Source organism: Thermobia domestica, chromosome 10 (assembly GCF_964235325.1).
Source record: "Thermobia domestica chromosome 10, izTheDome1.hap1.1, whole genome shotgun sequence".
NCBI classification, from domain to species: Eukaryota; Metazoa; Arthropoda; class Insecta; order Zygentoma; family Lepismatidae; genus Thermobia; species Thermobia domestica.
This window is the reverse complement of record NC_137463.1, coordinates 208,255,237-208,327,325: the sequence shown is the minus strand read 5'-3', so window position 1 is coordinate 208,327,325 and position 72,089 is coordinate 208,255,237. Positions and strand designations below refer to the sequence as shown.

At 35.5% G+C, this 72,089-nt stretch overlaps 1 protein-coding gene across 2 annotated transcripts; it reads left to right on the top strand.

The window, feature by feature from the left end:
• Nucleotides 1-19,015: 19,015 nt before the first annotated feature.
• LOC145662957 (uncharacterized) lies at nucleotides 19,016-57,767 on the top strand. 2 transcript variants are annotated; one of them, XM_081729019.1, is made up of 4 exons: nucleotides 19,016-19,361; nucleotides 39,273-39,431; nucleotides 46,661-46,812; nucleotides 54,523-57,767. In XM_081729019.1, exons 1-4 carry the CDS (start codon nucleotides 19,227-19,229, stop codon nucleotides 55,136-55,138), a joined length of 1,062 nt encoding a protein of 353 aa, XP_081585145.1. In that variant the 5' UTR covers nucleotides 19,016-19,226; the 3' UTR covers nucleotides 55,139-57,767. The 2 variants fall into 2 exon arrangements, with proteins under 2 accessions (XP_081585145.1, XP_081585144.1); XM_081729018.1 differs by having other exon boundaries at nucleotides 19,016-19,385.
• Nucleotides 57,768-72,089: the final 14,322 nt, after the last annotated feature.

Sequence of the window (72,089 nt, the reverse complement as noted above, 5' to 3'; positions counted from 1 at the left end):
ATTTAAACATTGGGTATTATAGTACAGGACCCTAATATGTATCATGATAAATTTGGGCGGTCCACCTCGTTTCCTTCCAGGGGCACAAATTGCCAAAATATAAACGTAAGCAATACGTTATACCACGTGTTTGGTCTTTTGGCCCAATTTATCCTCTTGGATGAGGTTCTATTACCTTATATGGTTATATGGTTATGTATAGGGGTCTATTCCTATCATAAGACATAGGTACATTTGTACACTCCTTTAAAAATTTGGGAGGGGTACCTTGGCCCACCCCTTAAATTTTGGAAATTGACCAATTTAAACATTTGGTATTATAGTACCGGACCTTAACATGTATTATGATAAATTTGGGTGTTCCACCTCGTTCCCTTTTAGGGGTACAAAATTGTCAAAATATAAACGTAAGCAATACGTTGTACCACGTGTTTGGTCTTTTGGCCCAATTTATCCTCTTGGATGAGGTTCTATTACCTTATATGGTTATATGGTTATGTATAGGGGTCTATTCCTATCATAAGACATAGGTACATTTGTGCACTCCTTTAAAAATTTGGGAGGGGTACTTTGGCCCACCCCTTAAATTTTGGAAATTGACCAATTTAAACATTTGGTATTATAGTACCGGACCTTAACATGTATTATTATGATAAATTTGGGTGTTCCACCTCGTTCCCTTTTAGGGGTACAAAATTGTCAAAATATAAACGTAAGCAATACGTTGTACCACGTGTTTGGTCTTTTGACCCAATTTATCCTCTTGGATGAGGTTCTATTACCTTATATCTTTATATGGTTATGTATAGGGGTCTATTCCCTATCATAAGACATAGGTACATTTGTGCACTCCTTTAAAATTTTTGGGAGGGGTACTTTGGCTCACCCCTTAAATTTTGGAAATTGCCCAATTTAAACATTTGGTATTATAGTACCGGACCTTAACATGTATTATTATGATAAATTTGGGTGTTCCACCTCGTTCCCTTTTAGGGGTACGAAATTGTCAAAATATAAACGTAAGCAATACGTTGTACCACGTGTTTGGTCTTTTGGCCCAATTTATCCTCTTGGATGAGGTTCTATTACCTTATATGGTTATATGGTTATGTATAGGGGTCTATTCCCTATCATAAGACATAGGTACATTTGTGCACTCCTTTAAATTTTGGGAGGGGTACTTTGGCCCACCCCTTAAATTTTGGAAATTGCTCATTTTATATATTTGGTATTATAGTACCGGACCTTAACATGTATTATTATGATAAATTTGGGTGTTCCACCTCGTTCCCTTTTAGGGGTACGAAATTGCCAAATTTTAGTACAACCACGTGTTTGGTCTTTTGGCCCAATTTATCCTCTTGGATGAGGTCCTATTACCTTATATGGTTATATGGTCATGTATAGGGGTCCATCACCTATCATAAGACATAGGTACATTTGTGCACTCTTTAAATTTTTTTGGGAGGGGTACTTTGGCCCACCCCTTAAATTTTGGAAATTGCTCATTTTATATATTTGGTATTATAGTACTGGACCCTAACATGTATTATGATAAATTTGGGTAGTTCACCTTGTTCTCTTTCATGCGTAAAAAAAATTGCCAAATTTTACTACAACCACGTGTTTGGTATTTTGGTTCACCCCTTGGATGAGGTCCTATTACCTTATATGATTATATGGTTATGTATATTGGTCCATTCCCTATTATAAGACATGGGTATATTGATGCACCCTTTAAAAAATTTGGGAGGGGGGTATCTTGACTCATCCACTCAGTTTTAGAAATTGATTAATATAAGCATTTGGTATCTTCGTACAGGTCTTCAATATGTACCACTATAAATTTGGATGGTCCACATCGTTCCCTTTCATGGGTAAAGAACTACCAAAAATCAAATTTCGGATGTTATTGACCCCTATTTAATACGTTATATGGTTTATTACCTCTATATGTTTATGTTCTCTTTTAAATTTGGGAATTATCAAATAACAAAATTCGGTAAACGTTTTCTAGGACCCATTGGTATTCCTCTTATGGCCAAATATTCAAAATTTAAAGGTTATTGACCGGCTTTATTATTGAATAAGTACAGGATTTATTACTTTTTCATAAGACACAGGTGTATTTGTGTACCAATCTTAAATTTTGGGAGGGGTACATTTCTTATTGTCATATCAATAATTGGTAATTGTTCTTTGGGTAAATCATTGTGATCACGTGATCAGTTATTGACCTATGATGGGATTAGGAGTCCAGGACATTGGTACATTTAAACTTTGTAGGATAATTTGAGAATGCGTCATTGGTATTGATTATTACAGCCAAATATAAACGTAAGCAATACGATGTACCACGTGATTGACCTTGATGAGGTAGTGTACAGGGATACATAGCTATCCTTATTGAATCTTATGACTCATAGTCTTAAGGGAATACATGCTACAACACTGGCAAAGTTATTGTTAATGCAATTTCATTGGTTGATCACTATCTTTCGTGCAATCTGATTGGTTGATCACTATCTTTCGTGCAATCTGATTGGTTGCTGATTTTCAAATCTTTGCTGTATTCAGTTTTAAGTTTTGTTTAACATTTAAAAATCTTGGTTTCGTTCAACATTTTGCACTCACTGATAAATATGATCAAAACCGTTTATTTGTTAATCGAATAGTTAAAAAACCGGATAAAGTTTGACGGTTAACCGTGAAACGTAAAAATTTTTTAGTTTCAAAATTTTTTGTTTGAAAGTTTTTGTTTGAATTTTTTGTTTCAGAATTTTTTGAAATTTGTTTCAAAATTTTTTGTTTGAAAATTTTTTTGTTTGAAATTTTTTTGTTGCAAAATTTTGTTTGAAAATTTTTTGTTCGAAATTTTTTGTTTTGAAATTTTTCGTTTCCAAATTTTTTTGTTTAAATTCTTTTTGTTTCGAAAGTTTTGTTTGAAATTTTTTCTTTGAAACTTTGGTTTGACATTTTTAAAAGTTTGTGCACTCGTTAGTAAAGAACCGGAACTGTTAGAACTAAAACCTCTGGCAACATTGTGGTGCAATAGTACACGTCAGAACATGGGGGTTTGTTCTTGAAATGAAAAAACACAATTCATTGAAATGGATCATTTTATTACACTCCACATACATCCATACCAGATAGTGGTTCTGGATATTGTCGATACAATGTATTTTGAACTTCTTGCACTAGTTTGTCTTTAGCATATAATTTTAATTCCAATTGAAGTCTTTTAAGGTCTATTGCGATATCAATTGGTGGAAACTCAATGTCCATTTGATCACAAATAAACTGTTTATCAATACAGGTATGCACCCAAGAACGATGTTGACAACCATCACAATATCTAGATACATGTTGTACAATATGCATAACACATTTTTCAAAATAGTACTTTTTCAGGAATATACTTGTTTTGTTACACACTTCCACTGCATGTTTCACACACTGAAATACGCTGATGAATTTGTTCCATTCTGTTTGCGTTAGATACACCATGTTGCGATGGACATGGAATGTACTCTTTTTACGTAACAGCACCATCTTCTCTTCGAGGACTGTACGCATCACCACTTCATGATTTGAGCCTAATGATTTGACTATGGTCACATTTAGCTCATCATGAAAATAATCGTTCATTTGGTCGATTCGTGAACATAATATTTGCCATTCTTCACAGGTCAGTTGTACACCAAATTGTTCTGCTTTGCCCAATCGAATCACAGGTTCAAATGTTCTAGCACTGATACCAATCATCACATGTTTTGTTTGAAATATATTTATTGGATAATAGCTTGCGAAGATGAACTCTTTATCGTTAGAAGTACACATCTTTCCTCCTGAAAAGCACTTGCTCAAATGATTTCGTGGGATGACAGTGTATTGGTTAATTTATAGAACTACGGCTGACGTCATAGGAAGGAATGTGCTGACGTTTGAATTCATGGTTTCATCACAGTTGCTGACGTCATGCTGACCAACCAAATTCATACAACTATGTCTGACGTCAAAGGAATGTGCTGACGTTTGAATTCATGATTTTATCACAATTGCTGACGAATCCGGCTATGTACGAAATTCAAATTGATGACTTCGACCCAAGAATTATTTGTAACATAAAGATACAGATCCAGTATTTAAGAAACGCAGCAGTTCTTCTTGTTTTGATGCCTCCATGGGAAAATATCTTGCTGGTATAATTATATTCTTATCATTTTCAAGCTTCACTACGATTCTTAATCCAAACTTTGTAGGTATCATTTGGCTAGCTAAGATTCTATGAGGTACATTCTGTTGTAAATCAGTAATCTTGGTAAATGATTTCATCACATCACGTGTGTATAGAAACTACAGACAAGTAGCCATGATGACGTTATTATGAATACTAACTCCAACGATACTTATATATGATGCAAAACTGATGACGTTGCATTATCGTGTTCTGACGTGTAATATTGCACCATGTTCTGACGTGTACTATTGCACCACAATGTTGCCAGAGGTTTTAGTTCTAACAGTTCCGGTTCTTTACTAACGAGTGCACAAACTTTTAAAAATGTCAAACCAAAGTTTCAAACAAAAAATTTCAAACAAAACTTTCGAAACAAAAAGAATTTAAACAAAAAAATTTGGAAACGAAAAATTTCAAAACAAAAAATTTCGAACAAAAAATTTTCAAACAAAATTTTGCAACAAAAAAATTTCAAACAAAAAAATTTTCAAACAAAAAATTTTGAAACAAATTTCAAACAAAATTCTGAAACAAAAAATTCAAACAAATTTGAAACAAGAGTTTTCAAACAAAAACTTTCAAACAAAAAATTTTCAAACTAAAAATTTTTTACGTTTCACGGTTAACCGTCAAACTTTATCCGGTTTTTTAACTATTCGATTAACAAATAAACGGTTTTGATCATATTTATCAGTGAGTGCAAAATGTTGAACGAAACCAAGATTTTTAAATGTTAAACAAAACTTAAAACTGAATACAGCAAAGATTTGAAAATCAGCAACCAATCAGATTGCACGAAAGATAGTGATCAACCAATCAGATTGCACGAAAGATAGTGATCAACCAATGAAATTGCATTAACAATAACTTTGCCAGTGTTGTAGCATGTACTCCCTTAAGACTATGAGTCATAAGATTCAATAAGGATAGCTATGTATCCCTGTACACTACCTCATCAAGGTCAATCACGTGGTACATCGTATTGCTTACGTTTATATTTGGCTGTAATAATCAATACCAATGACGCATTCTCAAATTATCCTACAAAGTTTCAATGTACCAATGTCCTGGACTCCTAATCCCATCATAGGTCAATAACTGATCACGTGATCACAATGATTTACCCAAAGAACAATTACCAATTATTGATATGACAATGAGAAATGTACCCCTCCCAAAATTTAAGATTGGTACACAAATACACCTGTGTCTTATGAAAAAGTAATAAATCCTGTACTTATTCAATAATAAAGCCGGTCAATAACCTTTAAATTTTGAATATTTGGCCATAAGAGGAATACCAATGGGTCCTAGAAAACGTTTACCGAATTTTGTTATTTGATAATTCCCAAATTTAAAAGAGAACATAAACATATAGAGGTAATAAACCATATAACGTATTAAATAGGGGTCAATAACATCCGAAATTTGATTTTTGGTAGTTCTTTACCCATGAAAGGGAACGATGTGGACCATCCAAATTTATAGTGGTACATATTGAAGACCTGTACGAAGATACCAAATGCTTATATTAATCAATTTCTAAAACTGAGTGGATGAGTCAAGATACCCCTCCCAAATTTTTTAAAGGGTGCATCAATATACCCATGTCTTATAATAGGGAATGGACCAATATACATAACCATATAATCATATAAGGTAATAGGACCTCATCCAAGGGGTGAACCAAAATACCAAACACGTGGTTGTAGTAAAATTTGGCAATTTTTTTTACGCATGAAAGAGAACAAGGTGAACTACCCAAATTTATCATAATACATGAGTAGTACTCCCCCCGTATATTGCGTCGAGTCAGCAAAAATTTTTGTGACGTCATAGGTCAAAGGTCAATGACCTTGGCCCGGGGTCAATGACCGAGGGGTACCTAGGACCACCCCCTCTAAATTTTGGCAGGGGTACCTTGGCCCACCCCCTAAATTTTGGCAGGGGTACATAGGACCACCCCCCTTAAATTTTGGAAATTTCCAAATCTAAAAATTTGGTATGGTAGCCTAGGACCATAGTATGTACATCTATCAGTATTGGGTGTCTATGTCGTTCCCTTTCATGGGTAAAAAATTGCCAAAAATTCAAATTTCGGGGTTTTTTGACCTAATTTATCCCCTTTGATGAGGTGTTATTACCCTATATAGTTATATGGGTGTATACAGGGGTCCATTACCTTTCATAACATATGGGTATATTAATGCACCCCTTTAAATTTTTGGGAGGGGTACCTTGGCCCACCCCTTAAATTTTGGAAATTGCCCAATTTAAACATTGGGTATTATAGTATAGGACCCTAATATGTATCGTGATAAATTTGGGCGGTCCACCTTGTTTCCTTCTAGGGGTACAAAATTGCCAAAATATAAACGTAAGCAATACGTTATACCACGTGTTTGGTTTTCGACCCAATTTATCTCCTTGGATGAGGTCCTATTACCTTATATAGTTATATGGTCATGTATAGGGGTCCATTGTCTATCATAAGACATGGGTACATTGGTGCACCCCTTGAAAAATTTGGGAAGAGTACCTTGGCCCACCCCTTAAATTTTGGAAATTGCCAAATCTAAAAATTTGGTGTGGTAGCCTAGGACCATAGTATGTACCTCTATCAGTATTGGGTGTCTATGTCGTTCCCTTTCATGGGTAAAAAATTGCCAAAAATTCAAATTTCGGGGGGTTTTGACGTAATTTATCACCTTTGATGAGGTGTTATTGCCCTATATAGTTATATGAGCGTATACAGGAGTCTATTATCTTTCATAAGATATGGGTACATTGGTGCACCCCTTTAAAAATTTGGGAGGGGTACCTTGGCCCACCCCTTAAATTTTAGAAATTGCCCAATTTAAACATTTGGTATTATAGTACAGGACCCTAATATGTATTATGATAAATTTGGATGGTCCACCTCGTTCCCTTTTAGGGGTACAAAATTGCCAAAATATAAACGTAAGCAATACGTAGTACCACGTGTTTGGATTTTGGTCGATTTTATCCCCGTTGATGAGGTCCTATTACCTTATATGGTTATATGGGCGTATACAGGTGTCCATTACCTTTCATAAGACATGGGTACATTAATGCACCCCTTGAAAAATTTGGGAGGGGTACCTTGGCCCACCCCTTAAATTTTGGAAATTGACCAATTTAAACATTGGGTATTATAGTATAGGACCCTAATATGTATTATGATAAATTTGGATGGTCCACCTCGTTCCCTTTTAGGGGTATAAAATTGTCAAAAATATAAACGTAAGCAATACGTTGTACCACGTGTTTGTTCTTTTGGCCCATTTATCCCCTTGGATGAGGTCCTACTACATTATATAGTTATATGGTTATGTATAGGGGTCTATTTCCTATCATAAGACATGGGTATATTGGTGCACCCCTTGAAAAATTTGGGAGGGGTACCTTGGCCCACCCCTTCAATTTTAGAAATTGCCCATTTTACACATTTGGTATAATAGTATAGGACCCTAATATATATTACTATAAATTTGGGTGGTCCACCTCGTTCCCTTCTAGGGGTACAAAATTGTCAAAATATAAACGTAAGCATTACGTTATACCACGTGTTTGGTTTTTGGTTGATTTTATTCTCTTTGATGAGGTGTTATTACCTTATATGTTCACATGAGCGTATACAGGAGTCTATTACCTTTCATAAGACATGGGTATATTGATGCACCCCGGGAGGGGTACCTTGGCCCAACCCTTTAATTTTGGAAATTGCTTAATTTCATCATGTGGTGTCATAGTACTGGATCCTAATATGTATGATAAATTTGGATGGTCCACCTCGTTCCCTTTTAGGGGTACAAAATTGCCAAATTTTAGTACAACCACGTGTTTGGTCTTTTGACCTAATTTATCTCCTTGATGAGGTCCTATTACATCATATAGTTATATGGTCATGTATAGGGGTCCATTCCCATATCATAAGACATAGGTACATTTGTGCACCCCCGGGAGGGGTACAATGGCCCACCTCTTTAATTTGGAAATTGCTCAATTAAACATTTGGTATTACAGTATAGGACCCTAATATGGATCACTATAAATTTGGGTGGTCCACCTCGTTCTCTTTTAGGTGTACAAAATTGACAAAATATAAACGTAAGCATTACGTTGTACCACGTGTTTGGTTTTGACCTAATTTATTTCTTTGGATGAGGTCCTATTACCTTATATGGTTATATGGTAATGTATAGGTGTTCATTCCCTATCATAAGACATAGGTACATTGAAGCACCCCGGGAGGGGATTCGGTATCATAGTACAGGCCTCAACATGTATCATGATAAATTTGGGTGGTCCATCTTGTTCTCTTTCATGGGTAAAAATTGCTAAAATATAAACATAAGCAATATGTTGTACCATGTGTTTGGTTTTTGGCACAATTTCTTCCCTTTGATGGGGTTCTATTACCTTATATGGTTATATGGTCATGTATATAGGTTCATTTCCTATCATAAGATATGGGTACATTGACGCACCCCTTGAAAAATTTGGGAGGGGTATCTTGGCACATCCACTCGGTTTTAGAAATTGTTTAATATAAGCATTTGGTATCATAGTACAGGACTTCAATATGTACCACTATAAATTTGGATGGTCCACATCGTTCCCTTTCATGGGTAAAGAACTACCAAAAATCGAATTTCGGAGGTTATTGACACCTATTTAGCACGTTATATGGTTTATTACCTTTATATGTTTATGTTCCCTTTTAAATTTGGGAATTGTCGAATGACAAAATTCGGTAAACGTTTTCTAGGACCCATTGGTATTCCTCTTATGGCCAAATATTCAAAATTTAAAGGTTATTGACCGGCTTTATTATTGAATAAGTACAGGATTTATTACTTTTTTCATAAGACACAGGTGTATTTGTGTACCAATCTTAAATTTTGGGAGGGGGTACATTTCTTATTGTCATATCAATAATTGGTAAATGTTCTTTGGGTAAATCATTGTGATCACGTGATCAGTTATTGACCTATGATGGGATTAGGAGTCCAGGACATTGGTACATTGAAACTTTGTAGGATAATTTGAGAATGCGTCATTGGTATTGATTATTACAGCCAAATATAAACGTAAGCAAGACGTTGTACCACGTGATTGACCTTGATGAGGTAGTGTACAGGGATACATAGCTAACCTTATTGAAACTTATGACTTAAGTTTTTAGTTGACTTAAGACTTAAGTTGACTTAAGTCTTAAGGGAATACATGCTACAACACTGGCAAAGTTATTGTTGATGCAATTTGATTGGCTGATCACTATCTTTCGTGCAATCTGATTGGTTGATCACTATCTTTCGTGCAATCTGATTGGTTGATGAGTTTTAAATCTTTGCTGTATTCAGTTTTTAAGTTTTGTTTTACATTTAAAAATCTTGTTTTTGTTCAACAATTTGCACTCAATGATAAATATGATCAAAACCGTTTATTTGTTAATCGAATAGTTAAAAACCGGATAAAGTTTGACGGTTAACCGTGAAACGTAAAAATTTTTTAGTTTGAATTTTTTTTTTTGCTTGAAACATTTTGTTTGAAAATTCTTGCTTTCAAATTTTTTGTTTGAATTTTTTGTTTGAGAATTTTGTTTGAAATTTTTTTTGACAACTTTTGTTTCAAAATTTTTTGTTTAAAATTTTTTTTGTTTGAAATTTTTTTTCGTTTCAAAATTTTGTTTAAAATTTTTGTTTGAAATTTTTTCGTTTCCAAATTTTTTGTTTGAAAAAATTTTTGTTTGAAATTTTTTTGTTTCAAAATTTTGTTTGAATTTTTTCGTTTGAAATTTTTTGTTTAAAAATTTTTCGTTTGAAATTTTTTCGTTTCAAAATTTTGTTTAAAATTTTTTTCATTTCAAAATTTTGTTTGGAAAATTTTGTTTGAATTTTTTTCGTTTGAATTTTTTTTTTCGTTTCAAAATTTTGTTTCAAAGATTTTTGTTTGAAATTTTTGTTTCAAAGTTTGAGTTGACATTTTTAAAAGTTTGTGCACCTATTAGTAAAGAACCGGAACTGTTTAGAACAAAAACCTTTGACAACATTATGGTGCAATAGTACACGTCAGAACCTGGGGTTGTACTTGAAATGAAAAAACACAATTCATTGAAATGGATCATTTTATTACACTCCACATACATCCATACCAGATAGTGGTTCTGGATATTGTCGATACAATGTATTTTGAACTTCTTGCACTAGTTTGTCTTTAGCATATAATTTTAATTCCAATTGAAGTCTTTTAAGGTCTAATGCAATATCAATTGGTGGAAACTCAATGTCCATTTGATCACAAATAAACTGTTTATCAATACAGGTATGCACTAGTCGGAACTGTTTAGAACAAAAACATCTGGCAACATTGTGGTGCACGTCAGAACATGATAATGCAACGTCATCAGTTTTGCATCATATATAAGTATCGTTCGAGTTAGTATTCATGATAACGTCATCATGGCTACTTGTCTGCAGTTTCTAAACATACGTGATGTGATGAAATCATTTACCAAGATTACTGATTTACAACAGAATGTACCTTATAGAATCTTAGCTAGCCAAATGATCCCTACAAAGTTTGGAGTAAGAATCGTAGTGAAGCTTGAAAATGATAAGAATATAATTTTACCAGCAAGATATTTACCCATGGAGGCATCAAAACAAGAAGAACTGCTGCGTTTCTTAAATACTGGATCTGTATCTTTATGTTACAAAGGATTCTTGGGTCGAAGTCATCAACTTGAATTTAGTATACAGCCAGATTCGTCAGCCATTGTGATGAAATCATGAATCAGCACATTTCTTTCCAATGACGTCAGCTGTAGTTGTATGAATGTGGTTGGTCGGCATGACGTCAGCAACTGTGATGAAATCATGAATCAGCACATTCCTTACCAATGACGTCAGCAATAACTATAAACCAGCAAATACAGTGTCATCCCACGAAATCATTTGAGCAAGTGCTTTTCAGGAGGAAAGATGTGTACTTCTAACGATAAAGAGTTCATCTTCGCAAGCTATTATCCAATAAATATATTTCAAACAAAACATGTGATGATTGGTATCAGTGCTAGAACATTTGAACCTGTGATTCGATTGGGCAAAGCAGAACAATTTGGTGTACAACTGACCTGTGACGAATGGCAAATATTATGTTCACGAATCGACCAAATGAACGATTATTTTCATGATGAGCTAAATGTGACCATAGTCAAATCATTAGGCTCAAATCATGAAGTTGTGCTGTGTACAGTCCTCGAAGAGAAGATGGTGCTGTTACGTAAAAAGAGTACATTTCATGTCCCTCGCAATATGGTGTATCTAACACAAACTGAATGGAACAAATTTATCAGCGTATTTCAGTGTGTGAAACATGCAGTGGAAATGTGCAACAAAACAAGTATATTCCTGAAAAAGTACTATTTTGAAAAATGTGTTATGCATATTGTACAACATGTATCTAGATATTGTGATGGTTGTCAACATCGTTCTTGGGTGCATACCTGTATTGATAAACAGTTTATTTGTGATCAAATGGACATTGAGTTTCCACCAATTGATATTGCATTAGACCTTAAAAGACTTCAACTGGAATTAAAATTATATGCTAAAGACAAACTAGTGCAAGAAGTTCAAAATACATTGTATCGACAATATCCAGAACCACTATCTGGTATGGATGTATGTGGAGTGTAATAAAATGATCCATTTCAATGAATTGTGTTTTTTCATTTCAAGTACAACCCCAGGTTCTGACGTGTACTATTGCACCATAATGTTGTCAAAGGTTTTTGTTCTAAACAGTTCCGGTTCTTTACTAATAGGTGCACAAACTTTTAAAAATGTCAACTCAAACTTTGAAACAAAAATTTCAAACAAAAATCTTTGAAACAAAATTTTGAAACGAAAAAAAAATTCAAACGAAAAAAATTCAAACAAAATTTTCCAAACAAAATTTTGAAACGAAAAAAATTTTAAACAAAATTTTGAAACGAAAAAATTTCAAACGAAAAATTTTTAAACAAAAAATTTCAAACGAAAAAATTCAAACAAAATTTTGAAACAAAAAATTTCAAACAAAAATTTTTTCAAACAAAAAATTTGGAAACGAAAAAATTTCAAACAAAAATTTTAAACAAAATTTTGAAACGAAAAAAAATTTCAAACAAAAAAAATTTTAAACAAAAAATTTTGAAACAAAAGTTGTCAAAAAAAATTTCAAACAAAATTCTCAAACAAAAAATTCAAACAAAAAATTTGAAAGCAAGAATTTTCAAACAAAATGTTTCAAGCAAAAAAAAAATTCAAACTAAAAAATTTTTACGTTTCACGGTTAACCGTCAAACTTTATCCGGTTTTTAACTATTCGATTAACAAATAATCGGTTTTGATCATATTTATCATTGAGTGCAAATTGTTGAACAAAAACAAGATTTTTAAATGTAAAACAAAACTTAAAAACTGAATACAGCAAAGATTTAAAACTCATCAACCAATCAGATTGCACGAAAGATAGTGATCAACCAATCAGATTGCACGAAAGATAGTGATCAGCCAATCAAATTGCATCAACAATAACTTTGCCAGTGTTGTAGCATGTATTCCCTTAAGACTATGAGTCATAAGTTTCAATAAGGTTAGCTATGTATCCCTATACACTACCTCATCAAGGTCAATCACGTGGTACAACGTCTTGCTTACGTTTATATTTGGCTGTAATAATCAATACCAATGACGCATTCTCAAATTATCCTACAAAGTTTCAATGTACCAATGTCCTGGACTCCTAATCCCATCATAGGTCAATAACTGATCACGTGATCACAATGATTTACCCAAAGAACATTTACCAATTATTGATATGACAATAAGAAATGTACCCCCTCCCAAAATTTAAGATTGGTACACAAATACACCTGTGTCTTATGAAAAAAGTAATAAATCCTGTACTTATTCAATAATAAAGCAGGTCAATAACCTTTAAATTTTGAATATTTGGCCATAAGAGGAATACCAACGGGTCCTAGAAAACGTTTACCGAATTTTGTTATTCGACAATTCCCAAATTTAAAAGGGAACATAAACATATAAAGGTAATAAACCATATAACGTGCTAAATAGGTGTCAATAACCTCCGAAATTCGATTTTTGGTAGTTCTTTACCCATGAAAGGGAACGATGTGGACCATCCAAATTTATAGTGGTACATATTGAAGTCCTGTACTATGATACCAAATGCTTATATTAAACAATTTCTAAAACCGAGTGGATGTGCCAAGATACCCCTCCCAAATTTTTCAAGGGGTGCGTCAATGTACCCATATCTTATGATAGGAAATGAACCTATATACATGACCATATAACCATATAAGGTAATAGAACCCCATCAAAGGGAAGAAATTGGGCCAAAAACCAAACACATGGTACAACATATTGCTTATGTTTATATTTTAGCAATTTTTACCCATGAAAGGGAACAAGATGGACCACCCAAATTTATCATGATACATGTTGAGGCCTGTACTATGATACCGAATCCCCTCCCGGGGTGCATCAATGTACCTATGTCTTATGATAGGGAATGAACACCTATACATTACCATATAACCATATAAGGTAATAGGACCTCATCCAAAGAAATAAATTAGGTCAAAACCAAACACGTGGTACAACGTAATGCTTACGTTTATATTTTGTCAATTTTGTACACCTAAAAGGGAACGAGGTGGACCACCCAAATTTATAGTGATCCATATTAGGGTCCTATACTGTAATACCAAATGTTTAATTGAGCAATTTCCAAATTAAAGAGGTGGACCATTGTACCCCTCCCGGGGGTGCACAAATGTACCTATGTCTTATGATAGGGAATGGACCCCTATACATGACCATATAACTATATGATGTAATAGGACCTCATCAAGGAGATAAATTAGGTCAAAAGACCAAACACGTGGTTGTACTAAAATTTGGCAATTTTGTACCCCTAAAAGGGAACGAGGTGGACCATCCAAATTTATCATACATATTAGGATCCAGTACTATGACACCACATGATGAAATTAAGCAATTTCCAAAATTAAAGGGTTGGGCCAAGGTACCCCTCCCGGGGTGCATCAATATACCCATGTCTTATGAAAGGTAATAGACTCCTGTATACGCTCATGTGAACATATAAGGTAATAACACCTCATCAAAGAGAATAAAATCAACCAAAAACCAAACACGTGGTATAACGTAATGCTTACGTTTATATTTTGACAATTTTGTACCCCTAGAAGGGAACGAGGTGGACCACCCAAATTTATAGTAATATATATTAGGGTCCTATACTATTATACCAAATGTGTAAAATGGGCAATTTCTAAAATTGAAGGGGTGGGCCAAGGTACCCCTCCCAAGTTTTTCAAGGGGTGCACCAATATACCCATGTCTTATGATAGGAAATAGACCTCTATACATAACCATATAACTATATAATGTAGTAGGACCTCATCCAAGGGGATAAATGGGCCAAAAGAACAAACACGTGGTACAACGTATTGCTTACGTTTATATTTTTGACAATTTTATACCCCTAAAAGGGAACGAGGTGGACCATCCAAATTTATCATAATACATATTAGGGTCCTATACTATAATACCCAATGTTTAAATTGGTCAATTTCCAAAATTTAAGGGGTGGGCCAAGGTACCCCTCCCAAATTTTTCAAGGGGTGCATTAATGTACCCATGTCTTATGAAAGGTAATGGACACCTGTATACGCCCATATAACCATATAAGGTAATAGGACCTCATCAACGGGGATAAAATCGACCAAAATCCAAACACGTGGTACTACGTATTGCTTACGTTTATATTTTGGCAATTTTGTACCCCTAAAAGGGAACGAGATGGACCATCCAAATTTATCATAATACATATTAGGGTCCTGTACTATAATACCAAATGTTTAAATTGGGCAATTTCTAAAATTTAAGGGGTGGGCCAAGGTACCCCTCCCAAATTTTTAAAGGGGTGCACCAATGTACCCATATCTTATGAAAGATAATAGACTCCTGTATACGCTCATATAACTATATAGGGTAATAACACCTCATCAAAGGTGATAAATTACGTCAAAAACCCCCGAAATTTGAATTTTTGGCAATTTTTTACCCATGAAAGGGAACGACATAGACACCCAATACTGATAGAGGTACATACTATGGTCCTAGGCTACCACACCAAATTTTTAGATTTGGCAATTTCCAAAATTTAAGGGGTGGGCCGAGGTACTCTTCCCAAATTTTTCAAGGGGTGCACCAATGTACCCATGTCTTATGATAGATAATGGACCCCTATACATGACCATATAACTATATAAGGTAATAGGACCTCATCCAAGGAGATAAATTAGGTCGAAAACCAAACACGTGGTATAACGTATTGCTTACGTTTATATTTTGGCAATTTTGTACCCCTAGAAGGAAACAAGGTGGACCGCCCAAATTTATCACGATACATATTAGGGTCCTATACTATAATACCCAATGTTTAAATTGGGCAATTTCCAAAATTTAAGGGGTGGGCCAAGATACCCCTCCCAAAAATTTAAAGGGGTGCATTAATATACCCATATGTTATGAAAGGTAATGGACCCCTGTATACACCCATATAACTATATAGGGTAATAACACCTCACCAAAGGGGATAAATTAGGTCAAAAAACCCCGAAATTTGAATTTTTGGCAATTTTTTACCCATGAAAGGGAACGACATAGACACCCAATACTGATAGATGTACATACTATGGTCCTAGGCTACCATACCAAATTTTTAGATTTGGCAATTTCCAAAATTTAAGGGGGGTGGTCCTATGTACCCTGCCAAAATTTAGAGGGTGGGCCAAGGTACCCCTGCCAAAATTTAGAGGGGGTGGTCCTAGGTACCCCTCGGTCATTGACCCCGGGCCAAGGTCATTGACCTTTGACCTATGACGTCACAAAAATTTTTGCTGACTCGACGCAATATACGGGGGGGAGTACTACTACATGTTAGGGTCCAGTACTATAATACCAAATATATAAAATGAGCAATTTCCAAAATTTAAGGGGTGGGCCAAAGTACCCCTCCCCAAAAAATTTAAAGAGTGCACAAATGTACCTATGTCTTATGATAGGTAATGGACCCCTATACATGACCATATAACCATATAAGGTAATAGGACCTCATCCAAGAGGATAAATTGGGCCAAAAGACCAAACACGTGGTTGTACTAAAATTTGGCAATTTCGTACCCCTAAAAGGGAACGAGGTGGAACACCCAAATTTATCCTAATAATACATGTTAAGGTCCGGTACTATAATACCAAATATATAAAATGAGCAATTTCCAAAATTTAAGGGGTGGGCCAAAGTACCCCTCCCAAAAATTTTAAAGGAGTGCACAAATGTACCTATGTCTTATGATAGGGAATAGACCCCTATACATAACCATATAACCATATAAGGTAATAGAACCTCATCCAAGAGGATAAATTGGGCCAAAAGACCAAACACGTGGCACAACGTATTGCTTACGTTTATATTTTGACAATTTTGTACCCCTAAAAGGGAACGAGGTGGAACACCCAAATTTATCATAATAATACATGTTAAGGTCCGGTACTATAATACCAAATGTTTAAATTGGGCAATTTCCAAAATTTAAGGGGTGGGCCAAAGTACCCCTCCCAAAAATTTTAAAGGAGTGCACAAATGTACCTATGTCTTATGATAGGGAATAGACCCCTATACATAACCATATAACCATATAAGGTAATAGAACCTCATCCAAGAGGATAAATTGGGTCAAAAGACCAAACACGTGGTACAACGTATTGCTTACGTTTATATTTTGACAATTTTGTACCCCTAAAAGGGAACGAGGTGGAACACCCAAATTTATCATAATAATACATGTTAAGGTCCGGTACTATAATACCAAATGTTTAAATTGGTCAATTTCCAAAATTTAAGGGGTGGGCCAAAGTACCCCTCCCAAATTTTTAAAGGAGTGCACAAATGTACCTATGTCTTATGATAGGAATAGACCCCTATACATAACCATATAACCATATAAGGTAATAGAACCTCATCCAAGAGGATAAATTGGGCCAAAAGACCAAACACGTGGTATAACGTATTGCTTACGTTTATATTTTGGCAATTTGTGCCCCTGGAAGGAAACGAGGTGGACCGCCCAAATTTATCATGATACATATTAGGGTCCTGTACTATAATACCCAATGTTTAAATTGGTCAATTTCCAAAATTTAAGGGGTGGGCCAAGGTACCCCTCCCAAATTTTTCAAGGGGTGCATTAATATACCCATATGTTATGAAAAGTAATGGACCCCTGTATACGTCCATATAACTATATAGGGTAATAATACCTCATCAAAGGGGATAAATTAGGTCAAAAAACCCCGAAATTTAAATTTTTGGCAATTTTTTACCCATGAAAGGGAACGACATAGACACCCAATACTGATAGAGGTACATACTATGGTCCTAGGCTACCACACCAAATTTTTAGATTTGGCAATTTCCAAAATTTAAGGGGGGTGGTCCTATGTACCCCTAAAAGGGAATGAGGTGGACCACCCAAATTTATCATAGTACATATTAGGGTCCTATACTATAATACCCAATGTTGAAATTGGGCAATTTCCAAAATTGAAGGGGTGGGCCAAGGTACCCCTCCCAAAAATTTAAAGGGGTGCATTAATATACCCATGTCTTATGAAAGGTAATGGACCCCTGTATACGCCCATATAACTATATAGGGTAATAACACCTCATCAAAGGGGATAAATTAGGTCAAAAACCTCCGAAATTTGAATTTTTGGCAATTTTTTACTCATGAAAGGGAACGACATAGACACCCAATACTAATAGAGGTACATACTATGGTCCTAGGCTACTATACCAAATTTTTAGATTTGGCAATTTCCAAAATTTAAGGGGGGTGGTCCTATGTACCCCTGCCAAAATTTAGGGGGTGGGCCAAGGTACCCCTGCCAAAATTTAGAGGAGGTGGTCCTATGTACCCCTAGGTCATTGACCCCGGCCAGGGACCATGGGTCCTGAGGCAGGGACCCAGGGGCCAAAAAGTTAGGCAAAGTGACGCGATTACTACTGCATGTCTTGTAAGTTTCACACGCTAAAAATAATAAAAAGAAGTACAAGGGTGTTTTGATTGTTCGTGCATTTGGCAGATTTGTCCATTTGTGTGGGAAATATGACCGATTGTGTGGTCGTTTTGATATTTCTTGAATGTGGGAGTTTTTGCTCTGGGAGTTTTGTCCATTTCTGTGGTGGTTGTGACAATTTCTGCGTGTGGGAGTTTTGTCCATTTGTGTGGCAGATTTGTCCATTTATGTGATTATTGTGACCGTTGCTATGTGTGGGAGATTTGACTATTTGTGTAGAGTTATGACCGTTTGGAGTTATTTTATATGTCCAAAATTTTATCTGTCCTTCCGTTTACCCTTTCCCGAAAACTAAAGCTACTGTCGTGAGTAGAAGTAGTAGCAGTAGTAAATGGTATCATTTTATTGAAAGCATGATAAGCCATAGATTATAAATTACACCTTAAAGTTTAAAATATTGTAGATAAGAAATTTAAAGAATAATTTTTAGTGACTTTTCACCAAAAATTGAGGTATTTTCATCTCTCGTTTAGCGACGTTCTGTTTCAGCGTTCCCGCAACACTGACAGAGTCGGATTGCTCATTAGTTGTATACAAATATGAGCAGTGTGTGTCAAATGGTGATTTGAATAATATATTTATTTTAGATTTTTGCCCTTGTTTTACAGTGTAGCGGCATTTTGTCATATGTAGTGAAGGACTCCAGAAAAAGTCTGAAAATGAACCTGTTTTAACAGTAGTGATAGGATGAAGTTCTTAAATTGCAACATAGGCTATCAATAATGGAATTTGAAATTTCAAATAGAAATATTAATGAAATTTGTAGACTTTGTGCTGACGAGGGAGGTGTACAGTTACATATTTTTGAATCAAACGCTGATATTTTGCCGCTTATTCACAAGTTTCTACCAATAAAGGTAATTCAGAAAGCGTACCCAAAGGTAATGTACAAGGGTACAATTTTGAAATGTTAGACTATAGGGAGTGGTGGTGGTCTTAAAAATTCCTGAAATGGGAAATCTGGTTCGTTTCTATGTTAATCATGAATATCTGCTTGGTTTGTGGTAATTTACAACGATGACTTTTTGTATTCTATATGTAGGTCATCCTAGTTTATTATGGTTATTTCATTTGGATTAAGTGCTGGAGAATAGGTACAAGTTACAGGAAAGAAAAGGAGAATTCCTTATTTTTAATGAAATTCATGATAAAAAGAAATAAAGCCTAATGTGATATTTTCAAGTGTTAGAATCTGCGTGTTGTTGATAGTATTTTCTGTAAAAGCATGCTGACGTCAAGATATTAATTCACAACATTCAAAGATGGTAGTTGTATGAGCCAATGTTGAAGCTCTTATTTTTTGTAAGAAATATATATATATATGTGGGTGATTCCACGAAAAAGGGAAATTTTCACTTGGAAAATTTTTGTTCCGTTGATGGTCGCCTATTTCGATAAAAATATCACATGCACTTACTACTACTAAGTACATGTTAATTAGGTGTTCAGCAGAGCTGAATCGTTATTGGTGTAGTAAATAAAAAATAATAAACTTTTCAGCACCCACGGAGTTGAGACCATAGGTCACGGAGTTGAGATTAGTTAACACGGAGTTGAAAATTGCTGTGGAATTGAGAAACGTGATACACCTGGGTGATAAGTTTTGGTTTATAAGTGATTAAGCTTACAATTTACATAAAAATTCAAATAATTTTCCAATAGTTTTTCTAAGTTAGAATTATTCTCCTTATGTTGAATAAAATTCTAACAAACTAGATGACACGTAATTTGTTATACAAAAATACTCCAGAAAATACAGCAAACATATGAAAATATATCTAATGAAGGTTCCAAAATTGAATATATATATATATATATATATATATATATATATATATATATAATGAATATGTGACGTAAACAAGAAAAAAAGAAATACACATACACTTATCGAATATTGAAAAGTTATTGCGCTTTCAATATGTTGACTATCATATGGGGAGGACAAACTTTTCACATAAGCTTACGAAACAGACGAAGTAGTCACTAAACCTGTCTATTGTCTACTTCATTTGTTTTCTAAGCTTATGTAAACCATCTGTCTTCTCTGTGTGATCAAGTCAACACGTCGAAAGTGCAATACTTTTTCAACATTTGGTAAGTGTATTTGTATATTTGGTATATATATATATATATATATATATATATATATATATATATATATACAAGGTGTTTCAAAACAATACACACATCGTTTGGGAACTGATTCCTAACACCAAGATAAGATGAAAAGTATAGACAACTGGGTGCACAAATGCTTCCTTTCGGAATTATATGCTGCCGAAAACATGAAAAAAAAAAGAACTTTAAAGGTCCATAGCTCTAAAACTATGAGACCTGCAGTAATCGGGTCACAACTTCACTTAGGAACTAATATGTGCACTATCCAAAAATATGTTTCAGAATCCTGAGGTACTCACGAACCAATTTTTGTAGAGGGAGTTTGGCTACGGGCGTATAATCTGAAGTACTCACCAACTACTTCTATAAAAGTTGTTGTGGAAGTACCGCAATATTCTGAAACATGGATATTTGGATAGCGCACATACTAATTCCTAAGTGAAGTCTGACCCGACTACGGTAGGTCCCATAGTTTTATGCTATGGACCTTTAAAGTTCATTTTTTTTTCATGTTTTCGGCAGCCTGTAACTGCGAAAGGAAGCATTTGTTCACCCATATTGGTCTATACTTTTTTTTAATCTTATCTTGGTGTTAGGAATCACCTCCCAAACGTTGTCGGTATTGTTTTGAAACGCCCTGTATAATGCACACTAAATGACAGTGTAAGGCACTCATCATTTCTGTTTTCTTTGGATAATTCAATGTTCTTTGTTAAGTAGTCCTCATTTTCCACTCCAATGAAGGAAATGTCTTGAGGAAACAGGGAAGGTCTGTTCTAGTCTACACAGAATGACAACGCTTTTTAAACCAGGTTTAGTAGGCCAGGAGAAATTCCCCCCGATCCGCGTCATAAAATTGACTGTCCGTATATTGCCCTCAGACTCTTCGACAATCCCTGAAAAGAAAACAATTAGTTGATCATAATATTGAGACTTCAATAGGTTAAAAACAGATACCATCCATCTTGACTTGACTGAAGTTTTACCTCCGGCTACCTGACAGCCCCAAATCTGAACTTCCGCGAAACACTCCTTAAATGGGCTAGGACCCACCAGCCAGTCTTTGAGTGTGAATGATACGTGGTCAGCGTGTCGGCTCCTACGACCGTTGCGATGGTCTGCGCGATCAGGTTTCAGTACATCTCTACTCAAACGAGTTTTTCAATTGCCTCACTGTGCGAAGTAAACACCATTAATTTTTGAGCTTCCACCGGGAAACAAACCCAGAACCACGCACGAAGGCGAGCATACTAGTCACTAGACCATAAACGAGCTTTATTTCTATCAATATATTGAAAGAACAAATATTTGGAAGAGCATGAGCATAACAAACACTATAGGATTATCAACTCCGTGAACTTGTCTCAACACCGTGGATTCCTTAGTTTTCAGATGGACATGGAGTTGAGAAAATCGAATATAATTTATCTTTACCGGCCCACTTTTTAACCAGTACATGTGAGTAATTGTGTACGAATTTTCTACGTTAAAGCGTAGATTCCTTAAGGGAAAGAAGGTATATACCATACAAATACATTCAGTAATAAATACCATGGTGTTGAGTATCAATTAATATACGCACCTCTTTCCACACACAAAAATATTTTTCCTATAGCTTTTAACACATGCACACAAGTTTTCCTGTTCTTCAGTCAAACATGTCTGCCTTGTCTTCTTGTGGGTGTTGCCAATGTGGACGACCATGCTATCTGTTGAGAGCAATGATAATTTTTTCTATTGCCATGGAGTTGAGACGAAATAGAGGTGACAGAAACGAAGCATAGTCAAGCTTTCGAAAATAATCGTTATAAAGGTTTACTTTCCACAAAACCGAAACATTGGAGTCTTCTCTTCCATTTAATTACCATTAAATGATGTTTGATTTGCGACTTCAGTTGTAATTTATTGATTAAAATCAGTCAACTGTAGTTTGTGACAGCCCACGGTGTTGAGAAATTGGGTAATAATGAATTTTTTTACGTATGTTTCGTGTTATATTTGCAAACTGTTATACATGGCATACCTACTTTGTGACGGTTACTACCAAACAAAATAAAAATGAGGTGATTATTTCTAGTAGTAGTTTGAAGAAATGCCCGTGACAGAAAATTTCCCTTTTTCGTGGAATTACCCATATATATATATATATATAATTTCGCTATTTTCTGTTAATAGGTTAAGTTAGGTTAATGCTATCTACTTGACTTAAGTTTAGAGGTGCCCCTTCAGTTTCAAACTAACAAAAACAAAGCAGTTAAAACATTAAAAATTGTGAGGTTAAGTTAGGTTACCGGGTAAGACTATAGTTACGCTAGAACAGTGACTAGACCCGGTTCTTATAGAAGCTTCAACGTTCACTTAAATTCAGTAATCTGTGATCTCAGACATATTTAATAGATTCTTTTGATTATTCTTATATAATTCTGTAAAATTCAATGCGGAAATATCACATTCAACGCACCGATTCCCGCTCCTATAGGACTATCAGCCCCTGAATCATCAACATCTTTCCGTGTCTTGCAGTTAGTACCCACTTCTATGTATCTTTAATTTACTGCCAAATTTAGACACCGAAATATCACATAAGAACTCCAAATCATCATTTCTTACCTCATTTCTCCTTTTTTTTTTTTTTTTTTTTTTTTTTTTTTTTTTAAAGGGAGGAGCATCTCTAAACTTAACCCATCCCTACTTGCGTCATTGTATTCATATTCCCATAAGTACGTACCAGTACACCGGCATTTCTCATTTTTATATGTCCTATTCCATTTTTAAGTGAGAAACAAATCAATTACACTTCCTTTACTTCAATTCATTTCTCCTCTAAATCTTATGTTCTTTAAACTAATTTTGGCTCCTTCATCTAATCATAGCCCGTTGCATGTGACATTTTGATAGTGAATTTTATAACAACCTACGTTGAAAAAACAGAGTTATTACGTTATATGGAGCGACAAGAATTGTTGAAGTTGAACAGAAAGAACAGCAAATGTAAGAAAGCATTAAAAATAAATAAATAGGGAAACAGTTAGCCTTACATTTTCAAATGTAAGCATCGTGCGGGTAGTGAAATGCCATTGGCAAAAGCCGACAGTGACAGGTATTTTTTTTCGAGGACACACAGTTGTCGATAGAGGAGGTACCTAACCTAGTGTTTTTAGCAACATCCCTGCTTACGCGCATACTCACCATTGCTGACGCGCCCCTCCCTACGGAGACATCGCTTCGCTACTACCTGGGCACTCTGCTGCGCTTCATTCCTGATTCGGTTAGATAGCATCCGTGCATTTTAGTGATTACCTAGCACAAATTGATCCGTTTTTTCTACTCAGCCCTCCGAAAGTCAGTCTGTACCTTGTAATGCAACTTCTGCCTTAAAAGATATTTTCTAAGGCAGTAACAGTGCATTTTGTGCTAAGAGAAGATAATATTTCATGAAAGTATATCCCCAAAGTTTTGTAGTACCGTAAACGAAACATAATGTAACTTTATCAGCCAAATTTGGCGATGCCTTTGCTAGGCAATTTGTAATTTTTGATTAGTTAATTCTGTTCATTAGGTGGTGGGGCTTAAGAGAATAAATGCCTTTTTATTTTTTTCCACATATACGGGAATGAAATTACTTTGAAGTGAAAATAAGAAGGATTATGTAATACTTCGTTACAGTCTTAATTCTTACTTACGTACTCCGTGATTTAGAATTAGTTCCTTCTTTTTTTTTTTTTATTTTTTTTGTGATTTTCCCTAAGAAACATGTAAAAAGTCCAAGTAGTCCAGTCAACGGACGTAAATTCAATATAAATGAAACCATCGCCAAAATGATGCTGAGCACATTCGAAGCAAACCTGAAAAAGTCCTCAAGAATATTCAATCTGGAAGGTCAATAAATCCAATATGGCCGCCGCTGGTGATCATTTACGGCAAACATAATAACTAAGGAGTAATTATGCGACTTTGTAACAAAATTAAAGGCTCAACATCCCAGATAAAAGTTGTGCACCATAATGTGGTCTTTCGAATGAGGCATTGAACATACCTCTAATATACAGGGTCTCAGAAGTCCCCTGGTATAGGGTACTCTGTTATTTTCAGAGTTACAACAAAATGTAACAGGGGAAACTGTCTTCAAATATGATGTTTTCAATCTAAAGTGTAGGATTTTCTTTAAATCGGACGAGGCGTTTGTGCTGTACACTTTTTATTCGCCCAATGTTAAAGGAAACTGCAACGTTGCAATTTACTGGGAAGTGTATAAATTTTGTGAGAGTATGATGAATGGACGCATGTTTGAAATGGGGCTGGCCATCGACACGTTAGCGGAAAAGACTAACTTCATTCACTTATGGTGGGGGTCCCGGTAAATGTCAACGTTGCATTTGTATTAAAACATCATAGTTTTCTGGCATCTTTGAACACCCTGTATTAGGACACTTTCAGGAGGAGAGAGGTAATATTTGGGACTTTTTCATCTCCCACTGTAATAAAGCTGTGCACCAATTTTTACAAAAATCTAAGATCGTCAGGTGAGATTTTGCCATTGCCAAATGCAACGTTGACATTTACCAGGACCTACAACATAAGTGATTAAAGTTACTGTCTTTTTCGCTAACGTGTCGATGGTCAGCCCCATTCGAACATGAGTCCATTCATCATACTCTTACAAAATTTATCCACTTCCCGGTAAATTGCAACGTGGCAGTTTCCTTTAACATTGGGCGCATAAAAAGTGTACAGCACAAACGGCTCGTCCGATTTAAAAAATTCCTACACTTTAGATTGAAAACATCATATTTGGAAACGGTTTCCCCTGTTACATTTTGTGTAACTGATAATAACAGAGTACCCTATATCAGGGCACTTCTGAGACACCTTGTATATGAGAGGTATGTTCAATGCCTCATTCGAAAGGACACATTATGGTGTACAACTTTTATCAGGGATGTTGAGCCTGTAATTTTGTTACAAAGAAAATTACTCCTTTGTTATTATGTCTGCCGTAAATGATCACTAACGGCGGCCATATTGGATTTAACGACCTTCCAGATAGAATATTCTTGAGGACTTTTTCAGCTTTGCTTAGAATGTGCTTAGCATCATTTGGCGCATGTTTTATTTCTATTGCAATTTGTTCAAGATCAATTCTTATCTTGACTGGACTATAGGTCATAGTCACATAGCTGATTTCAGGCTTTGAACAATTTAAGTACAATATCAACAGTGGAAGTTTACGCCTTCGTTTGAACCATTTCAAGAGCCCTGACCAAATTGTATATGACGATCAAGACCATTTATAGCAAAGCTTATTAGAACAATAATAATAAAATATGAAACATGTAAGCATAATTACGGGAAAACTACTTTTCACAAGTCAGTCTAGCGAACATAAGCAACTATTCATACGTATACGTGTCGTTAGTCTTGTATAACTTGTGTAGTAGTATGTATAATGGAAAATTGTTTCGTGAACCACCAGAGAGCGCAGGAACTGTAGAGACAATAGCGAGTACAGGCAGGCAAATACCAAAGACGGTTAGATTGAGGGGCGGGCGCTATTTGCTATTATTTTTTAAAATATCTACAGGACGCATGTAATGCATTGGAGGGTGCAGTACTTCCCTTATTTAAGATTTCGTGATACGCTTAGATTATTGAAACCAATCGAATGCTAGAGTCAGAGCTCCATTCTTCTCCGTTTTATATATATATATATATATATATACATAATTGTAATTATAATTCCTGAAAATACTTCGTTTTACCTAGTTTTCGGCTGTGATAAAAACAGGAGAAAAAGCAGTGAAAAAAAAGGGGGGAGAAAAGAGTGGTTCTTGCACTCTTCTAACCCGGTGAGGCCGTTGCTCTTTATTTTCCTCGATGTTTTTATTGTTTTTCTCCTCTGTTTACCCTTCGTGAATAAGGTTTTAGGTAAGAGACGAAGTGTAGGAAATGTAAAATTTTTCAAGAATCGTTTCTTTTAAGTGAATGAAATTATTTCTAAAACTCCTGAGCGTGTTGGCATTTCACCTTTATTTCGGTTTTTTTGTCTTTTTCCTCTAGACGATAGTGCAACCAAATTTGTATGTCCTTGCTTTCTTAGCGTATATGCGGAAACCGAAAAAAAAAAAAAAAAAAAAAGAGTTTTGCTCAAATTTTACCGCATATTTTTTTAATCCAAGATGGGCCCCATTTTTCTGACGAAGTATTAAAAAATCTACAGCAAATACTTGTCATAGCTTCAGAACTTAACAATAAAGCTACTCTTAAAATCAAATCACATACAGCTCTCGTATTCTTTCTCACTGGAAGGGTCTACTGAATCTTCATTGTCATTGTGACTTTGGTTTTCCTTTCACAGAAGATCCCCCTCAGTCTTATACTATACATCGCAAATGCAGGACGACTCCGTATTTTTGCACACGAAATTGGACGCATCTGGCTGTACCAGAACATTGAAACTGTAGGAGAGGAAGTGAGATCAATTTTGGGACCGCTAACTTCAATTAACCTTACATATATACATCCATACAAACAACAAACTAAAAGTTTCAGGGGGTTAAGGTTAGTTAAGGTTACTTGATCATACGCTAGCTACGTGCCTGGGGCGCACGTTGGACGAAAATTTAATAAGTAAGGCGAAAAAAATTGCAAAATAATAATAATAATTTTATTAATAAGGATAAGAATTTTTATGTACTGTTTCGTGATGATCTTTTCATTTACTTTATGATTTTAGTGTAAATATAAGAAAGCAATATCGAAAAAACGGTGGAAAAAATGATATTTTTTAAAAATAATCATTTTTGTTGATTTTTTCATTTAAATTGATTTTCTTTTTATTTAAATCAAATTTTTCTCTTCGTGTAATACAAGTCGTGAACTTAAGAAAAAACATTAGGAATTAGTATTAAATGTTAATTATGCCATTTAAATGAAAGTATTGAGTTTTAACTTTGGATTAATCCCTAATCGTTAACCTATTTCAATCCCAAACAATGTTTCTTAAGCATTAAGGAAAAAGTACAGCAATGTATATCAAGATGACACCTTTCTTTTCACGAAAGTTATTGATATTTGGCAGGGGCATATTTTAAAAAAATTGGAACTAGCTAGCAGCACGAAATACATACAAAGTACATAAATTTCGCCTAAAATTAACTAACTCACTCTATGGCCTATGGAACCCGGAGGTTCAATGCCGTGTTCACAAAAGCTCTCTTGACTTCTGTTCTTAGTCAAATGAATCCAGTTTTTACATTGTATTCCTATTTCTGCGAGTTGCATCTTAGTATTGTCCTCCCATCTGCGCCTAGGCCTTCCTAATGATCGTTTTCCGATTGGACTTCCAGTTAAAATTTTGAAAGCGTTCCTACTTTCTTCCATTCTCGCTACATGTCCTGCCCACCTGAGCCTCCAAGATTTGATGACCCTAACAATGTTTGGTGAACGGTATAAATTATGCAGTTCCTCATCATGAAGTTTTCACCAGTCCTCATTTCCGTTCCTCTTGGGTCCGTCTCAGGATTTTATTCTCAAATACTTTCAGTCTGCGTTCTTCCCTCAGCGTAAGTGACCATGTTTCACAACCATACAGCACAACAGGCATAATTATCGTTTTATATATTTTAAGCTTCAAATTCCTCAACAGAATTCGCGACGGTAAGAGATTTTGAACTGAATAATAACACGAATTCCCTGCTTTTAGTCGACATTTAATTTCTTCGTGAACATCGTTTTCCGAAGTATTATTCGATATTTTAACGCATCCAAAATTTGTCTTATTACGATCCCGAGGAACTTCTATGTATTTAGTACATAAATTTCGTCTAAAATTTTAAAACTTTTTTCTTTCGGAGAGGGGATCGGACCCATCTAAATACGCCCCTATTATCTAGAAACAAACAAATAGACTGGACACAAAAGAGTTTTCGTCTTATATGTCTATGGTGATTTCCCCGTTGGAATAGAAATTTAAAAACCCTGTGTTACGAAGAGAAGAAAGCAGGGTTCATCCGTTACCCGTTTAAACGGAATTTTCCCTGATCGTTCTCTACATGATACTCGTTTTCATATTGTTCTTACATACATTTGAGTCTCATTGTATTATGATTATTATCTTCCATAATCGAAATAACAGAACAGAAAGGGGATTTTAATTATTTTCACTTTAAATTAATTCATTTCGGAATTTGATTTAAATAAACGATTTTTATTTTAAAAAAATCAGTGATTTAAATCTTGATTAAAATCATGATATAAATGAGACTGATTTAAATCAATTCACCCTGCGAAAAAATAGTTTTGTTTCTTGTAATTAAAACAATTATTTTATATTACAGTAGAAACATAGTTCAAACAACTAGCCTATTCATTTTAATAATGTTTTAGGTGTTAGAATATTCACACTATTACGGGCGAAAATTCAAAACGAACTTCTGTTATTACATTTATGTATATTGGAAAAATAAAATTAATCATTGTGTCTAAATTTGCATATATATATATATATATATATATATATATATATATATATATATATATATATATATATATATAGCCATAGTGAATAGTTGGCTAAACTGTTATTAAACTGAATAGTTGGCTAAACTGAAAATTTATTGAACTTTATACAAAAGCGTCTAAACATAGCTATGCATTTTTTTTTCTTGTTTTAACTACTCGCTGAGCAAAACAGTACAAATGTTAAAAAAAAACATTAAGGTGTAACAGTTTCGCCAACTATTCACTTTGGCTTCATGATACACTATGAATACACAGGTAGTGACAAATTTAATGTAAGAAACAGCGAAAGCATTTCCTGATTCCTGATTGGTTACCATAGGCACTACAGCCAATCCCGTTTCACCAGAAACCAAAATATGAAACAGAAGCAAGAGTAACTAATTCCCTTTTCTCCCAGTTTGTACCATATTCGCACATTCATATCTTATAACTAGGCCTAATCTAAATTACAAAGTAATCTTACAAATAACTCTTAAATATGAATATGAAATAAATAAATAAATAACACTACATAATAATACTAAATAAATCAATACTAAATTTACAAAAATAAATTTGTACAATTAACTTATTTAATCTTTAAGTCCTGAATTCTAGATCATGACTATCGCCTTCTATTTGAATAAATCTTATACAAGTTTATTTTTGTGAATTTAATATTTATTTATTTAATATTATTTATTTATTTGGTATTCATATTTAAGAGTTATTGATAAGATTGTTTTGTAATTTCAATTAGGGCTAGCTATAAGATATGAATGTATATAGTAGCGAGTGGGGGAAGGAATTAGTGATTTTTGTTTTTGTTTTATATTTTTGGTTTCTGGTGAAAGTGAATTGGCTGTAGTGGCGTATAGTAGCCAATCGGAATCAGGAAATTTGTTCGCTGTCTCTTATATTAAACCTGTCACTACCTGTGTATTCATAGTGTCTGATGAAGCCAAGAAAGATAGTTGGCAAAATTGTTACACACTAATATTTTTCAAAATAAACGGATTGTTTTGCTCAGCGTGTAGTTCAAATCAGATTTAAGTCTGTTAAAAGCAAAGTTTGTACAACGGAGAATTTTTATTTTGTATTTTGTTAAAATTTTGTGCATCGACGGGGTTGGAAATGGCAAACACCTTTAGGTCTAAAGGCGACAAAACATTAATTCTGACCCTGATCAACCAGAAGTGAAAGTATATTAGTGTTCACTTATTGAGGTAGACACTAGGATGAGACAGTGGAGCTTTTGAGTGCATAGTATTGTTATTGGTTATTTTTTAACAGATTGCAATATTCCTCTGTTATGCGTTCTTACTTAATGTACATAGTAATTTCTTAGAGGTACAGTCTCATTATTAACCCACAACAAAGTTTTTAACAGTCATGCTGAAATATTATGTTTATATGTGATTTTTTCAAAATTTTCTAATATATGTAAATTTTGAGAAATTTAGTTTCCAAAATAGTGTTAATGTGCTTGAAATAAAAAAAAAAAAAAAAAATGAAAGTAGTCATGTGTCATACCGAATCATTACCAAAGCTACACTTTATTGCGTATTCCTTCTTCTATGTCAATTCTATACCGTACCGATTTCTGAAATATTTTTGAGTATAAGTGTGCGAAAAATTACGATTTCTAGAACTACGACTTATAAAAACTTGAAATTTCGCAGCTTTTCCTATGTCACCTGTTACTTATAACAACTGAGCATGAATAAAATTAGAGACAACCAGGGCTTCTTTCATTAGTTCGCTTGACAAAAGGCAATGACCCGTGCTGAAAAAAGATGTTTAAACTCCGAACTAATCAGTAAACCGAATTTCTCTGCCTTTCTTACACAGTAATAGATTTTATTCTAAATTTTGTGAATCATGGCCCTGGGATTGTTCATGTTACATTGGTAACTTCCCACTTTTATTAAGCATTTTTGTTAGACAGCGTCGTGAGCTGAGAAGCAGGAGCAGTTACTATACATAGTATAACTATAAAAGAATACGATCAGGCGCTATTTGCTGTTACAGACGCTTATAATACGTTACTGGAATGCCTATAACATGGTTGAGTGTGTATATTGTGTGCAGTACTTTTCTTATGGAGGATTATGTAGTGGAAAGCTTAATATATTTTATGTTGTTTCCACCTTATTACTTCAGTTTCGCTTGCATGAATAAACATGGGAGACCATGGTTTGATTCCCGGCGGAAGCTCATGTGGTTCGGATTCCACGTTAAGTTGTAGATCCTCGTCTCATATAGCCTCGCTGCGGAAAAGAACGCTAAACTGAAAATCATATCAAATGAATGACCTCCTTGACATTCCTTCGTGTAATAGTAGATTATTCCCTAAATTATCCTAATAATGCTCCCCTTCCCTTCCTGTATTAATTTTTCCGTGTTCAGTGGTGGACGACTGACTATCATAAATTTGTTTAGCGTAAAAGTTTTTTTTTTTTTTTCTGGTTTAACACCCGACGATTATGTACTGAGACTAAGGAAGACTGATGATGAGATTGGTGATAGTGATGAAATGAAAGTATAAGAAAATAGGATAACCCGAGAAAACACTAACACCATAAAGCCCACGTGGAGGGAACTGAAATCAAACCAGGGACCCCATACGCCAGAGCGCTCTACCAATGATCCACCGCAGCCCTTGAATAGTATGGGATACTCACATCCCCTGTTCGTAGAAGTCACGTATGTGCAAGCACAGTAGTACGTGATTAAGTAAATGTTCGATTAGTGTCTGATGAAAACAACGTTAAGTTGTTGAAACCGTTACACTGTAATTTAGTTTTTAATAAACAAGTGTATATACTCTGGTTAGAAGTGTCTTTTTATTTCTTTAGTGTGTTCCAGAGTCGTGATGGATAGAGCTGTAAGTAAATGTTTAATTTACAATAAAAGAGCGTGTGTTATCTGTCACAATAAAAAAGCATGTTTTTCGCAGGATTGTATCTTCTGCCTCTTATAGCAATAGAAGGTGTCAAAAAATCAGTTCACTTAGTTGTTTAATTGACCTTATTAAAACTCTTAAAGCTATAATTCTTGGTGAAATCACAAAGTATATTACGTTTGCAAATACACTTTACGCAACACATAGTATAACAAACAGGGAAAACTGAAAAGTTGTTTGATGTTAAGATCGAAACACTGTTTTCCTTTCTTTGAAGGAATAACTATAAAATGTAACATGACAATTTTGGATCTGGTTACATCCTGTTACATTTTTCTTTTTTCTACTAAGATAATAATATAAGGCAACAAACAAGTATGATTCTAGAACAAAAGTAAGGGTGCTGTAGATACTTCTTCCATTAATAAAGTATAAAGATAGCTTACATCGGAAATTAAATGTATACGTAATGAAAAGAACGTAGCGAGTGTCTATATATGTAGTTTGACTAAATCAGCATTAGTGTTTCTGTTCGTTCGTCTGCTTGTTCTACCATAACTCTCGTGAAACTTATTCGATTTTAGTGAAACTTGGCATATGACCTGTTCGTATCTTTCAAAATAACTGTATTGTTTGATGCTGCGAGAATCTATCAACAACAAGTGGGTACAAGGGAATGAAATCCACCCCATATTGCAAGTTTTTACATATAGATAATTATTTTGTGGTTGAAAATACTTAAACAATGTTTGTATTCGATGAAATAGTCCATACCTTTTTTAAGTTCTTTAGGGTATTCCAATTGCCCACAGTGGTGGCAGTTGAAGCTGATAAAGCTGATTACGAGCTTCAACTGCAACCATTGTGGATAATTGGATATATATAACTATACAGCCTATGGAACCTTCAGATTCAGTGCCACAATCACGAAAGCTTTCCATTGACTTCTATCCTTAGCCGACTGGATCCAGTTTCTACTTTATATTCCTATTTCTACAAGACCCACCTTAAAATTATCCTCATATCTGCACCTAGGTCTTCCTGATGGTCGTCTTCCCAGTGAACTTCCAGTTCAAACTTTAAAAGCGTTCTTACTTTCTTCCATTCTGGCTAGATGACCTGCCCACCTGAGCCTCCTACATTCGATGACTCTAACAATGATAAACGGCATAAATTTTGCACTTCCTCGTTATGAAATTTTTGCCAATCCTCTTTTTGTGTGAAATGGTCAAAGGTGATTATTTTTCTTTCTTTTTTATGTGTGTGTGAACTTAATTATTTTCCTTTTTTTGTGTGAAGTGGTGAAAGATAATTATTTTTTTCTTTTTTTCTCTAGATAGGACATCATAAGATTGTTAACTTGTATGTAAATTCCAACCTTTTCAGGACGAACGGCTCAAGGGTTGAGTCAACAGTTTAAACCACCATAGCTCGGCTCCTAATAAAAGTAGAGAGATTATTTAAATGTCTATCTCTTTATGAAGGATGGAACTTTCTAACGGTGTGCATTTCATTCACATCGGGGATCCCGCAGCGAAAGGGTATAGGGGGGGATTTTAATGTTTTTAGTTCCCCCTCTCCCTCAGCATTTGGGAAGGAGAAAATTTGTCCCTAATTGTCGCAGAGACATAAACCATATCTTGTTGGAAAGCTTATGGGACACGATTCCAACGAGGTAACTTTTGTGCTCTCCATGCCCAACCCCTAAAAGAAGAAGAAGAAAGTCCAAAAAGATGGAAAAAAATCAATTTTTTCGAAGTTTGTAAGGCTATGGCAACACTGTTATTTTCGTACGCAAGGGGGGCACAAAAGATACCTTGTTGAAATCTGGGTCCCTTGAGCTTTGCAATGAGGTATGGCTCATATCTCTGTGACAATTAGGGGCGTCGCAAGGGCTTCCAACGTCAGGGTAGACGACAATCCAAGGAAAAATATACAGGATGGTTCACGTAGGTGCGATGTTCCGAATTTTTTTCTTCGTTGTTATACGCTTGTTTATTTTATTTTTATTTATTTATTTTGTACAATGGTCACCAATGTCTGGCGTATATGTGAGAACTTTTTTTCTTGTGTACGACAAATAAACAGTGTTGCTATAGTACTACAAACTTCGAAAAACTGTATTTTTATTTTTTATTTTCTTCTTCTTTTACGGGTTTGGCACGTCTTGGCCACGGGGGCACAAAAGTTACATCGTTGGAATCGGTTTCTCATAAGATTTACAAGGCATGACTCATATTTTTGTGACAATTAGGGGCGTCGTTAGGGCTGCCAATGTCAGGGTAGGCCAAAATATATTTCGAAAAATTCTCGTAAGAAACACCATCGGCGCAAATCTGTCTTCAACATTGGGGGGGACGGGTAAGACCGGTCCCACACACACACACACACACACACACACATATATATATATATATATATATATATATATATATATATAAAAGCGAAGTTCAAAATATTTATGAAGTTGAAAACAATGCTGTGGAGGATCAGGGGAGCAGAATTGTCTTCAGTGGCGTATTTAGGGGGCTATCGAGCTCAAGCCCCCCTCCCCCCCCGAAATAAATTTGTTATTTTTTCGCATTCCACGTACAACAATAATCCTTCTTACCATTTCTAAGACTGTCATTAACTTTCCATTTTCTTATGCTCTTTGTTCAGAAATAATACTGTATTTGTCATATTTTCCATAAATAGAAGCTTTGCTTTATATATACTTAAACACAAACAAACTATTTGCTGAGCAAAACAATATTTCACATAAAAAACTACATACGTGTTACAGTTTCGCCAACTAACACTTTGTGTTAGTTGGCGAAACTGTAACACGTATGTAGTTTTTTTTTTTATGTGAATATATTGTTTTGCTCAGAAAATAGTTTGTTTGTGTTTATGTGTTTGTCAAATTTCATTCCATGTAAGAACTGCGTATTTTTGTTCTTTCTTTCGTCCTTTCTACTTTTGTTTCTTTTTCTTGATGTTACCTTCTTTCATTTCGCCTTTTATACTTTATCGACCGTTGTCAGTTGTGATTCAAGTCGGCCGTCATCAGTAACACCTAAACTAAGAGGAGTTGATAAGCGAAAGTGGTGTTCCACACCAACTTGCGCGGATATCAACTTGACGGAACTTTAGTTATTATAACAAAGGAAAAAAATATATCGTTCAGTTATTTTTAAAAGAAGGAAATTTGAATTAAAGAAAATCAAAACGGAGGAAAAATTAGCCCGGGAAATCAGATAGGCCAAGAGGATGCTTCCGTTTTCTTGTATGAATAAAATAAGGGGTTAGATTCATTTATAATTGGTATATTTCTAATTAGGCATCTACAAAGATCCACGTTAAAATTGTTTTATAATAATATAAATAATGACTGCCCCAAAACTACGAAGAAAGAATATCAATTATATATGACGGAACAATACTCTTATTTGACCAAAATGATGATAATCTCAATACCATTACAGGAATTGTTACAGAAATATGACGCATGTAATATACTCTTTAGTTAACAGATGTAACCTTAAGATTATGGAGGAAAATATTCCAGCAATCGAATTCTTTTCTTTGCTTACGAAGCATCCTCTCTCAAAAGAAAAATTGGGACACGTGGAAATACGTAGGAACAAAGCATGGTTCGACCAGGAATGCATTAAACTAGCAGAGAAGAGAAAACAGGTAAAATTACGTTGGCTACAAAATCCGAATGAAATAACTACACAAAATTTCGTAGACGTCAGACGGGAAACTTCCGAAACTTTTACAAAAAACAAACGGAATTTTTTGAAAGCTAAACATAAGGAACTTGAAGATAATAGTAAAAATAAAAACATTCGGGACATGTATAAAGGGATCAACGAATTTAAGGAAGGCTATCAACCTCGTGCTTATATTAAAGAAAGCTGAGGGAACAGTTCTCACTGATACATACAGCATTTTAAATAGATGGAAAGATTTATTTGGCAATTTGCTTAACACACAGCCAAAAACTAGTGTGCGTGGAGAAAGGGAGATACTCATCGCAGAACCGTATATTCCAGAACCCAACCGAATAGAAGTAGAAATCGCTATAAAGAAATTAAAGAAACACAAATCTCCGGGTGTAAACGAACTTCCGGCTGAGTTAATTTTAGCTGGAGGCGAAAAATTGTGGAACAAGATACACAAACTCATCCTCTTTATCTGGAACAAGGAAGAATTACCACAAGAGTGGAAAGAATCAATGATTGTTTCAATAAACAAGAAAGGCGACAAAACTGACTGTAATAATTATCGAGGCATCTCTCTTCTCTCAACATCCTATAAAACCCTTTCAAACATTCTATTAGCAAGATTGACCCCATACGCAGATGAAATTATTGGGGATTATCAGTACGGATTTAGACGAAATCGATCAAGTGTCGACCAAATATTTACCGTTCGCCAAATACTCGAAAAGAAGTGATACCACGGTACATCAACTATTTATTGATTTTAGAAACGCTTATACGACTCGGTTAGGAGAGAAACACTGTACAACGTTCTTACAGAATTTAGAATACCGAAAAAGCTAATTACATTAATTAAGGCATGTTTAAATGCATCTCAAATAAAGTCCGGGTAGGAAAATTTTTGTCCACGAGCTTTCACGTCGAGAATAACCTGAAACAAGGAAATGCGTTGTCGCCATTATTATTCAATTTTATCCTGGAATACGCTATAAGGAAAATCAAAGATAGCAACCAGGGCCTAGAGCTGAACGGTGTTCACCAGATTATAGTGTACGCTGATGTAAATTTAACAGGGGATGATAGGAAAACAATAGAAAGAAATGCAGAGGTCTTATTAAACGCTTGCATGGATATGGGTTTAGAAGTAAATGTAGAGAAAACTAAATACATGGAAGTGCGTCGGGACCGTAATATGGCAAATTATGAATGCGTTAAAATATTAAATAATGCTTTTGATAAAGTGGATACTTTCAAATATCTAGGATCAATATTAACAGAGGAAAATTATATTCACGAAAAAATTAAATGTCGACTAAAAACAGGGAATTCGTGTTACTATTCGCTTCAGAATCTCTTGTCGTCGCGAATTCTGTCAAGGAATTTGAAGCTTAAAATATATAAAATAATAATCATGCCTATTGTTCTGTATGGTTCCAAAATATGGTCGCTTACTCTGAGGGAAGAACGTAGACTAAAAGTATTTGAGAATAAGATCCTGAGATGAATATTCGGACCCAAGAGGAACAGGAATGGGGAATGGCGGAAACTCCACAACGAGGAACTACATAATTTATACGGATTACGAAACATGTTAGGGTCATCAAGTCTAGGAGGCTTAGGTGGGCAGGTCATGTAGCTTGGATGGAAAAAAGTACAAACGCTTTCAAAGTCTTGACTGAAAAACCAATCGGAAAACGATAATTAGGAAGACCAAGGCGCAGATGGGAGGACAATATTAAGATGGATCTCGCAGAGATTGGAATACAAAGTAGAAACTGGATCCAGTTGGCTAAGAATAGAAGTCAGTGGAGAGCTTTTGTGAACGAGGCATCCAACTTCCGGGTTTCATAGGTTATAGAATTGGTTAGCTTACGAAGCATGAATAGATGCCTAGGCTGATACTACAAATATAAATAGATGAAATGCGCATTTACTGAAAAGATGGGTTCTAATGACATTGGGTACTCTATATACTCTTCGTGTGCTAGGGCCTAGGGGATAGGAGGAGATTAGATTTCACATCAGGTTACGTCATGCACAGTCGCACGCCTTCATTTTCATAAAAATGGAAATGCCAAGAGAAACCAACTTCATCTCAGTTTTCTTTGTGGCAGTCGGACATAAATCATCACACTTATCTGTAAAAAGCACTTTTCAAATCGGATTATTGGGAGAGCCTCCAGTTACAATATTGGGGGGACATGTCCCCCCATTTCCCCGGAATTTGTGCCCGTACCTACAGCTGAGACAACTTTCCAGCATGAGGAGAGGGGCATATCGTCGGCGGCAATTCAAAACCTGCTATGTGCATTTTGCAGGAGAAGCGAAAAACAGTATCCTGGTTAGCTTTTTGGCTTTATAAAAGTGATGTTATAAGTAATATTTGATGCTGCACGTAACTGGTACCTTCTCAAGTTACTTGAAAAGGTATCAAGTTACGTGCAGCATCAAATATTATTTATAACATCACTTTTATAAAGCCAAAAAGCTAACCAGGATACTGTTTTTCGCTTCTCCTGCAAAATGCACATAGCAGGTTTTGAATTGCCGCCGACGATATCCTCCTCTGGTATTTATTGCAATTTGTGCCCAAGTAGCGTAAGTGGAATTAATACATATTGATGAGACTGCTAAACGCACTACACCACGAAGTTCAGTTTGAAATACTACAGAATACGATTTAAAAAAAAAAAAAAAAAAAAAAAGTGGAAAAGCCAAGAGAGATCAATTTCATCTTACATTCCTTTGTGGCAGTCTGACATAGATCATCACACTTATCCCAAAAAGCACTTTTCACGTCAGATTAATGGGGGGGACAGTCCCCCCCAGGTCCAAGATTGGAGGGGACATGTCCCCCTCGTCCCCCTGGGATTTGCGCCAGTGAGAAACACATTCGGAACTTGGTATTGAACTTTCGTCACTCATTTTTCACATGATTGTACCCAATGTCTGGCGTACTCATGAAAATATTTTTTCCTGTGTACGATAAGTAATAGTGTTGCCAGCCTCTCACAAATTTCCAAAAACAAAAAATCTCACTTTTTAAAAAATCTTCTTTTTCTTCTACGGGTTTGGCACGAGTGCCACGAAGGTTAGTTCGTTAGAGTCTATATTCCATAAATATTCATACCGAGATATCGTTCTTGTCCCTGTGACAACTAGAAGGGGTACTAGGGCCGCCAACGTAAAGATCTGCGGTTTTCTTGAAATCCCTATCTGTCCTGAAAAGGTTAGCGGAAATGTGCTCTGGGCGGGATGAAACCTGTATTTCTCGGAATCTCACGGTTTTATACAAAACCATGAGATTCCGACAAATGCAGGTTTTATTACATGTGTTCTTGGATGACATTAACAAAGATAAGTTAGTTTTATATTAATTGGCAAAGATTCATTAGTGAAGTAAGGTGATTATTTTCATTATTTTGGATTATTTTAAAATTTATCAAAAAGAAAATTGTTCTTGTGTGGTATTGAGTTTATTAATCACACGGTCAATATGCGAATACGCTTAAAAGTTCTGTAATCATTTCCAGGTGGAGAAACATGACGTTCTTCCGAAAAAGGTGTGTCACAGATGTATATATCGTTTAAAGGATTTTAACGATTTTCAAAGTAGGTGCCTGGAAGTTGAAAAAGTTCTAACGAAAAAATATGGGCAGGAGAAGAAACCGACTTTTAATGAGGATAAAAGAGTAAGTGTAATACTAATATACTATATTGATACAGTCAACTGTAGATTAAAAAAAAAAAAGTATATTTATATGTATATCAATTAACATCTAACAGTAATTTATTTGTTTTAAGGTAATTGAATTCTCGAAATCTACTTTTCTCTTTTGACTAGACCATCGATTTGCATTTCACTCCCATTGGTTCACCATGATTTTTTTTTTTTTTCACTGTCTTGTCGTCAGTTTATAGTTTATATACAACTTTTTTTAAGTAGTTGCAAATTTCATAAATATGTCTCGCTCAACTTAATCTCTCTTCCAACACCTTTGACTGCCACTAAAGAAAGATTTCATTTAAAATTTGATTCGGGCATCTCAATAGATAAAGGTCTTTTCGCATTGGAGTCGCATACCGGATTAATTCAAATCAGTATATATTTCTTACTGCAAAATCAACAGTGCAGAATCGTACCGAATTAAATTTACGCATATCAAGTCGTACTATGTTTGACCTAGATATGTATGTGTGCTAATCCGTGCCGTAATGCACAACAATGCAGTGTTGAATTTTCTCTGTGTTTCCAGAATCAATTTTGTTACTACTATGGCAGTTTATTTGGCTGATGCTTTTCAGTTATTATACGGGTAAAGCACACAGCGAAGTTGTTTGTTTGGTAAATAAAATAATGCAATTTTTTTATCCAGATATATTAAGGGGGTAATCCCATAAGTTCTAGAAGTTCCCTATAAAAAATTTGAAGGTATAGATGTAGCATGTAGGTAATAAATAAAGTCTCCCCCTTAGACCACTAGGTATTCTCTTCTCAAAATCAAGGAGACTGTATAAAGAACTTACATCATGACATGTTGATTTTATAATAGTGAAGTGAAAGCTTTAATAGGGGTTTGGTGGGAGGGAAGAATTTCAGATAGTTTGGAACTGAACTTTGGAAATAGTTTATCGAACAGCAACCCAACGCAAAATAGTTTTTATGAATTGTCTTGGTAAGTCTTCGAAAAAGTTGCGAAGGATGGACGATAACAAAACAGAATTTATGCTATTGGCGTCACATATTCACAAAATCAATATGTTATAACAGTGAACCCCCATCATATAAACCATATTTAATAAATTCCAATACTGCTCTGGAATGAGGCCAGTGTTATGTAGTCTACAAAGTTTTTCTCGAGCCATTAAAAATTCAGTGTATCATTTTGTGTCACTGTTTCAAGCCAAGTGTTAGAAGGTGTGAATTTCTCACGCTGTGATATCGTCGAATATGGGCATACATTCCTTGCGACGTTTTTACCCCACCCACTTTTAGTGCTTCTTACTGTAAATAAAAAGTAGTCCAGCCACATCTTTATTCATCGAAGGGTTATTTAGTAAATCCTGTCTCTAACTTAACTATATTGTTAATTAATTCTCCCGTAACGATTGTAAGAGGCATATTAAGTAATTTCTGTCACTTCCCCCACCAACCCCAAAGCGTGAGTGTGCAAATCTAGTGGGTGGCGCAAGGTTACAATCACGCCGTTAGCAGGTGTGAGTCGCGCCATAACTATCTTCTAGCTTAGCAGCAACGTGGCGACTCGGAAACCAATACACAATGAAAGTTTAACATAATCCACAAGAATCGCAATTTATATCACGTAGTGGTAATCCTAACGCTCGAAACTAAGTAAAACATCCAATGTTTTGAAAAAGTCGTATGTTTATTCGAAGACTAATTGTGTTACCATGAATATAAAGTTGTTACTACTTACAGCCTAAAAGGAGATTCATCCAAGCAAGAATTGCGTTGGTCAGTGGCAAATGTAATCCTTTCATAAGTGAGAAGAAAACGTTTTGGGATATTCTGCAGCACAATCTTTCAAGGAAATGTGAATAAGTGAAAGTACAATGTAAAGTGCAATTCGTTATATATTCATGAAAGTCTGCAATAGTTACGCGCCGTTATGTTCACCTGGACTATCAAACTATAAATTTGAAAATATAAATCAATAAGTTTTTACAAATGTGTTATAATATCGTGTGTTTTAGTACTGTGTAAAATGTGAAGTAGAACAGCCTCCTAAAAGATAGTTCTTAAAGAACAGGCTCAAAATATACAAACCAAAATAAAGTTCCTTTTGATTATCTTTAATTCAAATAACATGTGTGCATATTAATTATTAAGTTGCTTGTTAATATATCAGTGTTTTCTGGGTTTATATTTTAAATGTGTCTGTGTATAAAATAATACGGCTGATATTGATACTGATATGCACATTCAGCAACTTTAAGGTATCAGCGTTTAGAAAACGTCGTCAACTTATGTTTTCGAATAGCAAATCTACGTTTCTTACCAATACAGATTATAACTTAAACAGCTTGTGGAAGTGGACCCGAGCGAAATGAGATAACCGGATACCGAACCTTACTGGTATAGCGACAGCGTACGAATGTGAAACTGAATTCTACTCCGTTATAGAAACCATATAGAAAACCAAACCGTATTTTCTTATAAATTGTCTGCCCGAACAGACACAATTAAGAGAACTGAACCATTCCTGTTATAAATTGGCACCCGAACAGAGACAGAACTACTGAACCGTAACCTTGAGAATCAGGGACAGCGATTTGGGAACGTGATTACCTTAGCACGAAAGTGACTCGTTTCTTTTATATTGTTTTTTGTGTGAAATTGTATTTATTCCTAGCAAAATGAAACCAAATGTAAATAAGGAGGAAATGCAATCTTTACGTGAGTCGTTGCAAAGCAAATTAGTTGAAGCTAGCAAAGAAACAAAAGGATCGTTAGAAAGTACTCTTGAAATATTCAAAAAACAAATATATATCATAGGCTTGAGTCAGTAAAGGAAGAGTCCTTAATTAGGTCTAAACAGATGCTAGAATGGATAAATGCTAGCTGGGATGTCATAGTATTGTTCTGCATTAAAAGTGATGGTTGGTAAAGCAAAAGTGCGAAGTCTTTTGCCTTTTTTCACTTCTCTTGCTTTTTTGATTCGTCGCCAACCAGGATTTCTTGTCTGAGTTTTGGTCGGATATTAAAGCCAACAGGAGATTATCAGGATGAGCGAATAATACGTTTTGTTGAATGACCCCATCAATCAGATATCTCAAGTGGTGTGGGAGAGATCGGGACAAGTGGATCATATTCCAGAAGTGTCATGCTCCGTCAGTTATCGATGGTTTCTTCTTGATCCCAAACCACACTAGTGCGTATCTCTTCAGTATGTACATTGCAACAAGCTGTCGTTGTTCAGAGGGGTGCAGTATGCTTACATGCAGCTGCAGCACTCGGCATGCTTTCTTAATCACTGCGACTGGGCAAGTGGTCCGGGCTTATATCTAGCTAGACTGCGCTGACAAACATCGTTCGAAAGAGCTGAACAGATATCCAAATTTTATTGTTGGTTTGTGCTTAAATCTGTTATAAGAAAGCCAGTGGAGGTGGTCAACGACGTCATGCCGAATGTTGCGGCTATATGTAAGTACGCCGCACCCCATCTATACAGTTGCAACTTATTGCAACGAATATAGTAGAGATGTATGACTAGTGAAGTTCGGGATCAAGTAGGAACCATCGATAACTGATGGAGCAGGACACTTCTGGAATACAAATAATCCACTTGACCCGATTTCTCCCACATCACTTGAGAGATCTGATTGATAAGTCATTCAACAAAACTCATTCTTCGTTCATCCTGAAAATTTGCTGCTGACTTTAATACCGAACCAAAACTCAGACATTAGATACCTTGTTTGGTGAGGAATTAAGAAAGCAGGAAAATGAAAACAAAGGCAAAAGACTTTGACTTTTATTTTACCAAACATTAGTTTCAATGCGGAACAATACTGTGACATGTATGATTTGGCCTTGCTCTCCCCCGAACATCACTGACCAATAATATTACAAACGAAAAGTAGATGACTAAGCGGAAATTTAAACTTTGCCGCCAAACCCAAGGACTGGAACAGCTTGTGAAAATCATCACAGAGTTTGCTTCTTCCATTATTGGCGTCAGGGCACGTGATAGCTACATCGAAGCGAAATTGGAATCTAGGGGGCATATATCAATATTTCGAACAAAAAGTAATTATAAAGTCCAAGGAGAAAATTGGAAGAAACTCTTGGCCTGCCTCTTAGTAAAATCATGTTTGGCAACATAATTTGGAGTAGGTGACATCGCAGTCCAGCTACTACGTCGTGGTGAGCTCTGGGTTATTTTCAAAGTATAATAAGATACGAAAATAAGCGAAGCGCTGAACAAATTGAGGAACTGTTTGCAACTAGAAAGGCAAATGTTTTATTTAGTCTTTTATATTGGGAAACTTTCAAGTGAAACTCAGTCAAAATAAATTGAAAACCATCAGTAGGAAAAACGCATTTTTAATCTAAAATTGACAAGTTTTGACCAAAGACTTAAATAAACACCATAGGAAACTCTTAGGCACAAATTTAACATATTTGTCATAAACAAAATAATAAACTACCATAATGCAGAAAAACATAAAATAGCCAAATGACATTTTTGTGAAGTTGTTGTGCGTGGTGCACATCTAAATCAGAATCAAATCTTAAACGTCGATGCACACCACCGAAACGACCTCCAAAAAACCTGAAATAAATCAGACGTGTTTCTGGTCACAAATGGGTACTTTTCCGCACTATCTACTTATCATTTCGGAAAGATAATTTTTCCATACACCCTAATATATATGTTACTACTTTACTCCCAAGTGGAGAGCTAGATTTATCAATATTCTTCCCATGATAAACTTTAGTGATATACGGGAATCAGTCACTTGAACAAAATGTCCAGATTTTGAATCCGAAACGAATGGGTTTTCTCTTTATGAACACTATACACGAATCATCATACGATGCTCATAGTAGAGAGCAATTGATTCATCGCTGAAAGTCTGTAGTGCACTAGATTATTGTTTAAGTCACCATAAAATGACGGAAGATTTCCAAGTTTATCTCCTTTCTTCAATTCGGAATTGTCCCAAAGTTTCTACCTTGACATTCGAATTGAAGCAATTGATACATGCATATCTTTGCCGTCGACCAGCACATATCTTCGCTTGAGGTGCTGTGGTAGCCACTGACTATATAACAGGACAAACAGATCTATTTATTTTATCTCTGTGTCAGTTACTCTATAGATTTTTAGATATTTTTTCCATTGTTTACACGAAACATCAATCTTCTCATTTAGGAACATCATATTCTTTATTTCTATTCTGCGCAATATATATATATAAAACAGGTCTTAAAACGGTTTCATAGTATTAGTTAGTCTTATATAGTTCAGCTAAGGTGCTCAATTTCTTACCCGCTTTAGGTAACGTATAGTGCAATGTTATTTAGAGTTTGTATTTAGGTTTCAAATTATATGTATTTAACTCAGGAGGCTGTATGTCCAGTTTGAAGTATAAGAAAAAAATAACTGGAAATCCAATGGGAAGACAATATTAAGATGGGTCTTGCGGAAATAGGAGTTCAGAGTTAGTTGGATCAGTTGTCTAAGAAAAAAAGTCAATAGATAGCTTTTGTGAATGTGACATTGAACCTCCGGGTTCCATAGGCCATAGAGTTAGTTAGTGTATTGCATGTTCTTAAAATTTATTTTAGAACTTCATAAAGGAAAAACAAATTGAAAAATTGCATTTCATTCATTACATAGGTTCGAAAAAAAAAAAAACTTTAATACACTCTTCCTAAATAGGAGTTTGGCGGGTAAACGGTCAAAGCTTCCGTAATTACTACGAACTGCTTACTGATGTAGTTTTTCACTATTTAGTTTTTTTTTTTTTTTTCAGCATGTTACTCTAAGTGTAGCTATACTGGTGATTCGAACAGAACATTGGTGTATTTGAAGCTATTATATTTATTACAGATCATGGTATGGTATGTTTTGTCTGTTTTGTATTAAACTCTACTCCCAGTGTGTCTTCATTATTTAATAAAAGCCGTGAAGTGTGGTTGAAACACCAATGTGTATTTATGTTTAAAAGAATAAGAAAGAAAAAAGAAAGATAGTGATTCCATTCATAATCTCGACGTTAATAACCATCTAGATGCATTTGTGAGTTTTATAGTTAACAACAGTGATATTTACTGTAACAAAAATTTAACAATATTCATTCGAGATTCGTTGAACTATTTAGATAGTAACGTTTCAGAAATATATAAGATGTCCGAAAAATCGTGCAATCTGAAATTTATAGCATCAGAACTTTTAAATTGTAAGTGCATATGAAATGAAACTGCCCCCATAGAAGGTCTACCTGTGTAGATATTTTTGAAATATAAAACGAGGAGGGAGTTCGAGATTCTTCCTCACGAATGCCAGAAACATAAAAGGGTATTTTTATTATTTATTTTAATTTATTTTTAAGATTTTTTTTTTTTTTAACGAAATGTGAGAAGTCGCGAATTGGAGGCAGGATATATACAAACAAACATGAAACTAGCAAAGCATGGAGGAAAAGTAATGACTTATCTCCATGGCAATGACATCCTTATATCCAGGTTGTGCGATTTGCATATATCTTGTTTCTTTCTAACAGTCTTATCAGTAGGATAGTTGGTGACTAGTCATATATGTTGACACTGTTTGGTACAGTTAGTTTTGCCATATACGCCATGATGCCGGGAAATTTTACGGCACGTCATTAAGATAGTGTGTGAGATGCAGATGTTTCGCTCTTGTTTCGGAAAGATTCATTCCTGTGCAGTCTATCCTTTAACCTTTTCGTTTCTCCGTAAACAATGCCACATTTGTTTCCATTTCCTGATTTATCGTGTTTTTGTAAAAACAAATTTAATCACCTTCATATCTCTGGCATTAATGAGGACGAATATCGAACCCCCTTCTCATGGCTTATATCTAAAAAATATCTACAGAGGTAGGCCTTTGTAGGATGTCAGTTTCATTTCATTCACAGTTGCAGTTCAAACGTGCTGATGCTCCAAAGTTCAGGTTGTGCGACTTTCCGGACACCCTGTATATGTATTTCTAACTTCGTAACCAAAATATTTAGAAACTTCACATGGAGCACTTATAAAGAACTTCTAAAAGTACGTTATTATTTTCACAAGAAACCCTGCACATCTATACTATGGAAGTAATGGCTTGCATTTTTCATATACATTTTTTCTTCTGCATATCAGAAATATATTAGTGTCTGTATCTATAAACACAATATTGAATACTATTTCTGTATTACATTGCAGGTTGAAAGTACAAAACAGAATTCACAAAGGGATGGTGTAATATTAGCTGACTCTGAAATAAAGAAACCGGAAAGTAGCGAAACCGACGATAATGTTGTTGTTATTGAAGATGACAATGCTGATGATGATGAAATACAGGAGATCAAGGAGAGGTACAACTATTGTAGTTTACATTGCTGGTAGTTTGCTTTAATTACATTTAAATTCTTGCATACATCTATATTTTATTGCGCTTACTTCCTAAGACAGACTTTTCCTTTTGTAATGTTATTACAATAGCGTATTACCATAGATAATGTATTATATCTTGCCTTCAAAGTTACTGTAACGTTCGTTCTCTTGGTATACCAAAGTTTATGTTCTATCATTGTTTTTAGAAGAGAAGAAAACTAAGATTTAAGGTATGTTTTAAGCAATACCCTTAGTCCAGATCGATTATTAGACGATTTCACCAATTGCGGTCAAGTCCTATTCCTCTCAGGTACTGTGACCACATGAAAAGATGTAGTTCATCGTTCAAAACACAGATACTCTTTATGAATTTGTGATATAGAGGCAGTACCGTGGATTCCTATTCCTACAGCCTCCACTAGAGAGTAGGTTGTCGGTACTACAAATTACGACGGTTCGTGAGCAAATATAGCGTGTGGTTATCTGTTTTCTTCCCCTGCATGGTGTGATACCTACGGATATTTATTGACAACTCTGTATGACATGTAGCGAAAATGTAACGGATGTGAATAATGTGCGTTCGTGCGTGCGGAGGTTTAAAGAAGGACGAATGTCGGGTGTGATAACCTAAGCAGCTTCGACCACGGACAAGCCAGGCCGACAGCATGATTGCGTGAGAGAAAGAAGTTGTTATGAGAGATAGCTGATGAGGCGTGTTTAATATTTCGTATAGACTTAGAATGTCGATGAAGTCTTTTGAGACCATTGTGCCTGAAGACTTGGAAATGCGAAAAAGTTTCTCCAAAATGGGTTCTTCGAATGTTGACTGTTGACCACAAAGTTGGGCGAGTAGCAATGTACTAATCAATGTTAACATATAATGATCCATGAATGGTGCTTAATTACCGAAATTTCGATGAGACATGAGTACTGCTTTTTAATTCTGAAACGAAACGGCAATCATCAGAGATTCCTCCGCAAGCAAAAAAATTTTCGGGTTGAAAACCATGTGATGGTGGCTCTGTTTTGGGATAGTGAGGGCATAATCCTCAGTTATTATGTTTCAGAGGGCTTTACGGTGACGGCTGCATCTTACGAACGTGTAAAGACTAAGCTTATTCCATCATTGCAAGCAAAACGACCGAAGAAGATTACTCACTTACTTTTACGTCAAAACAGTGCTCCTGATCGTCAGGCACTCCTTACGCAAGATTTTCTTCGTAACAACATTGAAGTAGTGTCTCCAGCTTCCTACTCACCGTACCTCACTCCTAGTAATTTTTGGCGTTTTCGACGATGAAGGACATTCTCCTTGATGTTTTATTTTCCAGACGGGCCGCTCGGCCATCAGCTACTTCCAGTGATCAAAGCATGTCCATAAGGAACCGTTCTTGTCAGCCTTGGAATCATTACGTAGACGTTGCAAAAACGATGTCTGGAGAGATCTAACCCGTTGTGAACTGACACAAGTTTTAACCTCCTGAGCGAAATAGATTGTGAACTGAAGTAGGAGACCTTAAAACATAAATGCAGCTCATATTCAAATATTAGCACGGGTGTAGTTCTGCCGTGTCGTGACAAAACGCTGTAACTTTGGCGAAGAAGTTTTGCGAAAATGAGCCTTAAAGTTTTCATCCGAAAATGTGATCTGTATCGTGTAGAACCAGTGTAACTAGGCAGTAATGGTCAACCAATCAATTTTCACCAAATTTAATCACACAACATACATTTACGTAACATTACATGTAACCACGTGTTTCCAAAGTCAAGATACACTATTTCTACACGATACAGATCACATTTTCGAATGAAAACTTTAAGGCTCATTTTCGCAAAACTTCTTCGCCAAAGTTACAGCGTTTTGTCACGACATGGCAGAGTTACTGACAGCACTAAATGGCAAATTTCTGAGATTGTTTTGGAATTATCTAGAGTGTATACAGGCTGAATCATTTATCTTAAAATGTCCTTGTAACTTTTAAACTAGTACATAAAAACGCTGAAATTTCGTACAATAAGAATATTGACACGGATATTGTTTAATATATAATACTATGCAATACCATTAGATTAAGACTTCGACTTAGCAAAGCTAACAGCCCAGGTAGCTAACTCAAATATAGATAAGACACTGCTCTCGTAATATAGGAGGGACCCTCTTATAAAATTTAGACATGAAGAACCACATACAGAATAAGCATACTACATTTTCTATTAAAAAATGTTTAGAATAAGTTAAGGTGATCACTGCTTTACAGATTTGGATATTGATAATGGAAATGTTTGTAATATTCTTGATCAGTTATTCTGAAATTCCTAGTAAATTCAGTCCATAGATCATTATTTTTGTAGAGTTGGTTATTGATTTCATGTTCAACTTTCACATTATCCGGAATATTTTCAACTTCAAAGTTACTCGTAACATTGAATGTTCCCTGAGGCTCCTTTTATAAGAATTTTCTTTTTCAGAAACTGTAGTGATGACTTAATTAAAGAAATTGCACTTAGAGAACACCTTTTCAACTGGGGATTCGAAGTTTTTATTTTTCTATATTGCGCTTGTATAATCAATAAACATACGTGAGCTCAGATGTGATAACGCCTTTTTTTTCCCCGCACTGTTACGAGCTATGTGAATCCAGCTTTGCTCTTGTGTTTCTCATCGAGGGCCTAGAACTGGCAATGCTCATATTAAAGGTGGTGAAATAAGTGTAGAGAGATCCATTTAGAAGGAAAAGAGATTTCTGAATTATCCTGTTCCCCAAGGAAGAGAATATTAGCTCTGAAGTATTCTAACTCACGATCTTGAAAAACATCATACATTAAATCTTTCCATTCAGCAACTAAATTAGGATGTTTAATTAACATACTTTAAGGTTGTTTTTTCATTAATATGAACGAAGTGTGGTTAATGTTCCTTTTTTTTTAAAATTATACCACGGATACATCAAAACAACTTAGAAGTGTCCGCAAGAACCAAAAATATCAAATTCTTCCTTAATAAGGGATTAAAATATTTGATTTGGTTTCCCTGTTAGGTTGTTCAACTTGTAGTTATAAAATAATTCAAGGTAATAGACTATATACTATTCAAGGTAATAGACTCTATTGATACATTGACTTAATAGGCATTGTCATCTATCGTTTTTAACTGTTGTTGTCCATTTAAAAAAGAACATTTCTATTTCAAAATAATTTTTAGAATCTATTACAGGTAGTGCAATTGCAGGCACACTATCTGTAAATATACGTTGTTTTAATTAATCGTTAAACTCTGCATCAACAAATATTTGATTATTAGTTTCAATTTTGAAAAAAATTCAAACGTAAGCCCGAAAATCCCTTGTTCTTTATATCTCCACATAATTCTTTTTCGGATATTATAATTATTTTTTGAGTTATGTGTGAGTGTTACTTGCACTAGTTCTTCAAGAACAATTTCACTCCTATATACTTCTGTTAAAGTGAACGCAAGCTCGCGCAGGGATTCTTGCTTGAAGAAGGCCACATGCTACGCGAACCTTTCGTGACTCAATTTCGTCATGATACAGATACAAGACTCCTTGTGCGAGCTCTCAAACTGATAGACAGCTAATGTCATCTTTTAGCGCCGTATACAACTACTTCTACAAAACTACATATCTTGTATGGATAGAGTTGTAATGAGTATCGTTAGAGCAGCCTCTATTTATCTTCTACGAAATCGGACGCAAGGATCCTAGTGCTAAAAAAGGCTCCCCTCTCTGTTTCATTGATAAAAAGAGTACGTGGTTGCAGGGATGTTGTCCAAGATCACTCCTAGTTTTAAACCAAGCTTCTTTATAAGTATCGTAATTAATAATCTGACGTCATATTGAAAAGCTTGTCCGTATGATACATAACTTATGGGTTGACCAATTTTTAAAATTCAAACTCAAATACAGCACTATTCATTATTTTACTCGTTATGGGATCAGACCTGCCTGTCTGCCTGCTAATATAAAACGAGATTTAGTAAAAATTATCAAAAATTTGATTATTTTAGTAATTTCTTTTTTGCGTCCCAGGTGATATTTTTAACAATTTATCTTTAATTTTTTCAGTAATATTTTTAATATATTTATCATCCACATTTCCATAGACAGTCACCAGAATTTCTAATTCATTTTTAACATTTTAATGAAATTTTCATAATTTATCTTTCTTCATTTAAATTAAATTTAGTACTTAGTTCAGTAGTAACTGCTGAAATTGTGAAACTAGTACTAATGTATACTTAGTTACTGGTGTTAAAATATTCACAAATCATATTGCAGCTGATAAAGCCATTGCATTTTGCACTTTTAACAGTGGATTCGTACTTTGCGACCAGGTAGGGAACCACTACATTAAACTACGATAATTCTAGTAACAGAGACAGGAAATCATGTGCAAATACGATGTTCCATTAAAAAGATGTCTCACCAGGGAAGGGTCCGAATGGGGTACTCGATTTGCCGAACGACATGTATCAAACATGAAAGAGGGTGTGAAACTATGTACATATGCAAATTTATAGCGGCTGAGGGCAACATGGAAAAGCAGGAGAGCCGGAAGAAATATGGCCGACCGTAGGACCCAGCAACACAGAAAGCTAAGGAATCACTCGTTTTACGCATGAATGGCACAAAAATTAAGGTCAAATGTTTAGTAGTAGATGTATGATAAGGTCTACTATATATGTAATTAACATCATGGCCGCCATATTGAGCGACATCTTGAATTCGGATTCACAATGTAAAGGAGAAAGTGGATCATGTGGCATATGAAATTTTACCAGGAATTCATTGGTATTAACCATTTTGTAGTAACTTTATTGTGAGTTGAGAAGTAACATGCAAGAAAGTCGTGAGGGAATATTTAAACAAACTGCGGAATAACCTGTTTGAATAATGTTGGCACATGATGCACATCTGGAAAAAAATTACAAAGAGCATTTGCACACGCTAAAAGCTGGTAATATTGCAGTGTTAAATGTGGATAGTTATTGTCAGGTTAAAACACTCGGCACAAAGGAGGGCTGGAGATTACAGGTACAATTACGACGTGGTTCTTCTCAAAGAAAATAACATATATCATCACATAAACAAGTATACTGATAAAGGTACATACCAATCTATAAAGAACAGTTGATGTAAACAGTATCTATAAGAGTGTGATGAAAACACAAAAGATGTTCTCACCTGATATGCTATCATCTATCTCTAACCTGTAATATTCTTCGACCACTGTATCATTATTCACTATCATTCATAACTACATTTCTGACCTTCTTCACAGGGATTATTGTTGCACGTCCCAAACTCACGCACTAATTATGACACAACTACCTGGAGATTCATATTCATACCCACAAGAAGAAATAACTTTTCCATATGATGAATTAGAATATACCTTGTCATTTTCTAGTACTTCCTCAACAGTGGCTAACCGACCAAGGGCACATTTATCTTCCTACCAACGAATCTTCATTGATAACGCAGACACTAGCTAATGAGCTTTCTCGTGTAATTTCTGTCTGCAAACTGGACACACAGTAGGTGGAATGGACTCACCTTTGGTCTTTTCTTTCTCTGTTGTCAATGACTATCTTTCCCTTACTGGCAACTATTCTGCATGTAAACACACTTTTTCTTTGGTCTGTATACAAACCAGAGTTCTCCAAGCTCTAGCTTTTGCGTCATACTAGTGAGTCTATGTCACAGAGTTTATATGCGTCCTTTCTGCATGTTACTTCTCCAGTCAAAACAGTTAGTACAGAATGGTTAACACCAATGTATTTCTGGTAAAATTTTCAGTGCTATTTTATATTCCACATGACCCACTTTCTCTTTTATACTGTGAATCCAAATTCAAGTTGGGCATTTTCATGGTTCATATGGCGGCCATGATGTTAATTACATATAGAAGATTTTATGCATCTACTACTAAACATTTAGCTTCATATCTGTGGCCATTTACACGCGGAACAAGTGATTCCTTAGCTTTCCTGTTGCTGGGCCTTATGGTTGACCATATTTCTTTCGGCTCTCTTGCTTTTCCATGTTGCCCTTAGCCGCTATAAATTTGCATATGAACATAATTTCACACCCTAGTTTCATATCTGATACATGTTGTTCGGCAACTCGAGTGCCCCATTTGGACCCTTCCCTGGTCAGTATGAAATGGATTTTAGTAAGTTACTATAAAATGTAGGGTGATGGAACATTTTCATATCCATGATCGTCAATAGGATAAAAAAAAAAATGACTTCCTGCTATTTTCAGCCATGTAAAAAAAAAAATGTTGACTAGTGTAATTCAGCTAGTTATATGTGCAAGTCCTGACTACTTATTTTCGTGTTGTGTCTATCGACTTACTGCTCATCTATGAAAGTCTTTGTGTGTCACTATTCCCCTTAGAAATATACGTATTTGAATTCTTTTTATCTTCTAGTCTAGTCTAAGTGGTTATTTAACTCGAGATCTGCTATTTCCTGTTAATTTCCAATTTTAATTTCAATATTCATTTAGGCTATAGAAGAGACATCAGGAGATGGTCCCTAAAGTTTCTTAAAACGCGCAGAGAAAAATTCAGCCCCTAGTTTGGTGCTGGCGTTACCAACCACGGTCACTCTGTTTTACACTATTAAGAAAATCGTTATTATGGATGCACCGAAAAAGCTGTGACACGTGAGTAGTGGCAACACCCCTGCGAGCTGTCAGAGAAGGTCTCTTGCTGGCTCCTCGATAGCTATGCCAAATATACGGACATTGCATTCTTGGCTGCAGGCTTAAAATAGTTTCTAAAATGTACGAAATATTTGCGTAAAATTAAGATACGAGATATTTTATTCCTTAACGAAGCAGAAGTTGAATAGTTAGTTAATTAACCAGTGTCTCTTCGAAGTAAATTTCATTATATGTAAATTATAGGAGAAAAGCTACTAATATTACATTATTTTGAAAAAGAGAATGTATTTCCTTATGAAGTACTATGCAGTAGACTACTTAAAAATTACTTCCCCATAAAAATATGTGACGAGAAAGGGGTGGGAATGCTAAAATAAAATTCCATAGGACACTCTTCTTTATCTTCTAATTTCATAAAGGATAAGTATCGTTGCATCCCTACAGGTTGCTAGGTAGAAACTACCACATGTTATAAGTTTATTCTTCTAATTTTACAAGTGATTTTGACAAAGAGGGTTGTTGATTGGTAACACAATGACTTTGTTCTAAGTAATAATAATAATGATAATAAGAGTAATAATAATAAACAATAGTAAAGAGAAAATGAAAGTTTTATGTAGTCAGTTTGTATCAGTAATTTGATCATTGCTTTGCAAACAGGGTATTGTGTTCGTTGTGTTATACACATATTACCCAGGTGATTGTTCTTCGAGAATTTCATTCATGTAATTAAAAACAAAATTAACCGTGAATTGATGTCAGCTTATTACTGATTTCAGTATACTAATATTTTGCTACAGAATAAATCTGTACCTATAATATCCCGACATTATCAAAAAGAAATACATTCCTTCCTTTAATTCCAATTATCTGGCGCATAAGACTTCATCCATGTGTTTTAACACTGCAGCAGAACAGTGTCTAATATTGAACCCCTATACTCTCTTTTATAATTAGCCACTGTAGTCTTTGTTCTTAACAATCCGTTTTTATGTTTTCTAGCCCACAATCATCCACTGGATGTGTGACGAGACAAGAAGTGAGATGGCGAAAAGTAACACCAGAGGAAGATATCATTTCGGAAGATGACGAAAAGAGTGATAGTAAAGATGAGACTTTCAATAGCGACTCGGAGAGTGAAGAGGATAATTCAAGTCCTAGAGATTTGACCAACTTCCATGTGACAAATGTCGCAGGGACAGGGCTTGTATATATGTGTTCAACGTGTGAACATATTTATCTGAATAGGGAGAAAGCTTTGCAACACTCATGCAATAAAAAATCCTCAGTTTCTCTGAACGGGAAGAAGGAATCAACCTCTAAAACTTACTGTTGTGGTGCTTGTAAGAGAAAATTTTCGCGAATAGCCAAATTGCATGCTCATTTAGAGACACATATAGTATCACATGCGAGCAGTGACGAAGATAAAGAATCTAATGTGAATGTGAGTAGCAATAAGGACGAACGAAGCAGAAGGGGTCGGAAACGATTTGGAACAAAATATGAAATAAGTGCAGCGGAACCATGGGTTCCTAGCAGTGAAAAGCGGTATTATACAAAGTCGAATAATAATACTGTTCGCAGAGGTCGTAGGGGTAGAAAACGCAGGAGAGAATAATCCTATACAAAACATACCTGTCATCTTTGTACTTGATAGAACTTCCCTCTGTTTTAAGTAATTTATTTTTTGATACCTTTATAAAAGTAGAGTTTAAATAAAATTGTATATATTCTCTCAAACATTTATTCCTTGAAACAGCTGGCTAATTGTATTTATTTATGCTGAAGACATTTACAAAGTCTGGTAAGCTGGACAATTGTTTGAAGGATTGTCATGTCGTCTTTGAGTCGCCAGAAAGTCTTTCTAACTATAAAATCCGTTGACTAAAGTATTACATATTATTTTAAAGAGCTTTGTGTAATCCAGTTGCACAGTAAGTGTAGTATATATTTCATGTAGTATAAGCGCCAGTTATAAACAGCTGAGAGTATACGTTGAAGAAACAATCAGTTTTTGTATTTTGTAACAGATAAAAATGGCTAAATGTGAGTGAAATTTGTTAATGAAAATTTTCAGGTTAACTCTATTATCTGGATTTCACTGGTATAAACCATTAAGTAAGATAATTAATGTTATTAGTGTAAATGTTTTGTACGTAAATGCATAATAAATGTTTCTTCCTTTCTCTTTGTAGTGGTTTCAACAAAAATGAGAGAATCACCGCTGACATAATTACATGAATTAATTTTGTAATAGCATACTATAATAAATAATATAGTTAATAACTAAATACATTATAATTCAAGTTACAACCCTGGTCGTTCCCATCCCAGTCATTTTCTTGACATTTCAGTATTTAAATTTAGTAAAATACAGGGTGTTTGAAAAAGAACTCCCTAGTTTTAAGTATAAATTTAATTGGGAAATGAATGAAAACTTATATCAATGAGTACATATCATGAAAGAGAATTCCTTCAAGTTTTGTTTAATGTTGGTAGACTTCAACGTGGGGTCCATTTGTGACCCTGCACACGTCGAAACGATATTCCACTTCTCGCCAGTATTCACCAACGTTTCAGGTGTAACTGTCCCAACCGCCAATAACGGATAGTTTTTTTTAAGGTGGTTCACTACCATACTGACGTCTAAAATCACGTTGCACTATTATAAGTGACTCAGTTTTTACAGGCCAAATAGCACACTACGCTTTCTGTTGCGGAGTACACGTTGTTGCTGAGTTGCTTTGCACGCCTGCCTGGACTGAACTGAGGAAACAGAGGAAAAAATCAGCACTGGTGCCGTCTCAAGGTCAAGCAGACTTGCCAACTACAGGGGAGCCAAACTTGGAGATTTGATGAATCAAACACCACAAACTAGAATAGTGTGTATCACTTTGTACAGATTCTAGGACAGATTAAAACTAGGGAGTTCTTTTTCAAACACACTGTATTGATCTCTTTTTTTTTCTTTCTTTTGTCTGCATTTTTCAGACATGCTCGAATCCCTTCTGTTGCAACCCTCTCTGGCACTACATAAATTACATAAATCTTTGTATGTAGCAAGATAATTTCTACATATTTATGGCAATAAATATCACAAATATAAAGAGAGACATTGTTCTTACATGTGAGAAGTACTTCAGTATTTATCGTATAATTATCTTTTTATCTATTGCTTGTGTATTTCTGAAAAGAAAAAACTGAAACCTACATGAGATTAATCTTCAATTTCTGAGGAATAAAGGTGAAAAAGAAATGAATTCAAATGAAAACTTAAAACAATTTGTATAGATCCAATCATGTAGGCAATTTCACAGAATCAAGTTTCGCCCATTCCCGTAAAACGGGCTTGACATTACCCAAAGCTATCGCCATGTTATATGCTTTCAAAGTTGATGGAAAGCTAAGTTTCGAAAACATGCAGGATTTTCGTCAAACTGTCTCTTGTCCAAATTTAATATTCTTTTATATATCTTCATCGCTAACCTATTTTTTCGGATTTGAATAATTTTTTTGCGATGCAAATTTTGTTTGAATTATTGCATTTTAAATGTAGTAGTTTTAAAGGTAGTGTTTCTCTTTTGCAATCTTTCTATGTTCTTTAATTCTGAGTGATATATTTCTTTTTAGGGTCCCTAAATGCACTTTCTCATAAGAAAACGAAATTTGATAAACTTCACTGGTTTAAACGGCTTTGTGCAATAATTTTCATGTTATATTTTTCTGTAAATTTGTCAACTTTTATGGTCATGTTTAGAACAATACATCTTAACACCCTTTTTAGTTAATTTATTAGTTATGAATTGAAAGTTCGATAAACCAGTCCATTTTTGTCTTATTTAGGTACGGTCATCACTAATTTCCCTTATTATTTCTCAACTAACTTCCTAGAGTAACTATTTATCTTCCCAATTATAATTTTCTATAAATTATGATGGTATAAAATTTCGTACCTGTTTTACTAATAAGTCTTTAAATAAACTGTTGGTTTCTTTTATCTTCTGTAACTGTAAATTTATTGTCAATATTGTCAAAAGAATTTCATTTAAAAAAATGTTATTGGTGTACGTATTGTTATTGGTGTACGTATGATACGCAAAGAACATGCTTTAAATCAAATTCTATTTGATTCGAAATAACGAAAGACGTTTTTAGTTAGACATTGAAACAGAGGAATACCCATGGCCAAACAGTCTTACTTGAAGTATATCCTATTTTTAAACAAAATAATTCTAAAAAAAAGTAAACTTTTAAATAGGATATACAGTACTTCGAGTAAAACTGTTTGGCTGTGAGTAAGTCTTTGTCTTCATTTGGGACAAAACCTTCTGAATATCGTGGTTGTGCTCTTAAATGCAAAATGGAGAGATGAGATATGCTTTGAAATCAAAAAGGGAAATGGTTACTTTTCCTATGGTATGGGGAGACTAAGTTCCTCTAATCCCCACTAACAAGGAATAAAACAAAAAAAATATTGCATTGGTTTACCGAACTTTCTACCCGAAACACTAACTGAACTGAAAATGGTGTTCAAAAGAGTTGGTTTAAACACGACTGTAAAACTTAAAAAATAACGGGATAACTTATTTTAGAGATAGTTTACAAACTAGTGGGGACGTATCAAGTTCCGTTTTTCCTGAGAAAGTGTATATTGTGATCACAGAAAGAAGTAACCAGAGTTATGGAACGTACAAGGAATGCAGAAGAGAAACACCCAACTTCTGGACTATTACATACCATTAAAGCCATATAAAGTTATGTAATTTGTTATCAGTTGCTCTTAACTAGCATTCGGTTTCTTGCACAGAAGTATTGTAAATTTATTAGACGCAAGATTAAATATTTGTGACTGTTTGGCATTAATACATCTGATACTGAATTCCGGAAAATCTCTAATTATTTAATTAAGCGTGATAAATTTTCTTTTTAAAAATACGATTTTTGTAATGTTTCAAATGAATGTTCCTACATGTCGATGACAACGAAATTTTATGAGTATATTTCGTTCTACTACTGCAGATTTATTGCATTTACATATAGCCATACTTTATATTCATGTGAAGAAGGTTTCATACTAACATGTTTGCAGAGTATCAATATATAAGGTAAATATAGTGTCGCAGATTAAATGTCAAAGGAAGTAATAATTCTATTGTCTTTATTAATTGCTGTAACGTTATCAATATATATTGGTTGGTTAACTTCTTTCCCCGTACATACAAAATATTGCATTATTACATAGTATGTACATAAATATTTCCTCTTGTGGCGATATATTTTCAGTGCATAGAACAAAAGGTAATTGCAAATATGTGAATAACGTTCATGCCCATGTTTGCGCGTTTTCTTTTAGTGTAATGGGTTTATTACATTAAATGTGAGTTTAATTTGGAATTTTATTATAAATACTGTAGATTGTTCATCATAATAACATTTCAAGATAAATGTATTACCGGAGATAATTGAAGTTTCGGAATGTAAACATGAGTGACATGATTGTGATTGAAAAAAGAAGAAAAAAAATACAAATCCAGTATTTGTCCAGTCCAGTTTTCTTCTACGTAAGAACTGTGTAGACGAATAAACTATAAATACAAATAAATGTTCCCGTATGAATTATAAAAAGCCATACGTTTAATTTGTTAGATAGTAAGTTAATGTTCGAGGAAAATATGTGTAAATACATGGCTGTAGAATGTTCTTCATGAGATATCTATAAATTTAAAAGTAATTTTATAAGCAAGAACTTCTTATTTATTTGAAGAAGAGTATGGTGTGTGAAGATTGGGAATTCTAAAGTGTGAGAATGCAAATAACCTAAGTAACGTTCAGAGACATTGAAACTGTAATCATTAAGGGTTTTACCATAGCCTCTACACCTGTCTTTTAGTTTTTTAAAAGAGTTTCGAGACCATCAACAATTAATATAACTGAAATTTAGAAGGCACGTGTAACAGTATAAATGTTGGGTACCGAAACGGCAAGTGAGAATACCAATTCGTGCCAGATATCTGGTTCCTCATTCGTGTGTTTTTAGCAATTACTCCAATTTGTGCCGGATGAGGAAGAACCAGATATGCACTCGCCGTTTCGGTATGTGGATACGCATGTAGAACAAGCCGTATACATCTTCCGATTCGAATGAAATTCTCATTACAGAATGGTCTGTGGAGGATATGCTAATTTTAATGGGTAGGTGGTGATCGTAGAAAGCGAGTTGCTAGTTATTTGAAAATCATTGGTCAATATAACGAGTGTAGTTATATAAGTAAATCCCTTGTGTGGGATCCGTTTTCTGTATCCAGCAACACCTTAGTAGCACGAGCAACCACCTGAACAACCATATAAATAGTTGTTGCGGTAGGTAACTGGTTTAGATGGTGAATGTCCGAGGTAGGTATAAATCTACAAGTGTTCAATGAATCTCAGGTCCAGAGACAAAAGACCAGACTAGAAAGCGTATACCGAGTAGAGCATGCAGAGTTGCTGTGACGGATTGAAGACGTATTAACGTAACGAATTCACGACACTAGTTACACTTCTCTTATTGAAGACTAGAGCTGAGTAGGATATGAAGATTCTACTAGTGTGTTAGATGCGGTTTTGTATGTCAGATGCAAACACACATTTTCTTTACCCAATCACTCGCACGTCCACGGACATGTACACGGTCGACTCATCGTTGAATAAAACCATCCTCTATTCGCCTCCATTGGAGTCTATTGACGCTCTTACCATTGATCTGGCGTTACAATTGATAATGCGAGGAGAAAAATAGACCTGCCCCTAACAATTTTCGGGGTTCGTGTGGTCGCAAAGGGTGATAGCACTAGCGATGGCCAACCTGCCAGGGCACGGCGATGCAAACGGTTGTTCTGTCCAGGTACTTCGCGTAGCATCATGGTGTACTAGTGGATCACACCTATGATAGAAACCTTCTGACCTTAGTTATGTACACTTTCGAAAGACTATCTATATGGAACGACCCACTACAGCGTCAATTATGTGGAAGAACCACCGGACCTCTTCCTTGAAGTCATTTTATTGTTTAGCATGCTGGCTGGAGAACATTCTGTGGTGAGAATTTTGTTAGAATCAGACGATGCATACAGGGTGCTCATATAGTTTATAGTGTATGTATTATTTTCGTCAGAATAAAGGTACAAGTATGTGGCTATTATACAAAAGGTGTATTTTTTGGTATTTTTTTGCATGTTATTTATTAATTCTTATTTGGTACTTGTGTTTGTAGTACAAGACTAATTGTTAATGAAGTGCTTTAAAATTGTTGAAGCTACTCTCTTTTTTAATCCTTACCACTATCCTTTCCATATATATAAATCCTTTTGATCATTCCAAGGAACATTGATGTTTGAATTGTAGGCCTACATATCGATTTCTAAGGCATGTATCGAATTAAATCTGCTACTTTTAATTGATCTAGTACCTTTATTACTCATTGTACAAGTTTGTTTTACGTGTATTGATAGCACGTACATTAACTTAGAAATTGATATACAGGGTGAGTCAAAAGTCCTTGGATAGCACGTACGTTAACTTAGAAATTGATATACAGGGTGAGTCAAAAGTCCTTGGACACCTGCATAAGTTTGAAAATCGACGGGAAAAGTAAAAAGTGATGGTGGGAACAGAGGTTTGATTAGGGGCCGCAACTTTTGGAGTGTATGTCATTCATGGCCGCCACCTTGAAATCCGCCATTTTGGAGTCAAGTCAATTTTTTTAAATGGTTAGGGGGGTGTATGACACATCAAATAACACTAGCTTGAGCTCAGGAATTTAGTGGTGTAATTTGTTTGTTTGTTTTCTATCTTGTGCCGTTTAGAAGTTATTAATGTTCAAAAGTGGGAAATTACCTTGATACTGAATGCTACAACACATGTTCTACGTGTTGTCCGTCCCGTACAATGCACAACTGTAGTCGCCGCAACCACTCTGACTGCACACGGAGGAAAATGTCTCCTGAAATTTGATCGCAGGCTTGTTCGATGCGTTCCTCCAGGTGTCTCAAATCACGGATTATCTCAGCATACACTATCTGCTTAAGATGTCCCCATAGATAAAAATCAAGGGGCGTTAAGTCAGGGGATCTGGGCGGCCACTCCACGGGACCACGGTGACCAATCCACTTCCCTGGCAGTTGTTCATCCAATCATTCACGACACCAAGTCCATACTGTGGAGGGGCCCCATCGTGCTGAAAATAAGATGGGAAAAATGCCGTCAGCATTCAGTGTGGCAGGGAACACAAGGTCCTGCAGCAGTATCAGATACTGTGGTGCAGTTAAGGTGTTGTAAATGAAAAATGGTCCAATGATGCGGGTGTCCCATATGCCACACCACACCATCACCTTCGCTGGACTATGTTCTCGACTCGGGTCAACCCAGTTCGGATTTGCGTCACACCAGTATCGACAATTATGTCGATTAACCTCCCCGTTCAAAGTGAAATACGCCTCGTCGCTGAACAGTATGCCCTTGGCAAACGCAGGATCGTGTTGTTCAGTAGCCCACATGCAGAACTCCAACCGGCGATCAGGGTAATCCTCGTTAAGTTTATGTTGCATGTGTAGCTTGTAAGGATGCCACTGATTGGCGTGCAATATCCGGACAACGGAGGATTGGCTTATTGCGCATGCTAGGGACACACGACGGGTACTTTGTTTAGGACTTTTCGGAAACAACGCAACAACCGCCGTTGCAGTTTCCTCATTGGTGGCAGTCTTTGGTCACCCACTATGTGCCCTATCTTGAACAGAGTCCGTCTTCCGGAATTTGGTGACCACGTGAGCCACCGTGCTGTGCGATATCAGTTCTCTGTCTGGGTGCCGTCTGTTGTAGTCAGCTGCTATTGTTCGGTAGCTGCGTTCCCCTGATATAAGGATGATTTCGATCTTCTGTTCACGCAGACCCATTTTAGATCATCTGGAACAAAGAGAACTGTGTCAGTGTCAAGGTAATTTCCCACTTTTGAACATTAATAATTTCTAAACTGTACAAGATAGAAAAAAAAAAACAAATTACACCACTAAATTCCTGAGCTCAAGCTAGTGTTATTTGATGTGTCATATACCCCCTTCCCATTTAAAAAAAATGACTTGAATCCAAGATGGCGGCCATGAATGACATACACTCCAAAAGTTGCGGCCCCTCATCAAACCTCTGTTCCCATCATCATTTTTTACTTTTCCCGTCGATTTTCAAACTTATGCAGGTGTCCAAGGACTTTTGACTCACCCTCTACTTTTCATTGTTTTATGTTGCAGGGTACAGATACAGCAATGAATGAAAGAGATCGCCGTCAACGAGTCGTCGACAAATGGCTCCAAAATCCTTGTCGCCCGTGGAGTTTGATTGCGAAGGACCTGAAAATGTCGCGCAGAACTGTCCAAACCATTCTGATACAGTACATTACGACTCATTCGATCAGACGACAACAACAATTGAAATTCTTACGACCCATGTGACCCTCGACTTCACAAAAGGATCGTGAGTGCCATAAAGAAGAATCCTAGTGCTTCGGCCAGGGATGTTTCCAGGAAGTGCAACAGAAGCGTCAGCATGGTGCAGAGATCGAAGCAACGCGAAGGTATTATATGAGGACATACAAAAAAACAAGATGCCAAGAGTTTCAGAAAATCAGCGCACCGTCATCACATCACGTGATCGCAAAGTCTATGACGACCTCGGACGCGAAAATCGCCACATCATTATGGACGACGAAACCTACGTCAAGGCCGACTTTTCAGCGCTTCCTGGCCAACAATTCTATACTATCTTACCTGAACAGCATCTCGCACGATCCGAAACAACGGACGCAGTGAGGAAATTCGAGGAGAAATATCTTGTGTGGTAGGTGATCTGCGAGTGCGGCGGAAGGAGTTCAGTTTTTGTAACGAAGGGTACGGTGAACGCACAGGTCTATGTCCAAGAGTGCTTACAGAAGCGATTGCTGCCACTAATTCGAAAACGCGATGTCCTTACTACATTCTGGCCTGATCTCGTCCCAGCCCACTACGCCAAAGTGACATAGAGTTTATCAAGAACAACGGGATCGAATTTTTCAAAAAAAAAAAAAAAAAAAACACACACACACACACACACACATGAACCCACCTAACGTCCCGCAGTGCAGGCCTATCGAGCGTTTTTGGGCGCGAGTGAAAGGCCTTTTGAGGAAGAAAGGTGAGGCTACGAAAACCATTCAGGAGTTTCAGCGAAAGTGGATTGCTGCTGCCAGGACGATCAAGAAAGTGTCTGTCGAAATCCTCATGAAGGGAATCCGTAAGAAGCTGCGTCATGAATACAATCCATGAACTCTTTGCATTGTTTCTTTGAGCATACTCTTGCTCTCAATAAATGTAAAACAGAAATTTGTACAATGCGTAATAAAGGTACTACATCAATTTAAAAATGGCAGATTTAATTCGGTATATGCCTTACTCTACATCAACTTGAAATATTATTAGGTATGCATTAATTGCAAATTTGGACCGAAGCGATTGACCTTTATTGATTATTCGTAGATTATTTTAGTGCATCATTTGTTTTCGTGGACGAACACGACATGCAAATAGTTGAGTTTGGCATATCAGCGAAAGCATACTGGCTTTGAAAAATTGTGTTCGCAGAGCAAAACGTAAAGACCTTGGCCCTATTTCTAATGCTGAGAATTCTATTTTCCATGTTTGCAATGAGAATTCGTGCGCCAAATGGTTTTCCAATGTTAAGTCTATGGCCAACCCATTTTTAAGTGATTATTTCTCAATGGTAAGCCTGATCTGGACATGCAATCCTTTACAACACTCAGCACGCGCTCTCGAATCACCATGTCAAATTTGGTTAGGAACGGTTGAAGCATCTCGGAGAAGTATCTGGATAAACGAACGCCTAAGTCAATTAAAAGAGTAGCCTCGCCCCAATTATGCAAAAGCCTTAAGATTACATTTTGTAGATACATTAATATTGGACTTCATCAAAAGCTCTAAACTCGAACGAATCTCTTCCATAATATCATACAACCTACAACCTTTCTACACATTAAATGCTCCAAAATGTTTAATCAATCACAAGAAGTGATTTAAAATGTGAACATGAGAGAAGACAATGGAGCACCCACAGTACAAAACTACTAATGCAGGGATGTAAATAACCACTCGCCGGGGCGAGTAATTAATATCATACCGAAGGTAAGTACATTATTTCTGTTGTGGGATGCGGGCTAGTAGCTTTTTTTTTCTTGAGCTAGTAAAATTTTGTTGCTTATTTGCATCCCTGTACTAATTTATTGAAGCGTAAGACAACGAAACTTAAAGAAGTAAACTAAATCAAAAGATAAAGAAGCCTGCTGTATATTTTAAAAAAACTGTATAAAGAAAATTCTGCTTTCCTTTAGGAAGCTATGGTTCCCATCATACAATAGGTTTATAATATGTACAGGGTAGGACAAAAGTCGTAAGATTCGAATAAAATACAAAAAAGCGACAGACCGGATTGAAATGACTACACATGTTACAGGTGAGGGAAGGAAATGACATAGAAGATACCGCATTTCCGGAAGCTATGTTGGATTCAACTTCAAAGCGTCAAGTGAGAAGGGGTTTCATGACATCATTTAGCATCAAAATTTGCTCAAGAAATATATAGTACGTTGTCTAGCTCTAACAGTTTTTGATATTTTTTAGTGATTTTTCTGTTATTTTCGTTTCAGATTCACTATTTGAAGATGATCCTGACAAAGCTGAATGCCTGGAGATTGTTCTGATGTCGGGTGAATGAAGTGAGTCATCGCAGATTTCAAACGTCGTCATCCTGAAAGAAATTCTGTCCTATCCAAATTCAAGGATATAGAAGCTATTAAAGACAGGCCCAGACCGGTAAACATAGAACGATTACAGATGAAGCAACAATAATAGCAGTGTTGGCGTCCGTTCACAAAAGGGTCATCTTCGTCTTCAGTTAGATGCTGCAGCATTTGTAGATTTCAACTTGTACACTTCTATTCACAAAAACCTAGAAATTTTCAGAGACTAACGAAGTCCAAAATAGGAGCCTAGAGGCTAGATCCATCACAATCCCCGCAAATCTGTACAGAGGGAATTGCATTTTCCCTCCGTTCTTTATGTAGACACTAGCTGCAAGACGTGCACTCTTATACGTTTTCCTACTTCAGCTGATAATATCATACAACCTACAACCTTTCTACACATTAAATGCTCCATAAACTTGAAAATATCTTCACAAGTAAAGGTTCTCTCCCAAAAATCGGGGATCCGGAAACTGCGCATATATTTAGATAGAGGAGGGCCACGAAGGAATACTGGTGAAATATGCCGGGCCGACAGCAAAGGATAAATCCAATATGGCCGCCCAAAGGTCATGCCAATCGACTTTTGCAAGCAACCTCTCATCTACTTCCCATGTGCAGATTGGCTTAATGTTTCGCAGATTGATATGTTATGTATGAATACTACACACCTATTGGTTTGAAATTTCGCGGACGTTGACGTATTGAACACAATTTGGCCGATCAAAATGTTAATGTGTCGACGACTCGTGTCCCGAAAACGAATTATACTACGGAAGTACAGTATCACTAGACATGTACGAAAAACATTAAATAGTTCAAAACATCGCCATCTGAAAATCATTATGGCCGAACAAAATCCTGAACGAAACAGCTCGTACTACAAAAACGAAATCTGGTGTAAAGGTCCATTACCACTAGTAGGTGAGGAAAATAATACAAATGGATCACAATTTCTACATCATGTATCCAAATATAGCCGCGAAATACGCATATAAAATATTCACTATTCAGGTGAAATGCCAGTGAGTTAAAAGTGTTGCTAGTGCCTGTGTTATCTGTTTGAAGTGTTACACGCAAACATATACTGTTCAATTGGGAAGGTCTAGAACGCACTAGAGACAAACGTCCTAGAATATGCGTCTTAAACTTTGCAAACCGTATCATATATAACAAAAATCGCTCTTGGCACCGTGGCTACACAGGTAACATCGTGGTTTACGATCCAAGGGTCCTATGTTCGAACCCGGCGCAAATCAAAAACATTTTTCGTTACTCACATAATTATTAATTATTCTATACATTGTCACAGCAAACTAAATATGTATTGGTCCATTTATCTTTCATGAAATGTTTCTGTTGAAAGTCATGCAATTATGCCGATGAAATTACGGTATATGTTTGGCAAATCGCTCCATACCCCTGAGCTACGAAAAACTAATTCGCTATTGAGAATATATCGAAATAGTGTTCTACTGCAGCCCACTTGTATTTTGACTTTGTCGTTGTAGGAGGAAGATCTAGAAGAAAGCTTGTTGGAATCACATCGAAAAAATGGAGGAAAGTCTTTCGACATTCTAATGTGTACAGTGAAGCTGGAAGGAATACTTGCACGGAGGAAAGAGATGGAGAAACTTTTGCATACACGTAGCAGTACATATGTAGCTCATAGTACGTCCACTAAGGGCATGATGGATTGGTCGCACACTACAAAATTGATCGTCCCTTGTGTGCTAATCGAGAGTGCCAAGCAGAAGATTGTCTTCAGGTTTCTTGTGGAATGGAGTCAATTAGCGTGGCTGAGTTGTAGTGGGCACCTACGCAACTTCTGAGTGATACACATAGCTTGATGCTCTTGTGTTACTTGTGAAAGTGCTGTATAACAAGATAGGAAATGTTGCGTTCAACGGTGGAAGGTTTTGTCCAGGTGTTCGTGTAAAAGGATAGACCTTTGTGTTAAAATAAAATTGTTTCCGCCTTACGCAGAGTGGTTTTGACGTATGGCTAGCATCATACTAAAGGACTGAGTACTGCAGGAAGCATATGTTACTCGAACTCTTTAGTACGGCACTAATCAAGCGCCAGAACGACTCTACATAAGGCCCATTGTGTTTATCTTATGGTTACCATATTTCAAAAATGAAAACTCGGGAAGCTACTTATTTACGAGAATCTTTGAAATGATTAAAATGAAAAGAAGTGTTATAATATACTAATTTACGTTCTTCCATTAGATAGAGTTGTTCAAGTATTACGTAATCACATTTTTAGTAATATTAGTAAAACTTCTTCTCCCTGGTTAAATAAATGTAGGCAGATGATTTACCTCTTCCCTTCTGATAAGCAGAATTGCTATTTTTAATATCTCGGGATTTGCTATGTTTCGTGGCTTTCAGAGTCTGTTTTAGCTTATTCAAGGTATGATGTTTCCTTTCACACGTTTTGTCAGTTCGTGATGTATTCTATTTTTTAACGGTTAATTCATTGGTTACTATTTTTCAAAAAAGTATTCCAGTTTTCCCATTTTGTCTGTTCAGTTTTATTAATTAAAACAATATGTTTTTCTTCTTAAATGGTCAGCGGAAAATTATCAAAAAATGTCGGTCAGGGAATATTGATTAAAACGTTTCATTATCAGTGGCGAAAGGTGATAGTTTCAACAGAGTAGGCCCAATATAATAATAATAATAATAATAATAATAATAATAATAATAATAATAATAATAATAATAATAATAATAATAATAATAATAGTAATAATAATATCACCTGGACTACTTATATCTTGTAAATTAATTCCAAGTGTCAGTTCTTCTTCTCATCAAATATGTCTATTATTTTCTTCTTGAAAGCCGTATCCTTAAGAGTTCATTTTTAAAGCGATTTAAACTAACACTGGAAGTCTGTCGTCATTCATTGTATTTCTCCGGGATGTTCAAATTCTCTTCATCGTTCCAATGCTTATCTCGCATAGTGCTGTAGTAACTGGAATACTTAAGCGCACATGTAACATTCAAAAATATTCTGCGTACCTCTTTTGCAAGCCGTTTGACGTGATGTATTGAAGTAAATTAATAGGTCTTATGCTGCTTGTAGACGATCCAAGAAAGCTTGAACAAGACCATTCAATACCTCAAATTTACACGTTCAAAGGAGTATTGTTCGAGACACCTGAACAAGAGTCTCGGACGGACTTGAAACAACTTTTACACGATCATAGAGGTGTTCAATCTGTTTTATATTCTTGTTAATAGATGACAGTCCAAAACAAGGGACTGTAACTATGAAAACAAATGAAACTATTGAATTCAAGAGAAAAATGACGTCAGTGCTGATTTCTTTTTCATCAAATAGTCTTGAATGGTCTTGAACAAGAGTCTTGTTCAAGCTTTCTTGGATCGTCTACAAGCAGTATTAGACAGTAGCGTAGCCAGGATGTGTGTTTGGGGGGAAATGCTTTTATAGGTACATATAGAAAAATTACAAACAAAAAATATATAAACATAAAAATATATTTTAAAAAATTACAAACACCAAAGTACGAAAATGCATTGTCGGACCTCTTTGGGGGGCGGCCTCCCTTCCCTACGCCACTGGTCTTAGATATTTATTTTCATTATATAGGTGACTGTCAGTTTGTTCTGTAGCTGATTACCGTCGAAAATGGGATACAGTTTAAGAAAATTCTTTAGTTTCTTCCAATGAATGTCACTCTTGTAATCCTGAAAATGTTCAGTTCACAAATTCCAAAGAAAACATATTACGACAACTGAACTGCAAGTATATCCTAAATTTCATAGGAGAGTACTTATAACCTTTGCTTTCACTTATCGCCGAACTGCAACCAAGTAATATCTTTACAATTAATGCACACTTTCTTCTAAATGCAGAAAGAAGATAAATTAACATGAATTTAAACATAATTGTAGACCATCGGCAACACTTATTAGATCCGGATCTCAATTTTCCTGATAAAATTCACGTAGGCCTATGTGCCTGATCTTAATTCGCTGTAATGTGATTTAATTGTTTCCATTCAGCGCGATCAGTTAGGGAAGATGGATGCCGTGTTCTCTAAATACTTCAATTTTTTGTTGACCTTTGAAAAACGCTTAGATTGCAGTAAAGACGCAAATGAAAGTTTCATCGATTTTCACCGTGTGTGCGTAATACCAAGTTCGACCAATGTGAGAAACAATATATAAACAATGCATACGAAAATTCGAATAATAGTGCACACCTCCTTTTGAAGTAGCGATTACAGACACACCATCGTAGGTACTAGGGATGGCCAAAATTTTCCGGAATCCGGATTCCGGAAATTTTGTTTTCCGGAATCGGAAAATTTACTTTCCGGAATTCGGAAAAATTCCGGATTTCGGAAAAATTCGGAAAAATTCCGGAATTCAGAAAAAATCCGGATTTCGGAAAAATTCCAACATTCGGAAAAAGTCCGGAATTTTTCCGATTTTACTTTCCGGATTCCGGAAAGTAAAAATTCTGGAATTGGCCATCCCTAGCTAGTAGCTGTTAAAAGAGAAACACAATAATGAATATATATACTGTATTAGTTTCTTGTAGTTGGATATATCTTTATCACTTACGTAGACAATTGCTACTTCAGTTATTTACTGGTTTATGAGGAAGGTCTTATTTTCACACACAAAACAGTCGCCGGTATGTCTCAAACATTATCGCGTTCCCACCTGCAGCTGCTCCAAAGCACTGCAAACTACTTTTTAACCAGACGAAAGGCAGTGAAGGAAAAGAAATCTCAACAAATATTCAAATAACATTCGCTTATTGTCAACATACCTATGTACAGTAAATACAAATTTATAATTTTTGACTTTAGGAAATATACAATGTAATTGTTCAATAATTAACATAAGCAGGCATTCATTAATTTATATTAATATAATAATTAATAAAACTAATAAGCGGGTGATTGATGACTCAGTGGTAGAGTTTTCATCTATGGTATTCTAACCCAGGACATGTGGGTTTTCGATGACTAATTTTGTGTTCGAAAATTTTCCCGGTGGTACTCTTGGTTCCCTTTCTTATATTTGTTCCGTCACCACTCATTAACGAATTTAGTTTATCAAAACTCTATAGCCATATATTCATTCTGTCCTCAGTGAAACAAACAGTCTCAAGAACTATCTGATGGATTACCATCAATTTTGGCCATGATGTACAGAGTCAATAGTTAAGAATCGAGTTCCCTGATGAATGTAATATTCAAACCGGAAGCGGTACAAATCAACCATTTCCGGTTTTAACGTTAATCAATATATAGCAAATATGGTAATAGATAGCGAGAAGCGGTTTCCAGTAATCGACATATATAACATTCATGTAGATAGAATGTTACCCAATTTGTGCATCTGCTGAACATAATGAGCTTGGGTATTTAGAGAGCATTTTCCGCTTTAGAAAATGTGTGCTTGGTAAAGAATGTAGAGAATTAGCTGAGTCAGGCACGTAGTTAGAATATGGCAATAGGAAGGGGGAGGGCGGTCTGTCACGAAATACTGTGGTTATTTACCAGGGGCTCAATCATTCTAAACTATTTTATTGGCAAGATATATATATTGGTTCGTTTAGCCAAGATTTCTAATGTGGGGGATGATATGAAATACTGTGGTTACACACCAGGGGCTCGATCAATCTAAATATTTTACTGACAACACTAGCTGAACCTGCGCTCTATACACAGCGCATCATTCGCATATGAGCATAAATATCCTTCTCATTCCTCACATCTGTACATGTCCCTTTACAGACACAAGTGAATAAAGTCTTGATTTAAAAAAAAAAAAAATGGCAAGGCGTATCATAAAGGGGACCTCAATATTTCGCACCGTTTGCAAGAGTTGAGCCTACTTCCGGTTGGAGTTTCTAATTCATGTATGACCAGTTTTTTCTTTCTTTGTCCATGCAGTACGTAATAAGCAGTTATATATGGTCTACAGACGCAATTAATTATAATCGCAGTTATATATGGTGTTCATTGGGCAAATCGCTCCAAAAATCAAGATTTATTTTACTGGTTAAACTGGAGAAATGGTTATCGTCCCTTTTTCATTATTATTTGGCAATGAAATAAACGCCTGAGATATATGCAACCCCTATATACAACAGCGTGTTGTTGGAATGTATTACGCGTAGGATATGGTGCTTTAGTTTTTTTTTTTTTAATTCAACGCTTCCATGCGTACCCTAAAAAATGTAATAAAGAAATAACGGCCATGTTTTTAAAATATTCAATTAGAAGTGGACAATCTACGCAAAATTTCCAATCGATCAATGAAAACGTCATCTTTCTAGAGCCTGTAGTTTCCGAGATCTCATTGTCGAAAGGATTGGCCAGAAACATATAAATTTCCACAACATATAGTTTAAAAGAACTCGGAAGATACAGGGTGCGGCACGTAAAACCGGCCTGTCGTAATATTCTGGTATATTGTGTTTTTGGCAACACTTAAATAATCTACCTTCCTACCAAGAGATTTCGTGTCGAGGTCGGGTCGACTTACGTGACCTGCAGCTGTCACGTGCAGCCGCAGCCAGTGAAACTTGTCGAAACAAGTTGAGAAAAAGGCCTCGTTGTGTTAAGCCGGGTGAGTGTCAGTGTGTGATAATGCCGTATTCGATACCCGAGCGTGTTGCCATTGTTGAAGGGTCCATTCTCACTGGATCTTTTGTGAAAACAAAGAATTTGTTTCGGGAGAAATTTCCA

Coding starts and splice junctions, on each gene's coding strand:
- LOC145662957 (XM_081729018.1), top strand. CDS start 19,227: ATGGAATTTGAAATTTCAAATAGAAATATTAATGAAATTTGTAGACTT. Junction 39,432..46,660: donor CTTTTAATGAGGATAAAAGA/GTAAGTGTAATA, acceptor ATTACATTGCAG/GTTGAAAGTACAAAACAGAA. Junction 46,813..54,522: donor ATACAGGAGATCAAGGAGAG/GTACAACTATTG, acceptor TATGTTTTCTAG/CCCACAATCATCCACTGGAT.